Source organism: Strix uralensis, chromosome 5 (genome assembly GCF_047716275.1).
Source record: "Strix uralensis isolate ZFMK-TIS-50842 chromosome 5, bStrUra1, whole genome shotgun sequence".
Classification (NCBI taxonomy): domain Eukaryota; kingdom Metazoa; phylum Chordata; class Aves; order Strigiformes; family Strigidae; genus Strix; species Strix uralensis.
The window spans coordinates 47,509,238-47,572,138 of record NC_133976.1 but is presented as its reverse complement, the minus strand read 5'-3'; the positions used below and the strand labels follow the sequence as shown (position 1 = coordinate 47,572,138).

At 37.7% G+C, this 62,901-nt stretch overlaps 1 protein-coding gene across 2 annotated transcripts; it reads left to right on the top strand.

Annotated features, from left to right (window-relative positions):
• The first annotated feature begins 11,637 nt into the window (after window positions 1–11,637).
• Window positions 11,638–50,047, top strand: SLC6A15 (solute carrier family 6 member 15). 2 transcript variants are annotated; one of them, XM_074870694.1, is made up of 12 exons: window positions 11,638–11,813; window positions 22,279–22,743; window positions 31,582–31,739; window positions 32,221–32,347; window positions 34,216–34,397; window positions 35,488–35,598; window positions 39,093–39,334; window positions 39,443–39,635; window positions 40,839–41,031; window positions 43,806–43,965; window positions 47,139–47,301; window positions 48,691–50,047. In XM_074870694.1, exons 2-12 carry the CDS (start codon window positions 22,455–22,457, stop codon window positions 49,060–49,062), a joined length of 2,190 nt encoding a protein of 729 aa, XP_074726795.1. In that variant the 5' UTR covers window positions 11,638–11,813; window positions 22,279–22,454; the 3' UTR covers window positions 49,063–50,047. The 2 variants fall into 2 exon arrangements, with proteins under 2 accessions (XP_074726795.1, XP_074726794.1); XM_074870693.1 differs by lacking the exon at window positions 11,638–11,813 and adding an exon at window positions 17,003–17,112.
• The last annotated feature ends 12,854 nt before the right edge of the window (window positions 50,048–62,901 follow it).

Here is a 62,901-nt window from a genome sequence, read left to right as displayed (position 1 = left end):
GGGTTTAGAGGAGCCAATAGCAAGAAGTTAGTAAACTTACTAGGGAAGTTTGAGGACTTACACAATGAGGATATACAGAATCTCCTTAAGTAAAATATGCAAAAATTATGAGAGCTTGCTTGAGTCTTCAGCAAAATTGGTGGTGTAACTCTTGGTGGCAAAGGGAGCTTTGCCTAATGAGACTGATTAAAATGGAGCAAACCTCAACAATAAAACTTCCATTTCTGTGTAGCTACAGACAGTTGAGGGAGGAAAAAGCCACATTATTTCCATCCCAGAATATCAAAAGTACTATGCATGATATGTTTTAATACATGTTTTTAAGCATTTTCTTAGCTATTTTTGAAAATTAATAAAGTCAATGATTGCAAATACGTCTGGAAATAAATACATTTAAGGATAAACAGTGAGACTACTCATTTGACTTCAATCATATACAGAATTTTCAATCAAATTTCAAAGAAAAGGTAGTCAAAGAAAGAAAAATCAGTGAGTTCTGTATGGGTTTACTAAGGATAATTCATACATTTTTCTTTGATAAATTAGTATTTTCTTTTAACTATAGGAAACTTTGTCTGAAATTTATTAAGCATTTGATATAATATAGGAAATCATACCTGCACTGTTCTTAATGGTCTTCTGTAAACGTCTACCATTTACCACTGCTGGAGGCAGATACTGTTCAGGTGGACCTTTGTTCTGGTCCTACATATAACTGAAAACAACATGTGCTACATGAGTGTTGTATAGTGCATGAGCTTCTTAGTCTTTCACAGAGATGTAATAAATTACCTCAGGGATAACACTTCACTACTTCAATATTGTAGTAAACTATGACATGCCTGCTCCTTTTAACTCAAGGTAATATCTCTTCATGATGTGCATGACTAAAATGCATGAGGATAGTTTTATATTATCTTTCATTGCTCTAAAATACCTGTTTTATACACTCTGCTGAAACAAAGGGAGAAAGGGGTAGTGTTACTCTCCATAAATACATGTTGATACATAAAATACAAAGACTGAAAAAAGTTTAAGAACTTTTTGGCACAAGAACAAATGATGATGAATAGGCTGTGACTGGATGTTTGAAGAAGGTCTCTAACCATCACAGGAGAGAAGTTCTGGTGAAACTTTTCAACAAGATGATATGGTGAAATCTAAGTAGTTTTAAGACTGAACATGATAAATTTAGGGATGAATTTATACAGGTAGGTTGACTAGGATATCACAGAACTGGATTTGCTAATGCAAGCTGTCTCCTCCCATCTTTTGCTCCTGTGAATGAAACACTCATCTTGGTCCTCACTCCCTGACCTTAACTGATGTCCAACAACTAAATTCTAGTTCTATGAATAACCTATAAGCTTACATTTCCTCAGATTTGCTTTATGATTGTAATGTACTAATATGACATTATTTGAAATTAATTGCTTATGTCTTTTGACTGAAGGATCAAGTGGTGGTTGATCCATAAGATATTCAGCTTGAGGCATATGGAATACACCAATCCCTTATACCACAGATTTTAAACAAAATTCCATGAAGAAGAAAAAAGTAATTTCTAGCCTTGCTCATCAGTAACTAAGTATGAAACAGAATGTGTAAGCCATGGGCAAAATCTAACCTGGAATTGGTATTATTATGAGGTAACCCAGTTATTATGCTGCAAGTAGAGAATGATAGCTTCTGTGGGCAGCGATGACCAATAGGATTACAGACATGAGTGGAGCCTTGCATTTGCCCTTGCCAGTCCTGAGATTAAGAAATGTGTTTGGATTTTCTCAGCCCAGAAACCTGTGATCTGAGGTCATATCTTAAAAATATATTGTCAAACTAGTTTGCTTTGAAATCTCACTGAGACAACCAACACAGCCACAAACATTTTGCAACTTTTCTTTAAACCAAGATTCTTCATGTGATGTACAGATTAACATAGACTTAGCCCATGTTCTCCTAGATCCATAAATTTTAGAATACATTTTGGTGAAGCTAGGATTTTGTTCTGGCTCATTTCATTATGAGATGATAAAAAACACCAAAACATAATGAAAGTATATATTTAAAATAGTTTACATAGCTCAAATGCAAGGAACAATTCCGAGTATCATGTGCAGTTTCAGGCAAGAATTGAACAAAAATATCATTCAGAACTGAGTCCTCAGGATAGTACTCAAAATGTGGTATATAGTGTGGTTCTACAAGCAACAATAATTTTCATTAGAGGGCTTTTCTACAAGCTTTAAAAAAAATTAACACACTTCCTGTCATTTTATCACTTCATTCAAGACTTATAGTACATCCATGAACAGATCGCTATGCTCAGCTGATACTGAACTATTATGTGATGCTTATGTGTGTGTGGTCTAAAAGGTAATAATCACAGTTTATATTAATTTTATGTGCTAAAACTGAGTATATGCCAAGGTGAAAGCATCAGGCTTTTATTTAAACATTTAATTTTTGAATGCTGTGTTGCAACACAAATCTACACAGACTTCTGGGTAAAGAAAACAACTCAATAAACTGCTGGCCTCTTCATTTTCAAAGTAATTAATGTCTTAGCCCATGCCTAGCAGTGACACCCATGACTGTGACATCTTCTGTTTTCTGGAGCAGAGAATTTGTTCTTTTCCGTATGTCCTGGATGGCCATGCAGAACACTCTGTACAAATGTGCATTTACTTGCCTAAATGCATTTAAAAATCTCTCATGGATGACTTGCAATTGAACAGCCTATGCTATTTATTTCTTGCTGTCACAAAAATTAATTTATCATTGATTCAATCTGTAAAAGAGTCTTTTGGGGATTTCTGGAAATAAATCCTCTTCTTTTGTGTGAATATTACATTCAGTTATTTACATGGTGTTCTGAATTGCAGTAATTAAAATAATAGTCCCTACCTGTTGCATTCTATCACAAAAGTATTAATTTATTTAAAAAATACATCCCCAATAATTTTCTGGAAAATGTGTCATCTCAGATACGACACACCATGAGAGGAAACTGTTTTTAACTCATGCACAGTTTTGAGCTATTACAATCCTTTTCCTTCTAGTCTCAGTGAGTTTTGGGAATTAGAAAGTAGTTACCCTGGGTATGATTTTATTAGTATGATTTCATGGTAAGCATATCGCTATTCTGGATTTAAATGGAGAATATCACTTCTGAGATTCTCATAATGTCCTATATAGATGAACATAATAGCTGGAATCATTCCTTAGTAACCAGCATGTTCTGTATTATTTTCAAAACCAAAATTTATATGTTTATAGCTACATTTACACTGTACATGATACTTTGTATCTATCTGAACAATATTTTCAATGCTATTTCCTCCTTATCTGAATAAAATAAGGTATTTAATTAATTTATTCTGCTGAAGAAATGATGGCCAATGTACTGCCCCATTAATTATACCTAAACCATCAATTTAGTGAAAATTACATTTTAAATACACATTTCAAAACCTAACTAGCCAAACCCTCAACTAACAGTGTTCCTGGAACTGAATATTTTAATCTCTATACATGCCCAAGTCTTGAAATGCACTTTGATTTGCCCCAGACTGGGGATAATAAGGCGCCTTCCTAAATGTCTCTGGAACACAAAACCAGGTGTGCAGTCAGCAAATCCATGTCACTATTTCCCAAGGGATAATTCATGTCCCAAGGGATAAGGAAAAATCTCCTTCAGAATCCTGACCAGATGCCATCTCCTAGAGAACTAAGAGCAGCTGTCACGATGCTGCAATAAGAAGTCGTGGTGACTTGGCAGTGGTTCTGTGCCATTCAAGTTCCTCAACATGTTCATTATCACAAAATCAGTGAAAATAGACAACTTACATAAAACATTTTTACTCTTTTTTTTTAACCCTTCTGCTACTGTTGGACACAAAATGTATATCTAATTCCATGTTAACAATCATCATTAATTGTTAAGTATCACTAAAGTTGTTAACCAAGCAGGCTACATTTAAAATAAGAATTTTAAGTTGAAAATGGTCATAAGTAATTTAGAATTACTGGATCATGAGGCTTTTTGAAAAATATGGAAAAAATAGGAATGATAGCTTCTTGAAAACTGTAGTTAAGAGTCCAATGTATAATATGTTAAAGAGTTCACATTTTAGCTTTGTCCAGGATCTCCTTCAGTGTTTTGCAGTTATGTTTGCACAGTTAATTTTATTTTTCTAGCTGCTGTGCATTTGCTGGGGGATTTCTTAGCTCCTTAGCCTTAGCCTCTTTCTCAACCCACTCAAACATATTATTTTTAAAAGTTTGGTGTCTTGAAATTTGATTTGTATAGACATAAATTCTTGTAGTTATTATATCTGTTGTTTTATATTCAAGAAAAGATTTAGCTAGATGGCTGCTAGCTTTCTACATTGCTGTCATCAACCTAATTTTCATGATTTCTAAGTTGTCAAAGATACAGAGAATGGCTCCATTATCAGAAATACATCTTCATTTTCCACATTTACACAAGTAGCACAGTCATCTGTGTTAGATATTAACTGCTAAAATATGACATTATACAGAATCATAGAATGACAGAATCATATAGGTTGGAAAAGACATTGACGATCATCTAGTCCAACCATTAACCTAACATTGACAGTTCCCAACTACACCATAGCCCTAAGCACTGTGTCGACCCGACTCTTAAACACCTCCAGGGATGGGGATTCCACCACCTCCCTGGACAGCCCATTCCAACGCCTAACAACCCATTTTGTAAAGAAATGCTTCCTCATTTCTAGTCTAAACCTTCCCTGGCACAACTTGAGGCCATTCCCTCTTGTCCTATCGCTTGTTACTTGGATAAAGAGACTCATCCCCAGCTCTCTGCAACCTCCTTTCAGGTAGTTGTAGAGGGCGATGAGGTCTCCCCTCAGCCTCCTCTTCTCCAGACTAAACAATCCCAGTTCCCTCAGTCGCTCCTCGTACGACATGTGCTCCAGACCCTTCACCAGCTTCATTGCCCTTCTTTGGACATGCTCGAGTAATTCAATGTCCTTTTTGTAGTGAGGGGCCCAAAACTGAACACAGTCATTGAGGTGTGGCCTCACCAGTAAGATCACTTCCCTGTCCCTGCTGGCCACGCTATTTCTGATGCAAGCCAGGATGCCATTGGCCTTCTTGGCCACCTGGGCACACTGCTGGCTCATGTTCAGCCGGCTGTCAGTCAACACGCCCAGGTCCCTCTCTGACTGGCAGCTCTCCAGCCACTCCTCCCCAAGCCTGTAGCGCTGCTGGGGGTTGTTGTGGCCAAAGTGCAGCACCCGGCATTTGGCCTCATTGAAACTCATACAGTTGGCCTGAGCCCATTGCTCCAGCCTGTCCAGATCTCTCTGCAGAGCCTCCCTACCCTCGAGCAGATCAACACTCCCACCCAACTTGGTGTCATCTGCAAACTTACTGAGGGTGCACTCGATCCCCTCGTCTAGATCATCAATAAAGATGTTAAACAGGAGTGGCCCCAAAAGCGAGCCCTGAGGGACACCACTCATAACCGGCCACCAATCAGATTTAACTCTGTTCACCACAACTCTTTGGGCCCGGCCATCCAGCCAGTTTTTTACCCAGCAAAGCGTGTGCCCATCCAAGCCACGAGCTGAGAGTTTTGCCAGGAGAATGCTGTGGGAAACGGTGTCAAAGGCCTTACTAAAGTCAAGGTAGACAACATCACAGCCTTTCCTTCATTCAATAAGCAGGTCGCCCTGTCGTAGAGGGAGATCAGGTTTGTCAAGCAGGACCTGCCTTTCATAAACCCATGCTGACTGGGACTGATCATCTGTTTGTCCCGCATGTGTTGTATGATGGTACTCAGGATGAGCTGCTCCATCAGCTTCCCGGGCACCGAAGTCAAGCTGACAGGTCTGTAATTTCCCGGATCATCCTTCCGACCCTTCTCATATATGGGCATCACATTGGCCAATTTCCAATCTGTCGGGACCTCCCCGGTCAGCCAGGACTGCTGATAAATGATGGAAAGTGGTTTGGCGAGCACCCCAGCCAGCTCCTTCAGCACCCTCAGGTGTATCCCATCCGGTCCCATAGACTTGTGTATGTCACAGAATCATCTAGGTTGGAAAGGACCTTGAAGATCATCTAGTCCAACTGTTAACCTAGCACTGACAGTTTCCAAGTACACCATATCCCTAAGAGCTATGTCGACCCTACTCTTAAACACCTCCAGGGATGGGGACTCCACCACCTCCCTGGGCAGCCCATTCCAACGCCTAACAACCCGTTCTGTAAAGAAATACTTTCTAATATCTAGTCTAAACCTTTCCTGGCGTAACTTGAGGCCATTATCTCTTATCTTAGGTCACTGACTATCTCCTCCTGGAATGTGGAGGGGTCATTCTCCCAGTCTCTGTCTTCTGGCTGAGGAGGCTGGATTCCCTCAGTACAACTAGTCTTGTTATTAAAGACTGAGGCAAAGAAGGCATAAGCACCTTGGCCTTTTCCTCATCACTTGTTACCATGTTTCCTCCTGCGTCTAGCAGGGGATGGAGGCTCTCTCTGGTCTTTCTTTTGCTGCTGACATACTTATAGAAACTTTTCTTGTTGTCCTTGATTGCTGAAGCCAAACATGAGTCTTCTGCTTGGTTTGGATGCTAACTTAATGTATGTTTTACCTGTAATGTGGTGCTCTGAGCATTTGTGATTTGCATACCCTTCCAATGTTCTGTTTTAGCACTCAATACAATGCCATTGTTTCACATTTGGAAGTATCTATGATAGTTTTTTTCTTCAATAGGTGATAGAAGGCCACATTTATTCTGGTCAGAGTTCTACAATAGCTCACAACTTCCAGGTCTTTGTTTCTCATGTTATTCCCTACTAGAATGAGGTATGTTGCAACTTCCTAAATGAGCTGCCAGAGTTACCTAAATATATATATTTAAGAGACAATGCCTGAAAGGACAATTTAACTTCTAGTTCCTCTCTCAGCATGATACACACAGCAATGATGTCAGGAATCACATCAGCCACTGTCTTGCTTGTTCATAGTCATGTGGCAAGGCTACACAAGACCATGGCCGAGAGATTATTAACATACTGTAATTCTAAGCAGCAGACAACTGCTACGACCACTTCATCCTGCAGTGCCCTTATAGAGTACAGAAATCCTATGCACTTCATGTACCTTCCATCCAAAACCAGTGAAAGTAATATGAGTTTAGTAGCTAATCCTAGATACCCCCATGACCTGCCACTATGGTTAAACGTGCCACTGGAATACTCAGAGGATTTTTCAACTGGTTTTTCATCTTATGTCACCTAGTTGTTAGTAATTACTGTGTGCAATTGTGAAAATGTTTCAGTCATCTTTTCAACAGGCTCTTAAATATTGCAATGAAGTTATACGCAGAGTAACAGACAATCCACATTTTTGATGACATGGAAACAGACATGTCCTTTGATAAAGTTAGAAAAAAGTAGCAAATCTCTTCTATCTGTTAATATTTTAGAAAATATTTAGAGATGAAGATGTAAAAAACTGAAGAAGTATAGCCAGACTTTGAGCACTCCATCATTACTGCAACATGTAGGAGCACCTACCATGGCATATCTCAACAGTTCATTTGCTATATAACCATTGCCTGGTATTTCTTAAATCACAGTAGCTTCTCACCTGATCCAAGACATTCTGACATGTTGTTTGTAGCTCATCATTCATGAAAGAACCACACTGAAGTCTACAATATTTTTTGTAGATTTGGTAAGAACACTTAGGAATACAACTAGTATGCTTATTTGCTTGTCGAAAGAAGTCTGTTTGTGTCATCAGATTGTTCTACAGTGAGAAGCAGGGTCAGACTGAAATGTCATCCTGCCTGAAATTTTCTCATTTTTGAGAGAAGTTAAGTTACATAAAAATCCAAGATTGTTCTCTCTCTTCTATGCAGCAGTTCCCATTAATGCACTCAGAAATGTGATCGCAATCGTCTGGACATATTTTAATAAGCTGAAAAGCTGTTCAATGGTCCAGAACTGGAGATCCAAAACTAGTTGAGAGTTTCTGTCTGGTGATAATTGCAAATGTGAAGTGCACACACAGACAGAAAAAATTATGAGCAGGTTTGAAGAGTGAACGGAGGGGTGCTAAAAAGTTAGGTTGGGGGTTAATTTCTAATAAGTTAAATGCTGAACCAAAAAATTTAAATAAGAAAATCTAAGAATTTCCTATTGTGACAGCACACTATCAACTGATGATATCTAAAACTGAGGTTAGCATTGACAAAGTCAAGCATATCTTCTTCTTGATCTTCTAAAAGAGTTTGAAACTAACACAGGATTAAATTCAGGCTGAACATGATCCTTAAAACAATCATCTTGCTGTAGAAGCACAAAACTCTGGACTTGTTATTGACAACATACCTGACTTTTTGAGGGGTTTTGTGTGTGGCATCTGCATACTTTCTGTGCCTCAAATCATATTTTAAAATCTGTAAAAATAAATTATTGATGTAAAACAGTCTTCCAGAGACTTAGGTCATCATGGTACAGCTGTAGCAGCATGGTCAAATAGTTGGCAATTACTGCAAGCCACCCAGTTTACAATCCACAGTATTCTGAATTGCAATAGCTTAAGCTAAAATTCAGTGCTGAACTAATACAAAGACAGAGAGAACATTAACAATAGTGGAAGATTCAAAAGGTGCAAGATGCAATATTATGTAATTTCACATTTAGCCAGCATATGAAAAAGTGTCATTTACATGCACTGAGAATATTATCAATACTTGTATACAAGAGGCCTATTTAACAAGAAACTTTTTTTTTTTTTTTTTTTTTATTGAAGCCCTATGCAACAGATTTTATGGAGAAGTTCGAAACACTAAACGGTTCTGTCCTGGAAGTTCAAGCCCTGGATTATGAACCTGAGATATGATTTTTAACCAGTAATAATAATAATCAATTCAAATTTACTGGTGTATACCAACTCATATTTATTCCTATTTTGGTATGTGCTTGTCTACTTCATTTCAGTTACAAGAATGTTATTCCTAACTTTCACCTGTTTCTGACTGGCACACCATCGATCTAAGGAATACAAATAATTCAGGGCAGAAGAGATTTTTAAAGAACTCAATATATTATTAATTAAGATTGTAGTTATTCAATAGTTAGAATGGGTGTAAAAATATTTTTTATTAAGTGGCTTATTTCATACATTCACTTCCAACAAAACTATAGAAAAATATATTTAATATCTCTATGCAAGTGACAAGATAGTAAAACTGGCATAACTGCTACCTAAAACATTTTCTTCCAAACAGTGTACACTCATTTTCTCTGCTTGTGCATTTTTTTATCTAAAGTTTTGACAAGGTAGATGTTTTGTACATCAGCATTAGGATAACGTTTTTTCTCATGCTGGCATTTCTGCTTTCCAGTTAGATTGTTTCTCTCCTCAAACCTCCTGAGTCACAAGCACAGATAACACTGAGAGACTGACCAGCAAATGACGTTTTCTCTGTGTGTGTAGGCCCGTAAGCCAGGTTAGAGAATGATAAACTCCCATACAATGTAGCGCAATCTCATAACGGCTAAATTGCAAGTCTTGTGTCCACCGGTGGTTTCTTATGTTTAAAAAAAAATGGCAAAAATTAGTAAGCTCTTTTTGTATCGTATTTTTGTAATGTGCACCCAGAAGCAAAAGTGGAAATACTTCTACACTGGAGTAGAATTGCTTCTACAGTTTTGAAGCTGGAAATATCTGCACTTTGAAGATTAAGCCAATGTGGAATTTAAAGATGGTTGTTTTAAGTTCCAGTAAACCTAATAAAAAAGATTACAAAGGTGATTACAAGCAATGGAATAAAAAATATCCTGTTTACAAGAGCTGCAGTAAAACTAGTCCATCTATTCTGAATGTAGATGGCTAGTTTTCAGAAAGTCTGAAAAAGAAAAAAAGATTGCTACTGAATGCTTGCCAATGTGGTATTTTACACAGATTTGAGGAACTGCAAAAAGCTGTAAATATCTGATGTTTGGTGGACATTAAAAGTTCAATGATACCTCTCCTATGGTAAAATTAGAGGCATCAAACAATTGAGAACATGATTACAGATCTAAGCTCATCATTAGCTGTACACATAATTCAAAGGGATCCAGGAATGACCTTTTCCTGTGTCTATTAACTATGCAGTCACGTCATAATATTATTAGTTAATTTATTAAATAAAAGTATCACTCATGATCTGGCAATACAATGCATAAATTCTTCCTCTCAATAGTAGTTGGTATAAAAGAAGTTTAGTTCACAATTAGAAACTTACTCAAGGTAAGTTAATTTTTACTGAGTTCCAAATCATATTCAATCACTAGGTGAAAAATCTATTGTTTACAGGGCCATTTTTATATATAACTGAAATACATTGTGGAAATTAGTTAAGTGTACTAGCAACAATAATGAGAAATTCACAACACTATGACAAATTGGTTTTGATAATGAAGTAGAAATATGAAAATAAGTTTGCATCACAGCTTTCTCAGTAAAATATGAAGGAAATGTAAATCAGCTAGGCAGACTAACCTGTTTGAAGAAAACTCTCCTTGATTCATGAGGTGTGAGAAAGTTGTAGATTTTTATACAGCATGTGTTAAGATTGAAGCCGTTGCAATAATTATTCAGAGAGTGAACACTGAATGAGTTCACCCTCCATTCCATCGTACCTACCTTACACAAGTCAACATGCCTTCCCTGTCTGATGCACCTTTGAATGGCTCACTTTCTCGTCTTTACTACAAGCTTTCCTTTGTGTTCCTTTCTAGCCAGAATCGATCTATTGGGTGGTTGGGTTTTTTAAGGAAAAATGCAAGCAAAGAAAAAAACTGGTAGAAGGGCAGTGGACAGACTTAATGACAGCAAGTTTAGGGTGTGGTGTTAAAGTGAAACATCATCTTCATGCGGTTGCGGCAGCAGTAGAAGCCTGGGCTACAAGACTTTTGCACCATCACTGCGGGTACCGGCTGGTGCTTCCCATCCTCCTCACGCTCTCCCTCCATCCCTGCAGCCTCCAGGCTCGCCCCTGCCAGGTGCCCATCCCTCGTCCCCACAGCACGCAGGTGTACCCGCTGCGGCCGCCCCGTCTCCACCCCGCTCCTGACCGAGCCCTCTTATTTCCTCAGGCCCGCACCCCTCATCCCCCTCACTTCCTTCTTTTAGAAAACCAACATGTTCTCCAAGGAAGTTCACACCCGTGCGCCTGCCCGCCTCCGGGCCACCCCGGAGGCCACCTCACCGCCTCTGGCCCGCCACCCCGCCGACACGAGGCCACGGGCGGGCCGCTCGCAGCTCATCTACGGGACACGGGTACACGGGGACCGTCACGCGGCCGGGCGGGGCACGGCAGGGGACGGGGCACCCGCGGTGCCGGGGCGCGGCCGCAGGGCTTTTGGGACGGCAATGGGCCTCCCCCCCTCCCTCCTCCTCCTCCTCCTCCCCCCGCCGTTGCCGCCTCTGCCGCCTCCCGCAGCCGCCTCCTCCCCGCCCGCCTCCGGCAGCGGCGATGCTGCTGCAGGCTGGGGGGGGGCGGGGGGCGCGCCTCCCTGCGTCAGGAGGTGCGGCTCCCCCGGCCCGGCGCTGCCCTCCCCCTTCCTCTCCCCCCGCCGCTTTTATGTCTGTCTTTAAACGCCGTCGCAGCGAGGGCTGGGCACATGTGCTGGCTGCCGCCTGCCCGCCGCTGAGCCCCGCCGCGCCCGCACGGCCCCGCTCGCCACGCCGCGCCCGCGGGGGCACCCGGACCCCCCCCCTTCCCGCAGCTGGCGCCCGGCGAGCCCCGCGGGCGGAGGTAAGGCCAGGCCAGGCCAGGCAAGGAGCGCGCAGCGCCGCGCGGGGCTACGCGGGGCTGCGCGGAGCGGCGGCTGCGGAGGGCGGGCTGGGCGCGCCGCCGCCACCCGCGCTCTCCCAGCCCGGCCGTGCGGCGGGGGCCGCGGGGGGAGCATGGCCGGTGCGCGCCTCGCCGGTGTCTCCGGGCGGGAAGGGGCAGGATGGGCGGGGGGGGTCCCTTTCTGACGGGGTCCGCTTTCCTGCGGGGCGCAGGGGGTCCCGTGTCGTCGTCCCGTCCCCTCCCCGCCCCGGGGGGCTGCCTTCGCCCCGGCGCCAGCCTCTCGCTGCAGGGGGGGAGCCGGCCCCTGGGGAGACAATGGCGAGCGCCCGCTGGCAGCCGCCCATGTGCCTTAACTCAGCGGTAGGTTAAAAGGATGTACGGGCTGGTTTTTATAATTATTATTGGGGGGCGGTGAATTTATATCCTTTTCCTACCGTGAGTGATGGAAATTTCATTCATCTCCCGCGTGTTGCGTAAAACACCTTAAATGTGTGTGTAGCGCGCGTTTCAGGGGGAGAGGGGGCGAGGGTTGTCTCCATCGCGGGCGCGCCGCCTGTGCCGCCTCCCTGCGCGGACGGCTGCCGGGGAGCGGGACGAGCCTCGCCGTTCCGGCAGGCGAGGCAGCGGCCCGCGGGCGGCCATCCCCGCCGTGCGCCGGCGGCAGCGTGCGAGGCGGCGGCGGGCGAGGGCTGCGGCCGCCGTGCCCGTGGGCGGGCGGAGGCGCGGGAGGCGGGTGCGGGACCGGCGGCGGCCCGGGCGCGGCACTGTTGCCGCGTTGCGTGGGCGTCGCCCGGCGGGGACCGGCCCGCGTTCCCCCGCCGCATCCCTCGCCCCGCGCGGGCCGGAGCAGCCCCGGAGGGCTGGGGGCTGGTGCGCCCTGTGTCAGCCATGTTTGGGTGGGTATGGTAATGAGGACCGTCTCTCAACCTTTGTGCGCCTTGGATTTATTTTCTGTTCAGGATTTCAGAGGTTGCAGTCCCCTGTGTCCTACGGCACATCCACAGGGTAGATTCATATCTCCAGTTTCCTCCCAGTGGTTTTTCTTCTCTTCAGTTTTCTTATTAATTCTTCTTATTTCCCATGACCATGTTGCCTGCTTTTTTTTTTTTTTTTTCCATTTTGCAAGTATTACAGCGAACTGGAATTTCTTTGCAAGGCTTTGCTTTTGTTGTGGAAGTAAATGAGGTGATTGAAATGTGTCTGCGCAGTCACACTTACCAGCCACATTAGAGGTTGCAATGGGATTTGTTCCATTTAAGTAAATTGCACTTTGTTTGATTTGTAAAAGATGTAGTCAAGACCTCATTCTCATCAGCCATTTTATTTTCTGTGTGGTATTGCTACCTAACAAGCTCACTGCTGCAGTATTGATTTCTAAGAAAAGCCTAATTATTTTTAAATAGTATGTCACCATCAATATGTCACTGTGACATATTATAGGACAGGAATCCAAAGAGAAGTATAAATGAAGTAAAGATTTTGTTATCTGATGTCATGTACATGTGCACTGGATATATTATGCATACAATTACAGCCTGCATTCAGTGCATATCAGACACTCCCTTTGGGCTCAGCTCTGCACTTCCGATTCAAGAACAAAAAATCCCGTTGGTTTTGATCTGTGCGTGAAAAACCAAACCGTTTCATAGCTGTTCAGATGTGCCACCAGTAGTGGAACTCAGTAAGTGAAACTGCTAAGGCATCTTCAAACTAATTTTGCAGCATAAGGTGATCCCTGTTGACCTTTAGTGTCATTCTTACAGTTTTCTTTTTTCTTACAGGCAAGCAAGCGGAAAAGTAGTAGTGCAGATTGAACAACTGTCAGCTCTCTTTTCTCTGCTGTATGTTGCAAAAGCCTGTATGCACAAAAAAAAAATCACAGGTTATTCAGAAACACAAGCCACTAATTAGAGCTATTCCTTTTGGTATAAATTGTATTGTTAAGATATATTGGAGTAGTGGCTGCTCAAGTGGTATGGAATTATGTCACTTGGGAAGAATTTGTGGTAGGAATCTTTCTGAGAAGAGATTTTTTTTTTTAAATTCTCTAGTGTACAACCAGAAGTGTCCACAACACTAAGGACTAGTTCATCTGTGTCCCCAGCTACTTTTCATTGCACTGACTGCTTGACTCATATCAGGGAATAATGTTCTTGCTCAAAAGACAAAATACCTGTTGATTTTGGAAGAACGGTTTTGGGTCCTTTGTTCATAAAGTTTATGGACCGACGTGGCAATGGATTGTAAAAAATGATACTACCAGTAGCAGCTTTTCCATGTGACTTTAAAGATCTCTGAATTCTCAGTTGGTTGCAGAATAACTTCGACATATCAGCAGGTGGCATCTCAAAACTTAAGCAACTCCCTTCTTCCTTGAAATTTGCTTCAAAGTAACCTTGCCATTACTCAGGAAATGTTCTTGAATAATTTAGGAAAAAAAGTATCATCGACAAATGATAACTGAGTACTATTTTACTGAAGAGCTGGATGCACAAAACCTGACAAGCCCATACAAAGTAGTGTGAAAGAGCAATGGTAACTGCCAGAACAGTTGCTTTAGATAATGGCAGTAATTGGGCTGAACTTCCCAGAAGCCTACCCTGAAATAGAGCTCTTCATTCTTATCATGCACTTTTAGGACTAGGGGTTCCTTATTTTCTATATGGGAGAAAGAAGAGGAAAAGGTTGTGTAACATTGTGTACAACAGTGCCTTGAATCTAACTCATGATGCCAGTAGTCTGTTTCCCGCTTCGGGAAAATAGTTTTTTGCTACTGGAAAATGATATTATTTTTGCATTTCAAGTGTCAGAAACATGTACTGCAGTGCTAATGACTCAGCATGTTCTTCTTAAGCCAAAATGGAGAAGGGATGGGAAACGAATAGGACATTTACAGCGTTGGATTTTCTTTAGTGGAATTGGTGTTAATCTTTTTTTTTTTTTTAAAGACATACCGATTTACTGTAACATAACTTGAAGGTGTGTTCTATATCATGAAATTAATCAGATTTGAGGAGAAGCAAGATTTCTGCTAACCTATCTATGAACAGTTCAGCTTCTTTGCTTATGTATAAAAAACAGACAAAGAAGTAATCGTGTAAATTCTTCCCAAGGACAACTTGATGTACTTACTGATCCATTCCAGAGCACAGAGGGCAGAGAATTAAGGTCTCAGGGCAACAGTATATCTGGCAATGTCTAACTTCCAGTACTTGATTTTGAAACTTAAATAACTTCAGTACCTTAATGAAATATTTAATATACTTTTATATCCTCTAATTTCTCAGAAGCGTGATGAGATTTTATAATAAAGTCGTGGTCCTCTTCTAGCTTATATTTTGTTTCAAGTTGCCAGCAGTTATGCCTTTTGAGCTTGACCAATCAAAGGTGGAGTATTGTCAGAATTGCTGAGATTACTTCAGTCAGCTTCAGCTGGAGGAGTGGTAACTGCTGATTTTGTTCCTTCAATAAAGCACATACAAGAAAAGACTGCAGAATAAGTGATACGTTTTCTCCACCTGAATAGGAAATTACAGTTAGCACATCATGTAAGTCTGTGAAGTATTTCAGTGAAGTTGATTTGTGAGAAGAAAATACTGAGAAATCTGTGAAAGCAGGTGAGAAACTACAGTAAGGCAAATAAAGTCTTTAGAGATTGCATGCAATTAATAGACAAAATTGACATTCAAGAGCTCTAGGTTGTAACATTCTCTTAGATATTTCTGTTGGGCCAGTGATTTGGATACAAGCTGTTAAGATCAAGTCTATGGACAGTGAACAATTCTAAGAAAGAAACCTTACTGTTTTTGTCAGATCATTGTGCTTGTCTTATAATAGTAGAAAGTATTCTCCTGTAACTAAAATTTAAGGAGACTAATCTGGGAGAGAAATTGTCTGCATTTGAGACTGTGCAGTGTCTTGATGTAAGATAAAGCCGGGAAGAACATTTTGTAGAAACTGAGAACAAATTTCTTAGCGATGTGAAACAGATGCAGTGTCACTGAAGTCTGTATAACTACCCGTATTTGCAGTAGGTGTGAATTTAGTCTTGTGTCTTTAAATAGTTTTGCTATAGTCTAAACGATTTAGTTGCATAGAGGCACCAGAATCAAAAACATTGCCTTTTTCTAATGCTTTCAATTTTCCCGTAGCCCGAAGAGCTCTTATTTTTTTTACAGTGTAATGTAATATGTGTAACATGCATTAGCATGTCTCGGATAACATCACTGAAGAATGCAGAGAAATGTGAGTTTCATTGTGTAGACTATAATTATCTTTCATTATGATTGAACTAAGTACCTATTGAATCTATATCTGTTACTGACAGGCTGTATTAAACTAGCTAGGGCAAAATGCTAGATCATGTAGTTCATGCTGAAGAGCGGCATAATGGCTGCTTCAGTAGATAAAAACGAGCTTGACTAGGCAAAAAGGCTATGGTGCATATTCTTATTTCCGCCAAAGAACACAATGCTGCATTGCAGCAGTAATTCGGTCTGTGCAATGAGTACTGTAACACAGTGTAACTCTTACTGAAATAATTATCTGTACACAGATTCCCCCAGCGATAGCCATTCTTCACAATCAGTACTCTCGCGAAACCTGGTTTGCTCCTGCAGTCTTCCTCTCTTTCTCACTCAGATATGATGGTCAGTAGCTATTCTCCCCATCCTGTCTGCACCAGTGGCCTGATTCCTTTTTTGCAGACTCACAGCAGTCCTTTGCTCCTAAACCTTTGTTTTTCCTTTTTCTATATTGGTTGTTCCCATCATGCTTTCTTCTGCCCAGCTCATAGACTCGTATTTGAGATGCATTTTACAGGTTTCCTTCAAGGTGCAAAAGCTCCTCTTCCTCACTTTTGCATATATTTCTCATCCAGTGATTTCATACAGACCGAAACCTTTGGCAAGAATATCAGTCAAGAAGTTTTATAAACATCTGCAATGGTGAGAATCCTGACTTTTGGTTCTGTGTCCTCTGCTGAATCATACTGGTTTCTTCACTGGAGTCAAGGTGGAGATTTTGTGAATAGGAGCGCAAGACCATAAGCTTGTGGGACTGGACTGGTACACTGTGCTATCACAATCTGTCTTCAAAGCAGAGATTATAGTAATGTGAACTGGCTGCAGCCTTATATTACATTTTTCTATCCCCACAACAGCGTGCTGGTATGTTAACTGCTTCATTGGAGAAGAAAGCAGAGTTCTGAAGAACAGAATGTTAATCTTTTTCTCTCTTGGCAAACATTGAACTTAAAAAGGTATCCATTCTTTCTTTTTCTATTTTTTGTGATGTTACAGTAGCCTTCTACGAAGTTATTTTCTGTCTGGACTTTCTTGATAGTCTTTTATGAAGTAGGAACACACTATTTTAATTTTTTACCCCTTCTTTCCTTCCAACTCACATTGAAGATTGAAGCTATTTTTGATGAAAGGAGATTTGAGGATTATTTGTAATGCATTAAAATTTGAGTGCAGATAATTTTGCCAAATTGCTGTGTTTTCATCAGATATGAAATTAAGATAATAGAAATAAAGTACACTGTGTTAGAAAAGAATGGAGGGTTTATTTAGCTTTCCTTTTCAGAGAGGAATGCTGGTTTTAAAAAGAAACACAATGTAAAAATAATCATGTTTCAATTTATGTCAGAAAAGCGTTGCTAAAAGTTCTTTAATATTTAGTTATATCAGTTGTTGGAACCGTACTGTGGGATGTTTTAAATGTGAAATTGCTTTACAAATGTGTTTTTGTAGACACTTGTGTTGTAATCGCAAGAACATGGGGCAGTTTACTCATTATACTTTCAAATTTGTAAGCAAGTGGGATTTTTTGTGTGCCTGTTTTTCACTACACATTGTGAATATCTCCAGCCTCAAAACTTTGCTGGTGTTACACAGTTGAGAGAACTAGAAGTACGATGTTCATCTAGTAAGTGTCTATATATTGGGATGCAGATCTGTTGAATAGAGATGCGTCGAAAGGGAGCCCGACGCAAGATTCATTACCAGTATAATGGTGAAGAGGAGCAGGCAGTGTTGGACAGAACTAGTACAACTGCCTTACTAGGCATTACATGTAAGAAAGATCGAAAGAAAAGGGCAGCAGAATTTTTCAATGTGTCTCTTGGTGCTTTGACTAATGAAGTTCCTTTGAGTCTTACTGCAAATGCTTGTAGTTTGGTCAGCGAAGGCTTTACAGGTCTTACCTCCCTGTGCCAGCATTTCTGAATGCGGGCCTGAAGCTGAAGTAGAAGTTCTATAGCAAGCCCAGATCTCCCAGGGAGCTAATTTGGGTCTGAATTCCCTGTTGCAAGGGATTATTATTGCTTAATCTGCTAATAATGTGGCAGTTGAGTCAGGTTACTTTTCCTCTGCATGCTGATGCATTAAGGCGTGATTCTTCATCCGCAGAAGAAAATAACAAAATTCCTAGTGTGTTCTGAGAAAGAAAGTTTCGGTCTGCAGTTTGCTTGGTATGTCAAAAAAGACTCACTGTTTTATCTTTCAGTACGAGAAAGAGACATTTTAACATATCAAGGACAGTGCTAGTAAGATATCATAAAAAGCTAGCTCATTTGTTTGATTTAGTAAGTTCTTTCCAAAAGTTTATTTAACTCAGATTATTGATTACTGTTAATTCAGTGACAGAATAATTTTCTTAATGTTCTTCTAACTGAACCATGTACTGTTCAGCAATTTCCATTCTGTTAAATTCCCTCAAACAATACAGATACTTGTCAGTTTAAGATTAATTTTAGATTTTTTTTTTTTACAGGGGATTTTATATAAGAAAAGGTATACCATTTTTATTTGTTCATTTCAGTTTTGGAAAAGTCTAGAGAAATATTATATTCTCCAGTAAATGTGGTAATAGAATTTCACTTCAGTGTTTTCATCTGACACATGGCATCATTTGAGTTATGAAAAGGATGAGTGAAAGAGCTTGGAAACCAGAATTAAGCTAATTGGTCAAATTCCATGATCTAGAGCTGAGATAGAAAAAAAAAAAAAAAAACCCAAAACCTAAACCATCAGCTTTAATAAGGGAAGTTACATTTTAGACCTTTTACTTTTAATCCAAGGTGCTGGTAATAGTACTGTGTAATAAATTTTAAAATACATAACAAGGTTTAGGACTTGGATTTTAAAATGATCCCAGTAATGGCTGAGTCTACGGTACTGAATGCTATAGTTCATTAGTAAATACGGTGGTTTGTAATGTAGATTTCTTAATGATACTTAGGAGAAATAGTCCTATCATGTATTACTGCATAGGGCTGTGTAGAAGGTAGCTAGTAGTGGAACTAACTGAAAAAGCAGTTTAACAGAATTTGGCACGATATTTCCTAACTATTGCTTGATGCTAATGGGACTTCAATACTGGACTAGATCCAAATGATGTGGTAACCTAAAATAGCATTTTATAGGTCGAAGTGCTGAAGTGTTCAATACTGTGATATTAAAAAAGCTTATTCAGTGGTTTGTGTTTAGCTGAACTGTGCTGGTGAGTAACTTTACTAGGTATCTCCTTATTCAGTCTTTACTTGGGAGCATTCACATCTAGACCTAGCTTGGGCTGGCTAGTTTGGTATCTGCCTTCTGTCTGGGTTTGATTTGGATGAAAGAAGGAGGCTTACGTGAACGTCGTTAAGAGTGTGTTCTGGGAGTGCCGAGCATGGAATGGCACACCACACTTTGAACATTTGTACTTGATGGTAGTGTCTGGTGAGGTAGGACTCTTCGTTTGGTTTCATACTGAATCCTTCAGTACAGATGGCAAGTTGTTAAATCTGACACCTGTGATTTATGATGTATCCTGAAGGCCTATCCTGTATCCTTTATGCAGTCTGGCCAATGATGCATATTCAGTTAGAAAACCAGCACTGTTAGAACCAAGCACCAGTCTGCTGAGCATGCCTTCCACATTTTCTCAAGCCCTGCAAGTATTGCAAGTCTATACAGTGATAGTGCTATGGATAATATACTGCTTAATGGAAAGTTGATGAAGGGGAAATTAATATGATACTGTGCTAGGAATAAAAGTATCAAGCCCAGTTTATTCTGAAGTGTAGTAAAGCAATGTTTAATGGATGACAGGACAGAATGATGCAATTTCTGTTGGAATTGACTCATCTGTGAGAGTTCCAGATAAATCATACTGATGCCCTGAAAGTTACTACATCTGAAATAATTAATACAGATATGACTTTTTAAAACATTTTAATAATTTTACTGATAGATGGCTTGTGCCTTTTTGACTGAAAATACCATTTACTTATTACAGTTAGAGAAGGATTTCAGACCTACAGACAAATACTGATGTAGTTTCACTTGTGCATCTGTTACATTAAATACAGAGAGGAAACGGTTTCATTTTAACGTACTCCCTGAACTTACTACTAATTACTGGAACTGAGAAGCTGCTCTAATTTACATGAGTGGAACAAAAGGAAAAGAAAAGTTTGAAATGTGACTAAAGGTAGTGGTTGAAGTACTGGATGCTGTGGCTTAGTCCCAAAGCTCCATTAGGACTGCTTAAATGCTTCAACTTAACATATGATTGGTGTTTGCATTCTGGTTCTACCTAGATTTCTCAGTCAGAGCTAAGAGCTACTGAACCATACATGGACTGGAAGAAGGTGTAGTCCTTTGAAGAGTTTACAACCCAAAACACAAAACAGATAAAAAGAGGCCTGAACAAACATTCGTTAGCCCAGATATACAGGATACAGTATTGGGATTTCTCTGTTGTCTTTACAACTCTCTTTTCCCATTACACTGTTCTGTGTATAGCTCATACACTTAATTTTTTTTTTAAGAACTGATATCAGTCAAAGCCTGATACTACTTCCACCATATGTCAAAAGAAAGGTTGATAGGACCCTGAACCATTCCAGCTACAGTGGTGAGTATGAAGCAGGTCACAAGCCAGTAGGCTCTACTGTGCTTAAAATATTTGGGCTGACTGCCAGAGCTGGAGTTGCTGAGAGGAGGCAGTAACAGGAGGGAGAGGGAAAGTGAGAAGGCAGTGACGGAAGTCTAGGGAATGAATGAAAAGAGGTTACAGTGGAGTTTAGTGGGCAACTAGGGTGAAGTTCAACTTCCAAATCCTTGGAAACTATTGAAAAAAGGTAATTGTCCTGTTGGCCGCGAGGTTGGTGGTAGTACTTGTGGTGACGGGTTTTAGTTCTGTTGTGAAGTCTTATCTTGATAAGCTGTGAGCTGAGTTCCAGTGTCTTAACATCTTTCCTTCTGGTCTGTCACTGAAGCTGTCCTGAGGTGCTTGATCTCTCGATTATTGTGCTAACAGCCCAGTAATAGTTGGCAGTTCTTGGCTACATTCAGGTTCATCAGAACATGATACAGCCTTCGTCTTACAGACCAGATGTTGCAGCAAGTCCATAAGCAAAAGCTGAGAGGTCTCATGTATCCCAGAGTAATTTCTGATTCTCATCAGTTGGCAGTTCTTGATTAGACTCCTTGTGTATTCCCTTTTTAGGGTTTTCATGAAGCTTAACACATAATCTAAATCCCTTTTAAGACTCTTAATTGTGCAGATGACTTTGCACATACTAGTTTTATCCCATGTGATTAGTGAAGAATTTATTGAAAAACATTCCTCCCCAAAAATCTTATGGTTACCTTCAGTATGGCAACTGCAAGCAAGTCTGTGTCTTTTTAAATGATTCACTCTGTTAAAGAAAAATGCGTATTCAAATGCAGGCATTTTTGTGTCTGTACATAAATGTCTGAAACAGCAGGCTTTTAAAATTGATTTGGTTATGGCTTTTCAGATGCTTCAGATATGTTTAATTATTTCCTATTTCTAAGAAACTAAAGCATCAAAGCTCATAAGAGATGAGCATCTCTTCTTTGAAAATACGATTGTGGTTATATATTCTTAGATGAAGAATGCACGAAAATAAGTCAGCCTTGCTTTTGAAGCACTAGGTGCATTCTATATATCAAAATTTTAATATCTGCATGACTTTCTGAAATGGTCTGAAAAACTTAAATCGACTTTGTTTAAAATATATTTTTAATAAATTCAAGTACAGCTGTTAAGTCAGGAAGAAATTTGGCTCCTAAATGTTATGTAAAGTGCATTCCCCATTATGCCTGATAAGAAGAATCTTGTTATGCTGTCAAAATACAAGCAATTAGCTATCAGTCATTGGGAAATAAGAAAACAAAACAAGTAAAAACCCTCAGCAAGTGAATGGAATGTATTCTGCATAAATATTTAAGACCAAACAGTGGACTTAATTCCTGCAATTTGGAAGTGGTTTAACATCCCTTTCTTCTGTTTTTCTACTGTTGTCAAATCATTGAGATAAGCAGAAATGGGTAAACCAAAGCATATGATTTCTAAATTAAGTTTCTTCTGCATAATAGTATAATATCTTTTTTTTTTTTTTTCCCCACAGATACTTTCAGTAGAACAAACGTTCAGAAACAGAAGTCCTTACTCTTGATTCTCATCAGGCACCATCTTCAGTCTATTTCTTCAATATTTTTAGCCAAGCAGAGGAGAGCTTTCTTCAGTGCTTGTCCATCCGTCTCAGCTGAACTTGACTTCCTTACTGTTTTTCTCACATTACAAATGCCTAAGAACAGCAAGGTAGTGAAAAGAGAACTAGATGATGAGGTCATTGAGTCTGTTAAGGACCTTCTCTCTAATGAAGACTCTTCAGATGATGCCTTTAAGAAGAGTGAACTTATGGTTGATGATCAGGAAGAAAAAGATGTAGATGTTGAAGAAGGCTCAGATGTAGAAGATGAAAGACCTGCTTGGAACAGCAAGCTCCAGTATATTCTGGCACAAGTTGGATTTTCTGTGGGATTGGGGAATGTGTGGCGATTCCCATATCTGTGTCAGAAAAATGGTGGAGGTAAGTCTTGTGATAGCTAGTCGTAGCTAAATGATGAAACTAAACTTTCAGATTTCAAGGTTAACAGAGATATTCACAGTAAAACCTGCTACAGCATGTCAGGTTTTTCTTTTAATTGTTGCTAGAGCCTATGAAGAAAAACCCGTATTCTCTTTATCTAGAGAGACACATCTGTTAAAGTAAGTATCAGATTCTTCTAAGATTCCATTTCCTCATTTAGGGGAGAAAGTTCTTGATACGACCTTAAGTAGTGGTCAAACTAGTGGCTAAGCAAAACACGTATTTATGGAGGGCTTGCATTATTTAGGACCTGGCTATTGTTATGCTAAAGTGTTCGTCATAGTACTTGGACAATAGGTCATGGCATTAAATCTGCATCTACTTTGAAGACCAAAGCAGTATTTGGTCTTTAGTATTTAGTAGTACTAAGCTTCACACCCTAACTTTTTAATTGCTTTTAGCTTCTAGGCCATTTGATGATGATACACTTTGCAAGAGCAACAAAATACTGTAGGAGTGAAAAGGATTTTTTTACTGATAATAATTTAAATCATTATGTTAAGGGAATGCATCTGCTTTGTGCAGTTACGTGGTTAACTGTTTTCCTAAATAACAAGTTACCTTTCACTTTGAACAGTAACATTTAATTGAAAAATAACTTTTTATTTGTTAACTGTCCATCTGTGGTCTTGAATGTGGTATGAAGTACGAAGCTGGAGACCTTCATTCCTCTATGAATGCAGGATTAGTGTTTTATCCTATGCTATACTGTACCCTACTATACTACATTAATGCACATCCTATTGTAGCCGACTGCTTAGCTGAATTCAAAACAAACCTGTCACTTTTCGTGATACAAAAAGTGAATCTGTAGTACAGAATAGAAAATAAAGAACAACATTTTATTCATGCTGGATTTTAAAAGTTCAGTGACAAAACTGATGTAATTAAGGAGTATAGAAATGAGCCTGGAATATAATCAGATTATAATTCTGTACTTTATTTGTTTTTTCTTAGTTCAAGCAGTAAAAATGGAGTTTATCCTATCAAATGTTCCATCTCCAGGATAAAGTCTAAATTCTTTTATATCTAGTTATTGAAGATTTTTTTTTCACTCTCATTTAACTTCCTTTTTTCCTCCTTTATTCTGAGAGAAATTCATTAAATGGTCAATTTAATGATTTGTGTGGAATGTAAAATTTTCTTCATCTGTAACTAGTATTAACTGAGAAAACATGAATGTAGTTTCTCAAAAACCATAGCTTTTCAGTGGATGGCAAAGTCATCTAGTCCACTAGACACAGTATAGAACTGATCACATGCTGCTAGTGGTTGAAAAAAATCAATTATATTTGTTAATAATTTTTAAAACAAACTGATTAATAGTTAAAGGTGTAGCTGGTAAAATGTTTATATTCTGCATTGTTTCATCCTAAGTATGGTGTCAAGATGAAGTCTCAACGATAATGCATTACAGCGGTTCGTTTTGTGTAGCTGTGTCCCTTTTGAAAGTCTGTGCTTAATGTAGATAGTTACTGATTTTGCAAGCCTGTTGGATTCTCCTTTGAACCAGCAGAAAAGATCTGTTGGTATACTCCTGAGGCTGTTGGTTTCATACTGTCAGATGCTTTTAAAGTTACTCTGCCAGTGAGTATACATTTAATTCAGATCAAATATAAATGGATTAAATTAATTAATAATTTCACATTTTAGAAAAAAACCCAACCTTCAGGGATTATGGCACTTCATTAATCAAACTTGGAAAAATAAATATGGAGTCATTTCAGGTTGAAACTTAATGTTTTCCCCTGTGCTGTAATGGCAGGAACTTGAATATATAACATAGTCTGTGGAGACATAATGTTTTCTGCACATGGCTGAGGCAAGGATGCATTTGGCTTTTAACAATGATTTTGCACCATTTTAGCGAATTGCAACCTTCAGAACAACAGAGAAAAGCAAGTGATCATTAGAGCTAAAGCTTTCTTGGTTTTCAAGTTAACCATAATGCAAGATGGAGAAGGCAACACAAAACACTGATATGTGTAAAGTATATTGATGCTTGTATATGTGTGTGCAGATGGACAGATAATTCTCACAAGTGCATAAAAGAATAGGGAGAGGGAGGAAAAAGTTCAAATGCATGGTAAAGAAACCTACACACATTTTGTATGAGGTTCTTGTTTGCTGCTACACATATTTCATATATGTTTCATTCTAGGTAAAAGTAGAGTGGTTTTATGCAACCCATTCTAAATATCAGTGTCAGAATTGTTCTGTAGTCTTTTTCTGAGAAAGTTTTACTATAAATACCTGTTGAAGTCTCTGAGTATAAGGTAAACAGCCTTTCTGTGGGTTTTCGTTAGGACTGTTTCCGTGAAGCATATGTCTAGGTCTCCACTTTCAGTTTTGTCCTAACATTTTTAATTTGCTTCCCTGTGTTTAAGGAACTTGTGTCTGGCAAATACCATGAGGTGAGAGGAGTATATTAAAAAGTGGTAAACCAATAAATACGCTTCAAATTTAAACCAAAATGAAGTAAAAACCAGTTACTCATTGGCTTCCTTTACAGGTTTCTTCCAACATTAAGTGTTCCAAAGCCACCAGTGAAAGAGAAGGCAAGTCCTAACCATGTAGTAATTTCCCAATTTTGTCTTTGTTTTTAAATCTGTGACAAGAACAACAAAATCAACAAAATAAACATAGGAAAGACACAGGCAAGTTAGCCCAAATTGATGTGTATTATTAGAGGATTTTGTGGAGAAAGAATAGGGTGGTTACTACGCTTTTTTCTAGGGAGATTGGGTTTGTTTGTGGTAATGGCCTGTAGTTCGCCAACACTCCTGACTTCAGAGCTCTGTACTTGCTTCAGTGAGGTATCTGTGATACCATCTTTAAAGGCAGCTTGTGTATTGCTGTACTGCACTGATACTTGGATGGCCATAGATACCAATCTCTGTTTCTGGGTCTGGTCTGTACCACCAAAACAACTTCCTTCACTTTATTTCTTGTGATCCTTTAACAGTTTTTCCTGTTGCTTTAACTCATATAAACTCATAATATTTAGAGTAATGTCTGGTAACTTTTTATGCTCAACTAAGTTACAGCTAGACTGGGTAGCTCTTTGCTGGCTTTCACACTTGGCTCTTTCCTGGAAAAAGTTTGTTGTGAGAGGTGACAAAGAGGCTAGTGTGCATCTGGGACAAACTTTGATCCACACTGGGGATGTAGCTGTAATGCAGGAAGTAATCAAGAGAAAAGAAGAGGCTGGGAGGATACTGAGAGCACTCCAAGGGTGCTCATTTTCTTGACTTGGGATGAGAGGGGGGGCCCAAAGGAGTTTTAGGCTCTGTGAATGAGGGGCTGAAGGTGTTCAGTAAAGTTTTGAGGAACTGACTATGGATCTCTCTGCTTCCTTCACTTCTGTCCTCACCACAGATCCTCCTTACCGCTGGTAGGCAATGCCCCCAGTCCCCATCTGTCACTTAAGGCATCTCTTCCACTCTTTGCAGCCTAACAGATAAAAAAGCTGTTTCTTCCTTGATGCCTCACAAAGCTGATTTGCATTGGAGCTGGGTATGCTCTAACTTAGCTTTAAAGGTTTTTTATATATTTATCATTTTTTACATTTTACAGTTTATTTATTACTTCTTTACTATAAGAAGACTAATATGTGTGTTTGTTCAGATAGGCACAGTTCATATATAACAATTTCATAACCTATGTTAGCATGCAGTAGGTTCAGAGCTGCCTCAGCTTCCTATGATTGATACTGAACCTTAAAAATAAACCGCTTAGGTCTACCCAGTCTTGCCATGAGGCTAATAAAATAGTGGCAAACTAGATTATATTTTCCTGCTGCTCATTGCTATTGTCTGGTGAATAGCTTGCATGCCTTTCACTTTTTTCAAACAAAAGAAGTATTTATTGTTTAGTTGTTATTTTCCTTTAGGATTAGCAGAAGTAAAATGGTACTTTCACATATTAGAAGAAACAAAAGCAAACTAAATTAGCTGTTCTGCTAGAATAGGTGATATTTGAGTGAGTGTTATTATGAAGAGAAGTGAATGTAGTTATCTAAGAAGTGCTTCTAGTGTTGCAGGTGTTACTGGGAGTCTGCAAAGTACTGCACACCCAAAGATTTTGTGTTTCAGTTTCATAAGTATTAACTTAATTTTCCTGATTTTTTTTAAGGTCAGTCTTAAAAGTCTAAATGTCTAAAAAGACATAAAAAGTTAAAAGAACTGGTAAACAATAATAAACAGATAAAAGCTGTGAGCAGCATAGGGAAATCTGTAACAGATTATTTTGCCATTATGTTTTGAAAAGATTGACATGGGTAGATTCACATCATGAGTTTTTACAGTTACGTATGGATTTATACTGAAGTACTAGCAGATTGAACAGTTATGTGATCTTATAAAAAGCACAGCAGCTATTGCTGAGGAAATAATATGTAAACTGTTAAAGACTGAGTAGTCATTAGAAGCTACAGTCTGATTGTCTAATACCAGCGAAATGGGAGCAAAGCAAGTATTCCCTTGTATTCCAACATGAGTACTGATTCAGTGGCTTCATTATTTAGCTTTTGATCCATAATTTATAATCAGTGCCTTGAATTCACTGATGACTTCATTATTATTTTGCAAGTCCTGATTTAAACTGCATTATCAGACTTGAAATTTAGTACCTCAGTGTGCTGAAAATGTCTTATTTTTATTTTGCAAGTGTAATTCTTCATTAGAGCTTATTGGCTATGGGGTTTTTCATCCTTTGAGCACAGTTTTGTAAATAGGCACAACCTGAGCATATTTAAACTGTGCAAAAGACTAGTGACAGGAAGACTGTCCTATCAGTAGGGTAGACTACAAACCTGCAAATGAAACATAAAACCTTTTGTCAAGAGTTTTCCTGATAAAAGCAGCTTGTATTTTGTAATGGTAAATAATTTCACTTACAGTAGTTTAATAGACTGTAAATGTATAGTGTTTTGTTGCCCACTTGTCATAACTTTGAAAATTTTAACATTCAACATTGAAAATAAGTTAATCTTCATCTGAATATCAGCTTCTTGCTAGCTTTCTATTAGTAAGTGTCCAGTAAGCTATAAGAACTGGGATGTCTCTTCAAGACGGTGGTAAAGCTCAGCTTCACTGAACAAAAATTAAATCACACTAGACACTTAATTAAAAACTAGCACAGCAGCAGTTGAAACAAATCTGCAAAGTTATATTTTTCAGGTTACATCAAGAATGGCTAGAAGAAGAAAAATTCTTCTGTAGTATCAAGATGTCAATGGTTATGTCACCTTTCATTATTGCTTCTGGAATTGTTTTTCAACTCTTTAATCACTATGAATCATGTCATTTTATGTTATTTTTTCCCCCTGAGCGTTTATAAGAACTTAAATCAGAACCAATGTTAATATTCCACTTCTATGAATGATGTTGCCAAATGCAGTACATATTGTAATATCAAGAGAGACAGTTTAGTAGTTATCCCATTACAGTTCTTGGTTAAATAAAAAAATTAAGAAATCAAAGCAGTGCTGTGCACAGTATTAACATTCATCAGTTCTTGAAATCTTTTGTATCTTTGTCATTCATTCTAGTGAAGAAGGATGAGGTATTTTTTTTCCTTATGAGGTTGAAATGAATTTTTTAATATGAAAGCCAGTGTTTTAAGGCCAAAATAAAAAAAAAAAAAAAAGTGACTTTACAGTAGAATAATTTTGAAAATGTAGAAGGGAGACCTCGGGATCCTGAACTGCATGGGATTGTAGTATTCAGAAGGCTGCTTAGCTGGTAGATGTAGCAGACAATGTAACTAATTGTAGGATGCTGTTCAAAGCCAGCATGTATAGTTTATTGTTCTGATTCAAGTAAAAATGATCCTTATTCAATATTGTAACTCCAAGGACCCATGTTTTCATGCACTGGCAAATAAGAGATGTGCTGAGCTGTTTCCATAGTGATTCTGTTTTATGATGAAGTGAAGATGTCTTAGTTCTTTGAAGTATGTCTAGCTTCAAGGGAAGGCTGAAACAAAATACTTGTCCAGAGATGCTCTGGTTTCATGTTGATTATAGGGCACAGAAGCCCTTTGCAGCTGTGATGCACAGATGTATAATCTAGCTACATCCAAACTATATCGCACTGAAACTCATACGTGCATTATTTTCCATTATGTCCTTCTTTTTGGGAGGGGTACAAGATCAGAATGGAGCTCAGCAGGTTTGAATGATCAAAGACCAGTGCTTCAGATGCTCTGCACAAGCCCTGCAGTATAGAGGTGAACTTGCCTGGCTATCCACACTGAATTACAGTGTTGTGTCATTTATAATGTAATGTGGATTTAACACCACATTTATTTAGCACATTTAGTTGAATCTAACTGATAAATCTTGCAACTCACATTAATACTGCACCATTAAACACCCACGTCAGCCCAGCCTTTAAACATGTGCTTAACTTTGCAGCCTTGTGATCAAGGTTGTGGACTGGGACACTGAAGAGCTGGGTTCAGTTCCTGCTCTAGTACAGTCATCCAGTCGGATACAGGGTAAGTTACTTAGGCCCCAATTTTTTTGAGCTGTTTAGGCTTGTCTCTGTGCAGCTATGCAACACCTGTCTAATTAAGACCTCAGGTATCATTTACGGTAGTGTTGTATGATTTAAAAAGCTATGTACTGTTGGCTTTCAATTAATTGTATGACCAAATTTTTAAAGATAGTGATGCCAAAGCTTCTCATTTGCAACGTGAATTAACAGTTTACTTATGTCTCACAGAAATCTTGAGAGAATATATTATTTGTGTTATATACTCTTAAGACAGATAGTCCCCCTCATTTCAGAATGTGGTTGTTACTCTGTTCCTCAGTTTCCTCACATTTATTTCCTTTGGTCTCTGTTGTCTCTCTTTTCATAGTAGAAAGTAAGTCCTTTGCGTTCTTTCCATTATGTACACATACAAGATGAACCAGAAGAGACACCAAACTACTGAACGGGAACGTAGCTGCTACCTTAGTAGAAATAATACTTAAGTAGACACTTCATAGTGTGCTGAAATGGGTAGATAGATCATAATGTTTGGCTCTTTGAAGGGAGTATCGTAACCTCAAAACCAGTCTATTGTTCAGAGCCTGGCACAGGTTTTGACCTAATACTGCTCAAACAATATCATTGCATATCGCGTTACCATGTCATGAAAATAAAACACAAGGAGCTCTTTAATTGCTAACAATAGCCTATAGACTGTGAGGTAAATAAGATCAGTATTCTTCATCTGGTCCACCAGTAGTTTTTCTCAGATCTTCTCTCCGCTGTCTTTTTTCCTGTTATTCATAGGTTCAAGAATGTAGTTACTCCATGCTTAGAATCTTTGTAAGATCTTTATAATGGAAGGTGATGTCCACTTTGTGTGTATTTCGTGAAGAGCAAAATCGCAAGTGGACCTAAATAGGAGTGGATGGTACCAGAAAATATGAGACCTTCTGCACAGCTTAGGACACTTTAGCTTTTCTAAAATAAACTGTATTCCATTATGTGCAAATGACAGTGTGTTTTGATAGACTCCTAAAAAAGCCCTAGAAAGTTGACGCTAGATGAAGAAACAGGACTTAGCTGGAGTTGAGGATAAATCCCAAATTGGTTTCTGAACTTTGCTCAGCTTCTCTCTCATCAAGATGAATAGACTGATTATACAAATTAATAGCTTTGAGTCTAAGCTTCTGAGGTCTTTAGATCTTTGCTTTGTAGCTTGCTCCAACATGCTGCAGTCTGCATCTTTCAGGTGCTTTTTTTTAGCCTTTCAATGGTTGCAATCAAAAGTCCTAAGCCCTTTGAGTTAGTTGGCCAGCACAGTACTCTATATTGCAGCATATGAGCCACGCATTTGAAAATCAGGTGCCACGTTGCTAATTGCTGATGCCTAAATGTTTTGTTAGCTCTTGTACTAAATACTCTGCACCACCAAAGAGGGAGTTGTGCTCTGAACTTGTCAGTGCACTTAGTGTATGGATATATTTGCTTGCAGTTAGCTTTACTGAAATAAATTGAGGTACATCCTTAAGTTAGAATTGTGTATGACCACTTCCTGGGAATAACACCTTGAAAAAAGGAATTTTTTTTTTTTTATACATATGTATGTATAAAGGTGAAGTAATAGTTGCATTTTTCAAGAGAGTCTGTGAGTACTGCAAGATCTGGATCTAAACACTCCATTTCCACCTCATGTTTCCAGTCTCTGTCTGAAGCCTGGTAGAAATAGGCTGATAGTTTTCTTGCTTAGCTGGATAGAATCACTATTCTGTACATTGTGAAATCCCCATTCTGAGCATCTGAGGTGCACATGGAGAAATCAACAGATGATTTCCTAAAACTGTTTAAGATTGGATGAAATTTGTAATGTTGTATGCACAGTATTTTCTATATTTCCTTTATAAATGCAGTTTTGCTGCTCTATTACAAGTCAAGGTGTAGAGTTTTTTAAGAAATGTTGATTCAGCTCCTGATTGCCTCACTTGATCTCTAAAAAGTTTGATCAAATGCCCAAAATTTCACACAAGTGAATAACTAGTTTAGATAATAACTCATTTTCGGTAAGGTTTACCTCAAAATGTTACAGTGCTTTAGAAATTCAATGTCTCTGGGTTTTTTATATCTTACAAGATGTATGGCCAAGTTTCAGGTAAAATTACTTTTTTTGCATGTGACTGAAAAAGCTTTGCAGTGAATGCCACTAATCCAAACTGGAAGCTATTGGAAGGTTTCACATTTGTTCTATCAAGTTCTGACTCTTCTTCCACTCATTCTGATTTATACTTTGTTCCTTTTGTAGGTGCCTATCTTGTGCCATACTTAATTTTGCTACTGATAATAGGGATTCCGCTCTTCTTCTTGGAGCTTGCTGTGGGGCAGAGGATCCGCCGAGGGAGTATTGGTGTGTGGAATTATATCAGCCCTAAACTTGGAGGAATTGGATTTGCAAGCTGCGTAGTAAGTTCTTAACATTAATTGTGAGGTTTGCTTTCAGTTTGTATGATTTAGACCTCCTGTTTTGCTGCAGGGAAAGGCCACTGATTTGTAGCTGGGCATCAAGATCAGTTTACAGTGTTTTGGAAGATCTTACATTAGTACATTCAAAAATGTTCATATAGATGTGTCTGTAAAACTGGTCAACTTGTGTTTTGTGATTCCTTCAAGACTAGGAACTAGGGAACAGAGTAGTCTTCTGGAGAAAAAACACCTGTAAAAGTATAGGTGTTACATGATAAATAAAGAGAAAAGTAAAAATTTAGAAGATGTTGTGTACTTTAATGGGGCAAGCCATTCAGTTCTTATTCTGACTTATTTTAGTTAAAATTAGGTTCAGTGGCTGATGTGCAGAGATATGCAGAAGTTCAGGGAGGATTTTTTAAAAAATTTACAAAGGTAGTTAATAAGTATAACTTTTTGATCTGCCTTTTTCTTTTAATAGGTATGTTTCTTTGTGGCCCTGTACTACAATGTCATTATTGGATGGAGTCTGTTTTACTTTTCCCAATCTTTTCAGCATCCATTACCATGGGACCAGTGTCCTTTAGTTAAAAATACATCTCATACCTGTAAGTCTATATTAATTTTCTTAAAAACAATATAAAATATATAAGATTTGAGATTTTCGACAAAAAGGAGAAAAAATAAAATTCAAAGAGATATTTGTGGGAAACAGTGTTGTATGCAAATCTGGTTTTCCAATGGTAATAAAAGATTATAATACTTGGAAAAATTACAACAAAGCCTAATCTAAGATAAATACACTGTATTTGGAAAGGAACATCCCTGACAATAGCATTTTAAAGCGTAATAAAATTAGGAGAGTAATATTTAGTATGTTGCAGAAAAAAAATTTCTGGTTACTTTTTTTCTGATGTTGATACTGCTTTTTATGCTTATTTGGTGAAAAACAAAGGTGAAAGAAGGATATTTCTACATTTCAATTACTAGGATACTTCCTGGCGAAAAGCAGGAAGTGTGGCATTACTAACAAAGCAGAAAATGGAAAACTGAACATTAATGAAATGCATGTAATCAAAGCATTGTTTGCTTTGTAAACCAGTAGAAATGAGATAATTGGTCATTGATTTGTTGCTATAATGAGATGGTCTCGCATGGACGTATTACACAACAGCATTAAAAGTCCCTTATCCCTTGGTTTTGGTTATCTCATAATAGTTAACACACTTTGCATTATCCTTGCTATTGAAATATGAAATATTTCTTTTTATTTCAGATCCCGTATTTAATTCCCTTTTGTGTTTTTTTTTACCCCTTTAATAAAGAACATAACCAGGGACATTTGAAAAGTTGTACAATGTTTTTATAGTGTCTTTGCCAGAGTTGCTTGCTTCAGTTGTTTGAAATAAAATCAGTATTTGTGCATGTTGGCACACAGTCGCATTGATTGTAATACACAAGCTATTGTCCATTAATCGAGCCACAGTGGTTGTAATGTACTCTTATCCTGCCTAAATATTAAGATATAGTGTGTCAGCCTAACTTCAGCAGAGGTCATCTGAACTAAGCCTAAACAAAGACAAGTATTATGTTTGATAACATTCAATCATTTTTGATAGTTTATTTCAGTGAAGATCTCACACCGGTGTTAGGTTTATTTTATAAATACAATTATATTAGTATATTTTTCCTTTATTTTCATTAATTAATTAATTAATTGACTCAGGACCTAGCATAGAGATATAATTGATTGTCAGATATAAGTCATTTATAAAAAAAGTAATTATTTTGAATTAATTTGAAGAATTCTTTATATGTGCTGTATGTCTAGATACACACAATTTCTTAGACTGGTTGGTAACGTGAGTAAAGCAGAATTACAGTATAATACAAAAATCACTTCTGGACTACACATAGCAATTTTCATTTAACTGCGGTGTAGGAGCTGTTTTTTCCTTTTCTCATCACTTTGGTACATTATGTTATTTATAATACTAATTAAGTGCCTGTTGATTTGAATGTTTTATCAAAGCAGACACAGTTGAGAATTTGTTTTCCATGTATTTTCAAAATTGTGTTCAATTTCAGAGAGATACTTTTCATAGTGTATGTCACAATATCATATGTAGGTATTCTAATATTATATGTGATAAATGGAATGTATGTCTTCATCTGGGCCTGCCTACTATTTAGTACTTAAGTGAAAAATAAATTCTGCCTAGTACTCAGATTGACCATATGCAGAGAAATACGTTATCCCAAAAGGGTGTTTTAAAAAGATATACCCAGAACCTTTCACTCATAGTAGTTACTTTTTCTTTTAGACAGTGTCTTAAGACTCTTTGTGAGTTTACTTTCTCAGTAAATGGTGACAGCACAATTACGAATATTGAGAATTGGTGGAACATTGTTATGAAATGTTGGGAAAATACTTCTGTCCTGAATGCAATCTTTACTTGCTAACATCTCTTGACAGTTGTGGAGCCAGAGTGTGAGAAAAGTTCTGCAACCACTTACTACTGGTACAGAGAAGCATTGAATATTTCTAGCTCTCTGTCAGAGAGCGGGGGTTTGAATTGGAAGATGACTATCTGTTTGCTGGCTGCCTGGGTCATGGTATGCCTAGCCATGATCAAAGGCATTCAGTCTTCAGGCAAAGTGAGTATACTGTTTACCTACAGTGTTTGACTTTTTGCTTTGAAACACTTCACAACATTTTTGTTCACCACACCCTTTGTTTACTCTCTCATGAAATCTGTAGGAGCAGGTTAGAAACTTTGACTCACCCCAATATTTGTATAATCTCAAGTAGAGGAATGCTAGTAATTAAGCATTTAAATTGTAGTAATTTTAGTGGAAACTGTAGTAATTCAGTGGGAACTGAGATCTGAAGAAGAATGTTTTCTGTTCTTGTCAGCATAACTGTTGCAAGTAAGTGTACCTCAGCTTTATTGTGCAGCGTAAGTCTGTGTGTTTCTGAATGTCTTAAGGAATTAGGTTTCCATGTATACTCATAGTATGATTGCAGTGCTCAAAATGCCATGCCATTTTTCTTTTTATTGCTACTGTCATTGATATCCATGCTTCTGTCATTAAAACAGGATTCTGGATTGTTTCTTTTGACTAATGACTAACCATCCCTTTGCATCTGAGTATGTCACCTTGTCTTTTTTCCTTTCCATGCAGCCAGCTGGATTGGCTAGTGAATGATTTGCTAGCTCTGTTGATCTCAGTGAGATTTTCAGATGAAAAATAATCTGTTCTAATAGCAAAATTCTTTGCTATTAAAAAGTTTGACACTGAGGTGGAAATTTCTGTGACCACTTAGTGTATTTCAGTTAAAGAAACAAGTTTAGTGAGAGAATAATTTTACTAAACTTTAAAGTACAGAATAGATCTGCTTTTCAGTGATGCAGAATGAGAGATCTTAGTGAAGCATTTCTAAACCAGTCTACTTCTGTCCTTATCATCATCATCTCCTGGAATTCGTACTGGAAGCCCAGTACTTTGTTATCAGTTAGTGCACACAGTGACAACCGTATTGTTTTAATACAATACATAATTTATTTTACAGTCGTGATTTTTCTGTCTTCTGCAGAGACAAGGGTATTGGGAAGTGTTCTGCATATTTCTTAGAGCATATGATTATTAATTCAGTCATATATCCAGAACATACTGAGTAGTGAATGAAGCTATTGAAAATAAAGTCCATAGATGTCATGTTAAATTTCTTCTTCATGTTTTTCAGATCATGTATTTTAGTTCCCTTTTTCCTTATGTGGTACTTTTATGCTTTCTGATCAGAGGACTGCTCCTTAATGGATCAGTGGATGGAATTCGTCACATGTTCACACCTAAGGTATGTGCTTAATTACTGTTTGTGGTGTATTGAAGTTTATGAATGATCTCATTTAAGCTTATAGTCTTCATAGAACATTTGACCATATTTCTGTTTGGTTTATTTGCGAAATTGTTGTTGACTTCAGTGGCATAATATCAAGCCCTAAGGTCCAAAGGCTCTAAGTGTTCCAAGAGTCTGTGTAGGGTTACCTCCCTTAGGTGAACGGTTCCCAGAGTTAGATGCCTTTACAAAGCTAAGCAACTGAAAGTGCTGTTTACAGGATTCAGGATGTTTGGAGAGCTCCAAATACTGAAAAGAGAAGTGAATCCTAGTTCTTGCCATTCTGTAGGATGGAAATATGTCAAGTTCTGGGATGTCACAGTGAAATGCCTTACCTTAAACTCTGTCATGGCTTTACATAATTAACTTGTCACTTTTGAGCATAAATTTGATCCTTTTTAGAAATAAAACTAATGCTGTTTGCATAGCAGCCCAAAGTACAGGAGACCTCTCTTTAATACTAAAGTAGTGTAAGTACTCACCTCAGCTTTCCTCTCCATATTTCTTATGGCTGTCATGCCCAGATAGCAGCAGGTCTAAGCATACATTTTTTTTACTGTCCACATTTTCACTGGGAATGTGTCTTATTGAACTTTAGATTTTATAACTACAGAGGTGAGAAGGGATGTTATGAATCATTCCTTAGCCTGAAGATCTAAATTCTACTCACACCCATCTCAAATGCTTGTAACTGTATCTATACTATAGGAACAGCATGTTTGAGTAGTCAGAGCCATACTCAGGGATGCATAAATGCTTGGGCTTCATATTGTATTATGAAATGGTCTTTCCAGCAAGTCCGTTTCATAATACGGTTGAGTAGAATGGGAATGATGTCTCAAAAATGAAAGCCAAATAATAAGAGTATTGAAATCAATGCACATAGTGGCTAATGCCAGATGACAGGGTGTGTCAGTTGTTTTGATTCCAGGTATTTTGAGTCTGGAGAAATGTCATCCAATAAAAATGACCTTTGTTAGCTATCACATTGTTATTTCTTGCATTGTGATACACAGTTGTACTCTGCTTCACTCACTGTCATTGCTTTAGAGTCATAGTTCTGCAGGAACTTGCAGGCTACTCAGGTAAATTTGGGAAATCTGAGGAACAGAGAAATGTAATGCTTACTGACGAAGAGGAAGTCAATAGCAGAGATGGAATACAGACCTTCCGAAGTTATAATTAGGTTTCTCAGTCACAGTGTTAATCCTTTCTTTAACTAGGAAAGTATCACTAGATACTGAGGGAAAGTAAACACTGAACCTCCCCCTGAATACCAACACCTCTTCACCATTTCATCTTTCCATGAGTTAGACCTAAAATAAGTTGCAACTGATGCTTACTTTATAGTTATATTATAACTTAATTATACAATTGTTTCAAGTGTTCAGATAAATGATCTTGAAAGAAAAATTTTTTTTATTTTCCTCTAATGGTTTCCAGTTCTTTATCTCAAGTTGTGGTTTAAATTTGAGGTTAGGAGGCCTGTATGTCGCATACAGTATATGTGAATATAAACCTTCAAAAGTATTTTCATTATAATCTCTGATTGTTTCTGTACTTGAGCACTAATTTGGGCTGTACGTTCATATGAAACTACCTGAAGGAATTCAGACTCCCCCACCTTTTGTTTCCTTTTGCTCCACTGAACTAACAGTTTATTTGGGGAGGAGACTATACAAAGGATTGCTAAACTGAGCTAGGTTGAAAATTAACCAGGTAGATATACATGAGAGAGGAGACCATCGGTTAGTTAGTTTATCAAATGACCACATTTTGACCACACATGGATCACAACATTCCAACAGAAGAGTTGTGTCAGCACAGCAGAGGACTGACACACATTGGTGCCAATGTGAGAGCACAGGACTAATGAAAAAGGAGATCATTTCTCTGTTTGGTATGGTTGATGAACAAAGCAGAAATTCTAAATAATAACCTTAATGAAAAATCTAAGGAAAGGTACACGAAAAGCCCACTGAAGTAAACTGCTGCAATGAAACTGTAGGACTTTATGAAGCTTAAATACAGAGCCCCTAAAATTTCACAGAAAATATAATACCCAATCAATTACAAATTTATTTTGAAATGCTAGGCAATGTGTACCTGAGAACTTACGACCTTTGATGATACCAAATGATATATTGCAGAAAGCGAGAAGTGTTTCAATACTTCAACCATTTACTGATTTGGTAAAATTAAGAATATTCCTCGAGCTCCCTCTAGTGGGAAAGTTCTAGCATGACTGTGATACAGGCAGATTGAACTATGTGCAATAGCTACTTGTGCATTGTAATTATAAAAAAAATTGTAAGACAGAAACAAGGTTATTGTCATAAACACCTTTTTTTCAAATATATTGTATTTTAGCTATATATAAATTAATAAATACGGTATCTGCTACCTATCTGTAATATTATACCTTTGTGGGAAACTGGAAATTTTTTCAAAATATTATCATAACAATAGCAGATTTTTTTTTCCCTCAGAGTAACACAGTCAGCCTGATGATGCTGGCATCTATGCTGATGCTTTTTAGTTATACTTTTTTCGATAAGCCTAGGGTTTAAAAAAAAAAAATTACATGTACAGACGTAAGGTCTTTCACTGTCAAATGAATGGAGGCCCTGAATCAGCTTGAAAAAATCTAATGTTTAAATTTCACATGTACTTCTTTTTTTATGATTCAGTATCTAGAAGAATCTGAGATAGACAAATGATGACTCGTAATTTTGTAACAAAGATATTTCTTGAAGCATGGTCATCCGAATGAGCTTTTTGATAAAAGTTTTTCGATAAAAGGCTTAGTTGTCCCTCAAATACATGACCCATTTAACTTAGGGTAAGTTCAAGGCATCTGGCTTAAGGGAGATTTGACTCGTGGACTATACAGATTGTGGTGCCCAGCATTTATTTCATATGTTGCATTTTGCTTTACATACCATATAAGCATGTGTATCTCATGTTCACCTTTTTTTTGAAAAGTAACAGCAAAGCAACTTTCAGCATACTTACTGCATTTATAGAGGGTTGATCATGCCAAAATACATCTTCATTCTAACAACTGCCAATACATATACTGTAAAAAAAGACAATAAATACTGAAAAAAAAAAAAAAAAAGAAAAAATATGGATGTTCTGTCTTGTTTCTCAATATAACTAGCTGCTATTCCAGTTACCATATAGCTCCAGTAGCATCTCATTGTTGGAAACATACTGTATAGCATGTTTCTCTTTAAGGATCATATCATATAAAAGAAATTCTGGGCCATAAGTTCACTCAAATTCAGGTGTCAACATTCAGCTTTCATTTTATCGTAATGAAAATACCTTCGTAGGGGAGTATTAGCATTTTGTGATATAGGTTGTCTTCCTGTTTTTTTTTCTGTTGTCTTTTCATATAATAGAAATGCATTTTATAGCTGACATATATTATATCTAATTTCAAACAGCTTGAAATAATGCTGGAGCCCAAGGTCTGGAGAGAAGCTGCTACTCAGGTGTTCTTTGCCTTAGGGCTTGGATTTGGTGGAGTCATTGCCTTTTCAAGCTACAACAAGAGAGACAACAACTGCCATTTTGATGCTGTACTGGTGTCCTTCATCAATTTTTTCACTTCTGTGCTGGCAACTTTGGTGGTGTTTGCAGTTCTGGGCTTCAAAGCCAATATCATAAATGAAAAATGTGTTATCCAGTATGAATATCCATTTCTTTTTTTTTTTACCTTTTTTAATGGTATATTTCATTTATGAATTAATGCAGATCATTGAGTTTGATTTCTCTGTTTTATTATGTTTTACAGAAATTCAGAGAAGATTTTAAAACTTTTGAAAATAGGCAATCTGAGTCAGGATATGATCCCACATCATATTAATTTCTCAAGCATTACAGCAGAAGATTACAATTTAGTTTATGACATTATTCAGAAAGTTAAAGAAGAAGAGTTTGATTCTCTTGGTCTGAAATCTTGTCAAATTGAAGATGAGCTTAACAAGGTGAGAGTAATAAGTCTTAAATACAGAGATTATGAACAGATGAATATTTGTAAGCTTGAAATACTCTGAGAAGTACACTTACACAGAGTATCAGTGCCTACGAGCAGTGCACCTGTAGGGATCCATATGAAAACATGGTTCTGTGCAGGTTTGCGTTCCAGCTCACCTGAGGACTTTTGGGTCCGATGTCTTAATATATTCTTCACTGATTTATGATATATTTTGATCGTTATATTGCTCCTCTCAGGAAGTGATAAGTTTTTAAAGTTCTTTTTTTTTGGAAGAGTTGATCATGAGAATTTTTCCAAAAACTAAAGAGGTGTACCTATTCAACATATTAAACTATGATGTCTTCTAGTGTTGATACAATTATTAAATATAAATACCACTTCACTGGAAAGTAAAAAAGTTACTCCTTACTTATTAGATAATTGTTAAATGAGTATCATTCTGATTTGAAATCTTATCACTAAGCCAGATCTGTAATAAAGATATTTTTCTAGCTTTTTCAGAGGGACTTGCGGTTTTAAACACTGACCCCTAGTTGCACCAGCATCTGAAACTAAAATAAGTCATATTGGTATCTTAGACATTAAAAGTTCCTATACTATTCCTGCTATTTAAAGTTTAAACAAATAGATTTAGAAATTAAGTCCTTTATATACTTAATGGAGAAAACAGCGTGTATTTTGTAGCAGTCCTGTATAATAGCTCTCATGCTAAATTATCAGTGAAAGAGGGAAAAAAGTTCTGACTGGACACAAGAGGAAAATTTTTCATGATGAGAACGATCAGCCATTGGAATAATCTCTCCAGGAAAGTGGGGATTCCCCAACATCGGACACTTAAAATTTGGCTGGACAGGGTGCTGGGCTGTCCTTGTCTAGACCGTGCTTTTGCCAAGAAAGGTTGGACCAGATGATCCTTGAGGTCCCTTCCACCTTGGTATTCTGTGATTCTGTGAAAGAAGTGTTGTTAATATCAATCAACTTAACAGATTCGCAGTCAAACCCAGTGTTTCAGTAAATAGTATTAAGTTCGCAGGTTTGGAAGAATCTCATATTAGATAGTAACTTCCCACTCCACCTTAGAGGTTTAATCAATGACATTGCATGAACACAAAGTCAGACTGCCACACTACAAATGAAATACTATCCATAGTATTATGGATAATAATAACATGGATTTTTTTCTCACTGACAGGCAGTTCAAGGAACTGGTTTAGCTTTTATTGCCTTTACAGAAGCAATGACCCACTTCCCTGCTTCTCCTTTCTGGTCAGTCATGTTCTTCCTCATGTTGGTAAATCTGGGACTTGGAAGTATGTTTGGAACCATTGAAGGCATCATCACACCCATTGTTGATACCTTCAAAGTCAGGAAAGAAATTCTTACTGGTGAGTTGCACAAACTTTCTTTTCTCACTAGAGCAGGAAGCTAAATTTTTTTTTTTGAGAGTATGAAGACTTGTTTTTTGACATGAAAGTTTTCAGTGCTGACATTGTGCAGAGCAGTAAATCACTGTATTCCAGACTGTACTTCCATGCATAGGCACATTAATATCTGCATGTAAAGCCTTTTCCTGAATGTTACAAGAGCAGGAACATCCTAGAACTTAAATTTTAATGGTGGATTTCTGTTACAAGTTTCTGTATGGTCAGTCCTTCTGAGCTCTTCCTGAATACTTTCCATTCCAGCCTGTGTCACATATCAGGGAAACAAAGGAAAAGGAAAGAATGAAAATACATTGCAAATTACTACAAATTGTTCCTAAGTAGACCAAATGAAATCTTAATTTATAATGAAACGTTTATTATGTTAAAAATCAGTACAGTTACTTTCTAGAGGAAAATATTTTTCCCCATTGAATGTGGAAAGGGTCTTCAACAAGATGTCTAGTGTTTTTTTTTAATCTATTTTATTTAAATGCACAAAGTTATTTGAGGTGCAGCCTGTTCATGTAGCTGTGATTATCTGGTACCAATTTCTATTTTTGAGATAGAATATCAGCATGAAATACGAAAGTTATGTTTCTGAAAATCTTCGGAACAGCTGCAAGGGACTTGATATGTTATGCACAAATTCAGATTTCACATCAGTATCTGTGACAGGAAGGATAGAAAATAAAAAATATAATAAACTGCTTTAACATTATCTAGCTCTGTGAAGGAAACAATATGTTTTATAAGACTTAACCCCTGATGCAGCAGAGCACTGCTCTTTCCTGACTGCTTTCCTTACCTTACTTAGGTAATATTTAACAGAAAATGTGGTTTTTTGCTTTGCTAGATCTAAGAATAAAATTCTTCGTAAAGATAAACTGATTTTTGAGAAGTCCTAACCTATTGAGCACTTGTTTGCTTTTTGTTTTTTTTTTTTTTTAAATCAGCTCCTACATTCTTATAGAATATACCAGCGTGACATTTAGAAATTAGCTGTTCTTCCTAAGCATGTGTTCAAATACTGTGATATATAGTCATTACTCTGGAGCAATGGAGCATTTTACAGTAATTCCTTGTTACTCTGTTTGACAAAAACCACAATAACCTATTAAGATAAAGGAATATTCAAGAACTGCCTTTCTCTTGTAATTTTTTTGAGTGATATACATGCATGATTTTTGCTAAACTCAATTGTACTCAAAGGATTACAACTTGATGTGGTGTTTTTATAATTAACTTATAAAATTGAAATGCCTGGGTTATACTTCATGCAGTATCTGTGGGATTTAACAAGGATTATGCTTGCACTAGAGTTTGTGCTTTAAAACCACAAATCTTAATTTTTACAGACGTGTGAGCACATTTGCAACTTTTCGCACTACACTTCCAGTTCAGTCCCTCTTGAGTTCAGGGAAACCAACTCATATGCTTAGTTATTTTGTGTTCCAAATATCTCCAAATTGAAGTCTGCATGTATATGTGCCAAGTCATGATGAATATACCTACCAGAGCCCTAGTTTACAACTAAAGATGCATAGTTTTGGGGTGTAATGGCAAGACCAATGGGAGAACATAAGAATAGCAAGGATTTCTAAGTTCACATACACAGGGTTATGGTGGTCTAATTCTTTGATCAGGGTCAGTAATAAAACTCAGTGTGAAAAATTAAACTCAGGCCAAGGAGGTTTTATCCAAGTTCTTTTGGTTTTGTTATCTTGCATTAGGAGTTGACATCAATTTGTAATGGTCTCTTTATAAATTTCTATTCTCTCAACAACATTATAACAATAGTTCCTGTAAGACTGAAAAAAGTGATTGGACTTGTAGCACAGTATTTAAAAAAGTGTCATTGTCTTCCTTTCACTACTATAATCAATACTAATTGATTATCTGAGACTTGATGGGCATGTTCTATAAGGATATTTTATATTTTCACCCAGATTCATTGCACCTAATTTTAGACTGCTTAGGTGTATCCTTAGCCTGAGTTCCCTGTGGGGAAAAAAAAGAGGGCACTTCAGGTGGGAGAATCAGTCTTACTGGTGCTCAATCTACAATTGATTTCACAGTTTGTTGAAATTTTACTTATTTTATGGCTACTTAAGGATTCAGTCCTATTCTCAATGAATTTAGTAGGAAAAAATTCTATTGAGATTCGTTATGCAGGACTAAGCATTCAAGAAATAAATTTTGGGTTATCCCTGAACAAAAGGCAGAAATGTTGTTGCTTAGTGCACAAATACATTTAGACAGATCCTAATGGAACTTCATGCAGTGAATGGTCTTTTAGGGGAAGTCTATTCAGCCTTTATAGTTTTTAGAATCTCAGTCTGAAACTTTGGTTCTTTTCACTTCTAAATTCCAAAAAAGTGATCTAGTGATCAAGTAACATGATGTATGATGTTCTGTTTACTTTAGCGTTGCACTCATATTAAGTTAAATGCTTAATGAGAAATAGTCACTTGATTAATCTCTGTTGCTTAATCAGGACTGCTGTAATATGGCAATTCCAGTAATTTTAATTTCATAACTTTTCTGTTAAGTAGGGAACTGGTAGGATTTCTAATATTCTTAAAATTGAGACCTCCTAAAAAGTAAAATGTTATTAACTTTGATCATGTGAAATAATACATTAAAGTATATCTTTGCGGTTTCGAACTCTCTTTATTTCCTCTTTGTCTGTGGAACTTTGTTACAATTACAGCTCACGTTTCTGTCCTTTATTCCAGTCATCTGCTGCTTGGTAGCATTTTTTATTGGCCTGATCTTTGTGCAGCGCTCTGGAAATTATTTTGTGACGATGTTTGATGACTACTCAGCTACTCTACCCCTGCTTATTGTGGTCATTTTGGAGAATATTGCAGTCACCCGAATTTATGGAATAGACAAGTGAGTAAAGGAAATGTATCTCTCTCTCCATATCAACAGTATTCATTACAATAACTATTACTATTTTAATTACATTTCATGAAGTATTTGTGACGTACATATAAATACAAGTAAATAGAAAGTGGGTCAATCTGGACGTGAATCTAGTCTGTTTTTAAGAACAAGTTTGGAGCAAGATACACTGCATCAGGATGGTGTAGTGAAAGCCAAAGAGATCCAAAGAGAGGAGAATACAGTAGAAGAGGCAAAATTAGACAGTTAGAAAGGAGGCTGGACATGCAAGTATAAGGAATATGTAGAATTATGTAGAAATAAGACAGCAAGAGAAAGATTTCAAGAAGTAATAACCAAGCAGCAGATGATTAGTATTCTGAACAGATCTGCAGTATTCCAGGCAGTCTGAGAAAGGAACAAAGCAAACTCTAATGGAAGTGACAATAAGAAAGTTTCAGTTTATGAACTAGATTTAGTTTGGGGTGTTGTAGCAATTAGTTGTTCTTTGCATTAGTTGTGAGAGAGGAAATAGAGGAAATGATAGCAAATAACAGGGTCAAAACTTACTTGGAAGCAGCACAGTTGACAACGAAGCTAAGTGACCTTGTATCACAGAACCACAGAATCGCAGAATTGTCTAGGAAAAGACCTTGAAGATCATCCAGTCCAACCATCAACCCAACATTAACAGTTCCCAACTACACCATATCCCTCAGCGCTAAGTCAACCCTACTCTTAAACACCTCCAGGGATGGGGACTCCACCACCTCCCTGGGCAGCCCATTCCAACGCCTAACAACCCGTTCTGTAAAGAAATGCATCCTAATATCCAGTCTAAATCTTCCCTGGTGCAACTTGAGGCCATTACCTCTTGTTCTGTTGCTTATTACTTGGTTAAAGAGACTCATCCCCAGCTCTCTGCAACCTCCTTTCAGGTAGTTGTAGAGGGCGATGTCTCCCCTCAGCCTCCTCTTCTCCAGACTAAACACCCCCAGTCCCCTCAGCCGCTCCTCGTAGGACATGTGCTCCAGACCCTTCACCAGCTTCGTTGCCCTTCTTTGGACACGCTCGAGTAATTCAATGTTCTTTTTGTTATGAGGGGCCCAAAACTGAACACAGTAATCAAGGTGCAGCCTCACCAGTGCCGAGTGACAGCTGAAGAGAAAAAAGACCCAAGTCCCTCTAATTTTTTTACATCTTATGACTGAAACCACCAGAATGTGTTCACTAAGCAAGATCAATGTGTGCCACACTTAAAGAATAGAAGAGTTTGTATCAAAAGTAACTCATGCCATCTACATATAACTGTACGGTATACTAGCATGTTGAAGTAATTTAAACATCTGTGATTCCTTTGCATGTACAAAGGGTGACATAGAATGGGTGGTTTTTCATTTGGCTTTTCACTTGTTCAGTGTGAGTAGTCAACCAGTCCCTCACCATAATGAAATAAAACTATAATAAGAAAATTTAATTTTATGTTTTCCAGACACTGTTTCTGGTCTATGCAAGTAGTGCCTGGTCTACTTACTCATTAAGGGAGAATTCCCACTTGGCCCACATGTATAATCCTAAAATTGATCACACAGACATGAAAACACCATGTAGATGTTTTTACACATGCAAACAGAAGATGAAACAGATGACCTGGTTATCAGGTTAATAATGTCCAGTCAGGTAGAGTTCCACTGTGAAGGGAGGTAGACATGCCAAAAGTCAGCAACTTGTCTGTAAGGAAGCTGGTGTTTAGGTGTATCTAAAATATGGTAATGCTTTGCTTCTGAATCAGAGCACAGTTGGCTCATGTTTTCAGAAGGGGTTCTGACAGGATACAGTCGAAGTTAACAGCCAAATTTCTCATTCATACCAGCCACCTGAACCTCCCTCTGTAGTATTCCTAATATTTCTCCTGATGTATATTTCTTCAGAATATGCTTCTTCAGGAACCTAGCACTCTTGTTTGCAAAAACTTACAGAATCTACAACTTCACATTGTCACTGGCTGTGATAGCACCAAGGGATCCTCCTTGTAGATCATGATCCCAATATATATGTCTTATTAGACACATTGTCTTTGGTCAGATAGGAAAAAACCCACCATTGCATCCAAAGGGTAGAAGAAAAGGCGACATGTGAATCCCTGTAGCCAAGAACAAAAATCTGCTACGCTGGAATCGGTGCTAAAGGAGCTTGGTAGCTTTTAAAAGAGGATAAGTAGGATGGAGATGATGAAAGACTTTGAAGTGAAGATAATAGATTTATGTTAAACTGAATGAAGAACTGGAGATCCCAGAAAGAACAGGCTATCTGTAGAGGTCATAATCCATTTGTACATTCATCTGCTTTTTAACAATGTGTGTCGTTTCAGTGTAAACAAAGGATAGAATACTCCAACCTATGCAGTTTGAAAAAACTTCTGAGAGATTATGTGACAGTAGCTTCACATGTGTAACTGCTTTGAAAACATATTTATTGCTCTGAGAGCTTTTTTGAGATGCAAATTTCTAAAGGGAGTGGGACTGCAAGGGAGTTAAAACAGAATTGGTACTTGTGCACACTCCAAAATAATTAATTCTAAAAATATATTCTCTTTTTCTACTGGCTCTGGAACCATGTACTCCTCCATCAAGAGTACAAGAATAGGAGTTTTGTTCATATCATAACTTGCAATTTTGAAGAACAAGGATGCAGATTTAAAACTTAACAAAGTTTTATTTCAGCAACTTACATTATGCAAACCATAGCTTATGCATAGTTATTTTTTACACTGCAGCACACATGTGGGTTCAAAATGAATTTTGCAAAATCTGTAAGATGCGCTGATTGTATATGTCCTCAAAAGTAATGACACATGCCTTAGAAAACAACCCAGTAGACATAATATAAGAAGATGGGAAAAAGAATGTTATAAAAGAAAGGTGAGTTTAAATATCTTTCCAGCATGGCCCAGCAAGCAGTTTACTAAGACACTGCACTGTGTAGCGATTCCTTTTGTTCATCTGTTCTGAACTAGTAATACAAGCTCTATTTTTCAGCCCATCAAGTACTCCAAACTGTAGCCATTTCTATACATGCATTTTTTCAGTGTGTCTGTTCCCTCAAACTAGGTTCCAAGTATCAGTTACGGCACTTGAAATCTCAGTGTACACACTAACAGTAACCTTTTATTCCCTTCACAGATTTATAGAAGATCTGAAAGATATGCTTGGGTTTTCTCCAAGCCAGTATTACTACTACATGTGGAAGTATGTTTCACCTTTAGTATTGTTATGTTTGCTGGTAGCTAGCATTGTCCAAATGGGGTTAAGTCCTCCTGGCTACAGTGCTTGGATTGAAGATACGGTATGTATATAACAGATGCCGTCACCATCATAATGATCATAGCTGAAGTATTTCAGAAGTACATGAAAAGACAAAAAATTTGCAATTAGAAATTAAAAGTCAGTATAAATAATGACATGGTTGTTTTTCTCTCCAGTAACATTAATGTAAAACCAACCATTTTTAAAATTTAGAGTAGTTCTGCTTGAAGAAATTCTTAAGGTTGGGAGAGGTTGTTCACTTTCATTAAATCTTAGTTTACTGCAGATAATAGTTGGGTGATAACACTGAATAAATCATTTCAGATAATACATCAATTTTTTATGTGGAATTAAGTATTGAGATTTAGCCATGTCATAGATTTTCCCCTTTGGGAACACATACCACATTGTAGGTAACAACTGCATTAAAACCCGTCTCTGATAAGAATTTGATTTGTAAAAAACTTGTCTCTGTGAACTGCAGAGTCAGTGCTGCGTGTTGACTCCAAGAAGAGATTCAGTCAAGGTAACTCCTAAGAGTTCTACTAGCTTGTCGGCTCATCAGCCCTCAGCTGGTTCTACAGGCTTGTCATACAAAATATAGAGCGAGTAAAATGTCAGAGAAATTAATCTCAGGGACCCTTCTGAATGAACAATTGTCTGAATTAGCCAGAGGGGGGAATCACAGCAAAGACAGGTAAAGGGTAAATACAAGAGTTTGGCTTTACTAAAGGTAGATGTCTGCCTCTAACCAGACAACCACTACTACTTTCTCGGGATTCTCAGAAAAACGCTCTTGTTATATTTGATTCTTGCCCTCAAAAATTAGCAATACCATAGAATGCCAAACATATACCATTCATTTCTGTGTATAAAATTAGGCAAACTGAGTCTGTTGGACAGTGATTCATGGATACAGCAGAGGTGTGGGATGCAGTCACTGCCCCAGTATATGTGTTATAGTTTACATGAAGTTTATCCAAAGTGGAACAGTGCCACAGGGTGATCTGACACAGTCCCTGACTAGACCAGTTACTAGCCTACAGAACAAGGACTTACTTTCCCGGCACAGTTACAGATACCACTGCACACTTGTCTGTTCTAAACATGTGGTAAAGGTTCAGGGAACAACTACAGACATGTAACAGAAAGCCTAATGTGAAAATCTTGTTTTGGGTTCTGCTAGAGTGCTCTGAGCATCTCAGAAACTTGTGTGACAGTGTTTTGGTCCTCCTCATGGGCAGATAAGACAGCAGTCCTGCATCTCCATGACTGTTCAAATTTGAGATCTGTAACGGTGCCCACATTGTATGTACAAGGTGACAAAAAGATGAGTATGTGTTTGAAAACTGCAGGCCTTGGTGAGGACTGCAGGTTAGCTGTTTCTTAAGTAAAGATGTGTTAATAGTTTTTCTCTTGGGTTGCTCAGGCTACGGAAGAGTTCCACAGCTATCCAACTTGGGGAATGATTGTCTGTATATCTCTGATGGTGTTGGCCATACTGCCAGTCCCAATAGTCTTCATGGTGCGCCGTTGCAACCTTATTGATGACAGCTCTAGTAGTTTGGCATCTGTATCCTACAAAAGAGGCCGGATAATAAAGGAACCTGTTAATCTGGAGGGAGATAATACAAGTTTGATTCATGGGAAGAGTCCAAGTGAAATGCCATCTCCAAATTTTGGCAAAAACATATATCGAAAACAGACTGGATCACCAACTCTGGACACTGCTCCAAATGGACGTTATGGTATTGGGTACCTGATGGCAGATATGCCTGATATGCCAGAGTCTGATTTGTAACTGCAGAAAAAAAATGCTGTTTGTTTTTCCTCTCACTGATCATGACTCTCCTATGAGAAGTGGTCAGCTTTACTTACTAGGATGCGATCTCAGGTGCTCCATAGCAACAGTCTTTAAAATGTCATGACTGTACGTACAGGTTGAGAAAACTCCTTTTGGATTAATTCTGTGGGTTTTCATTTGCACTGAAAGGAACATATTCAGAATCAATTGCAGCCTACATCTGCCAGCATAGGCAAGAATTTGATTTTTAAATTAATTTCTAAATTTAAAGCTTTCTATCTCTGAAGCCCAGGTCTCACTCAAATGATAAAATCTTTCTGAGGTAATATCACTGAAAATCTTTTCTTCTGCTTTCAGGTTAACTCCCCAGTATTAAAAGTGATCTCAGAAGTAGTTCACCAAACCCATGTTTTTGTAAACACTTGTATTATACCTTATGTAGATATGCTGTACTTATTTTGTTAGCACTGATAATTACTTAGGCTATTAGCTGAATAAAAAACAAACCTGCAAACTATTTTCTTATGTAATAGCTGTATAGAGCAATAGCATTAGAAAATCAAGGAGTAGACTCACAGGAAGGCGAGGAAAGATGCCCTGTTCACTGGGGACTGCATAAACTATGGCTGTATATTTTGTGTAAAATATTTGCTTTTTCAGTGTGAAAACAATGTTAGAGTGAGTCACTCCAAGAATCTTAAGGATTGTGCAGATTCTGCATTTTTTTCTATGCTGTGTGCCTAAAAAAGACCTTGATATTTATTGTGGTTACAAGATTACATATATATTATATTTATATAATATACTTGTAATGTAAATATGTATATTATTCTGTATGTAATCATTTCAAAAGTTGAAGCAAGATGGCTTTTTTAATTAGTCTCCTTCAGTTTTGCTCTAAGCAGACCATTTTTTTCAGTCAGTAATTGTTAAGAACTGTATGGCATTACATTTTAACCTATGAATAAAGAGATTGACAAGGTATTTCTCTATGATTTCCTAATACAGTTACTGTAACACAGCCTGCCTTTCCCTCAGCTGGACTAGCTGAAAGAATAACACACCAGCTGAACAGAGATGCTAAAAATAACCTGAAAACATAAAATGCTATTTTAATTAAACTATTGGACAAGAACTTTTACTGTGAATACAGTAGATACAGCACTGTAAACTGACATGATACTCTGGAAGCTAGTATGATTATTCCTTATCTTAAAGAGCTTCAAAGTTAGGCATAAATTCTGACTTTGCTGTGTCCAATAAGCAAAGTGAAGAACCTAGTTACATTGTCCCAGCATCTAAAGAACCAGATTAATTCATATGAGGTAAATACAAGTCTCAAAATTGTTTTGAGTGTGTCAGTGTGGGAAAGCTATGCTAAAAAATGAAAAGGAGCAAAATCTTAAATCAAACCGCCTTAGCAACTTGACAAAATTCCTTAGGGATAACTCTTTTGTCTTTGGACGATAATCCCAGCTAATTTTTGATTTCTAACCTGGGAATTTTTAAAGTAATTTCTAATCACCAAAAAGTTGAACTAGTAGCATTAGTTGAGAAAAAGATATCAGACTTACCTTGAGTTTGTTAGAAGTTGTGCACCTAAAATCAGGCTTAAAGCAGTCCTCTAAAATGTGTTTATTAGAACATATGGAGGAGAGCTGGCATAATTTGTGCAGGCTGCTCATTCATAACTGATCAGTTGGCAATATTAGTATGTGTAGAATGGATCACCATTAGGCACACAGAGCAAGCGTGTACAAAATATTACTGCTGTGGCAGAGCAGCAGCAGATTTCCACCATCATATGACATCAGGCTTCTAAAGTGACTGTTCAGGGTAGTTGTCATGCATCCCCTCTGTGCCCAGTCCATAGGCTGCAGAAGTCCGTTACAAACTACCTGCCTGTAGTGACACATGCTTTTAGTTATGTAGGTCCCAGTTTTAAATCTGAGGTGATGGCCAAATAAATGTCTGCTGCTACACAAGACCTGTTAAAAAGAATATGAGCAAGATCTTACTGAGTGCAATACCTACTTCTGTTAAAGCATCACAAAGGGGACTAATGCTACTTAAGCAGGAGGCTGAAGATTATTTTTCTGGGGAATATGTGTATTGTTTCTGCCCTTTGCGTGTCTCCTTGAACACTTTCAATCAGCATTTAGATTTTCCACTCGTTTAAACCACTGCTTCTTAATCAGTTGTTTCCTGATAACTCCAATTAACATGTCTCACATCAGCTTCATGAAATTTTTCAAGCGTGAGAAAACCCAGAATGTATGTCCTGTCTACTGCCAGATGTTCGATTCATAATTTGATTTTAACCATGACTGAACACCCTAAAGTGCAGAAGTTCTTTTAACCTGGTTTACTCTGATGAGCTAAAAGTGAAGGCACTGTCTGTCCTGCCTAAAGCAGGACTGGTCAAAAAAACCCCCTATATGTGGAGGTTTAAAAACATTAATTAAAGTATAACATCCAAGTCCTTGGATATTAATGAAAGAACTGCTGAAGCAAAGTATGAAATTGTACGTAAAGTTGCTGTTCAAACCAAGGGAATTCACACCACTTTCATACTTCCAACTTTGAGAGCAAGTTGCTACTTGCTGTCCTTATGGATAAAAAGAAGTTAAAGATGAGTAGAGGGCAGGAGAAGGAGGTTTATCTACTTAAAAGTCAGAATGTCTGTGTGTCATGTCAGTCATAACCACAATTAATTTGCCTTATTTTTAAGGAAAATATCATTGCAAAGGCCGTCATGCTTAAAATTAAAGAAAATCCTATTTGTGTTTTACACAATCAGAAATAGCCTAAAAACAAAATCATCCATGTGGAAAGTGAAAATAGGTTTCCAATATAATTTATTGCAGAAGGCCTAAGGTTTCTGAAACCAATATGCTGTGTGAGATCTCATTTCCCCAAAGAAAGATAACAAAATCAGTCAGCATCAGTATGTCACAAACAAAGGCCATGTCATTACCTTTGTCATTACCATGTCATTACTCCAGTAGAGGTTCTCAAATTCAGTGAAGTGCAGGACAGATTATACAGTCTTGTTGCCTGTTTTTAATCTTTTCTGATGTATCAAAATTTTATCGCTGCTTTACACAGTATCATGCAGAGAAGAAAGGAAGGGAACAGAGAAAAAGATAAGAGCGAAAAGGAAAAAAAAATTACTGAACAGTCATAACCCTATTTTCAGGGAGCAGCAGATACATGTTAGCTGATGAATCCTCATACTGGTGTAAGCAGAACAGTGATCTTGTGACACTAGGGAGGAATCAGTTATGTATGTGATAGCAGATGTGTTTGCAAAAGGGTTATAGATACTCTGAAAATACTTAACTGTATTGACCACCATGAAATACTAACATCCACTGTTCAGCTGAGATGCAGTGTACTCAGAAAAACTTGCTACAACATCTTTGAGAAATTAGCAGAAATGTAGTTATGCCAGTTTTAAAAAATGCAGAAAATTCAATATAAACATTTAAATGTCTAGTTAAATTCTGTGTTTTGAGGGAAAAGAGGAGGAAATTGCAAATATGTGATTTACTTCCTTTGCCACTGGATGGTGCTCATATTTCATATGTGTTGGTAAAATGGCATGTTCAGGAGTTTTTAAAAGGGGAGAATGCTGTATTTTTATTCTCTACCAAGACAGAGAACTCTCAGAATGACCATGGATTCACTAAAACTCAGAACTTTACTAATCTTCTGTACCTTCAGCTGCTTTCATAGATATTTGATTTTTTATATCCAAGAAAGCAAGATGCAACAAATCATTAATGATTGTAAAAGCAACAACACACTGTCAGTGTCCCAGTGCCATGTAGTATTCTTTTGGGTCTTGAGAGCAAGCAGCAGCTTCTTGAGTCAATATTTTGAAATCAGTAATTTTATAACATGTCTTTTTTTTCAAATATCTTATTAGTTGCTATTCTCATTTCTTAAATTAGCAAATTAATTAGTTGGCAAATTAGTGGAATAAGAGAATCTCAGACTATATTATTACTACTAACACTAATAATAATATTAAAGATTTCAATGCTTCTCACTGCCTTCATCAGTAAATGCTGAGAATTGCAATGAAGTAGATAAGAGCTGAGGAGGCAGCAAGGAGCACCGAGAAGGGACAGCAGCTGAAGGAGTGACTCAAGCCTGCAACTCTGCTTCTGAGGAAAGCAATTTCTGTGATATCTGGTAGTGTTTTAAAAGTAGTGCAGCTACTAAAACGTGCCTTGAGCAGCTGTATAACCCTTTTGGTAAAGAGGGTGTAGAGCATTTCTTACTAGCTCTGACTGAACCACCATGTCTTTTGTCTGTACTGTATTCATCATTACTTAGTATTAAATGAGTGAAAAATACTAACTAAGACACTCTTGTTTCAAATCAGCATCAATACCCGTCTTTGTTGCTGACTTTTTCCCAACAAAGTACACAGTGTGGCAATGAGAGCTCCCATGCCGTAGTCTTTAAATTATGGTGTTAAGATAAAGAATTTATTCAGTGAAGAAACAGATGTAGACATTCTCCCTTTTTATTCAGTCCCATATCTATTTCTGCTTTTGAGATGTCCTCTGGATGTCTCATGTTCAATCCAAACTCAACAGGTAGAAAAAGAAAAATGTGTTTTCCACCACTAGAAGTTCAAGGATAGGAGATACTCTCTTAAATAAAAGAAGTAGAACTGATTAGTGAAAAGAAAAATGGTATGGAAAGAAGAAAGAAATTTGCTTCAAAGGAAGTCTAGTTGATTTTCAGATTTCTGATTCAAGCAAAAAGAAAATACATGCAAAGGAAGAATCAGGTTTGCAATCCAAAGAATAAGGAATTAAGAAAAATGTTAGAGTGGTGAAAGGAGGTGGAACTGAAATGGGAGATCATTAAAAGAAGGAAAAAGGTACTGCAGAAATAAGACTCACTTAATGAATAACAAAGTGTAAACTGAATAGGTAGGAGGTGACCGGAAAGATAAAGAGGTATGAAAAATTACTTCAGAAAGAAAACAGGTTTTGATGGCTATGTGAAGTATGGTGTAATCAAGCCTGTAGAAGAAATAGTCCACAGTTAGATATAGCTGTTAAAGAGAGGTATTAATCAAAGGTGGTTGGAGTTTTTAGCATAGGAGGAGAGGGAGAGAGGAGGAATGAATCAGGACAAGAGAATGCTGGGCTGGGAAGAAAGGCTTGGGTTGTGTCAGAATCAATTTCCTTTTAAGTATTCAAGTGCCTTTGACATACTGAAAAGCTTGGTTATTTTTCATAAAGCATTTTGAGATGTTTTGGGGAAAGATGTTAAAGAAATGCAACCTTCCAAAATTATTTTATTTTGACTGTCTGATTTGAAGACAAAACTATCAGGCTAAAAGAGCAGGTAAATAGTGCCATGAATTTAAGGCTTAAGGAGAAAAATAATTACTTAAAAGCACAGAAAACTCAATGTATGAGGATATTAGGTGAAGAAAGATGAGAGTTTGTGACTAAAAGCTCTGAGTCAGAGACCACTGTGTTACTGTGATTTAACATTGTAGTAAATCTCCTGAGCATTTGCATAGTGTCAAGGACATGAATAGTCACAGCCATTACTCACAGAGTTGAAATTAGCCAAAAACTCAAAGCACCTAAATGATATGCATTTTACTGCCTGGTCCCTGGAATGGAAACCAGATACCCAGCCTCCCATATGCAATGCATCTGTACAGTGAAGTGTTCCAGAACTATAGCTCTATAAATGGGCAACATTTGGCGTGGGACTGAAGTGTGATAGAACCCCTTGTTCTCAAAAAAGGAGAAACTGAGGCACTCTGGAGAAACTTCCAAATAAGATGGGTGGGACATTAATGTCTGTGGGTCTTTAAGGAAATTGAGTGGTCAGCTTTGTTCAAGTATAAAATATTTTTAATAAAAAATTGTTTAATAACATAGATGTTGTATTTAATGACGATGTCATGAATGTTCTGCTCTCCCTTAGACAGCAAAAATATAAAAGACAACATTGTTTACCTGACATAAAAAATAGTGGCTTGAAAAAATGCTGTAAGCAATATACGTACACATTACCTATACCTATACCTATACCTATACATATACATATACATAAACATGTATCTAGCTACAATTCAACTGGCTTCCTGAGAGAAGAGCAAGAGGGATGGAACAGTTGGCACTTAATGATCTGTCTTTACTCCTCAAGAACATTTATTTTCAAATACGTTTAAGATTAATCCATAGTCCTACAAGTGGCAAATGGCTAAAAGCAAGGTCACTAGATGAAGAGCTTCTGAATTAGAGAAATATGAGGGTTCTTGAGACACATTTTGAAATTTCATAAGAAACTGTAAAATCTTCACCAGACCTCAGATCCTCTAGAGTCAGCTTAGCAAGGCCTCCGTATACCTCATAGATGTCCCAATACAAGATCAGTCTCTCATACATCTTAATTCACACATTGTTATAAGCTTCTTTTTGATTTTGATTCCTCTCTGCTGCCCCAGGATTTCTCAGGTGGTTCCCATTTTCACCACAGGCTGCACAAACAGCTGTGCTGGCACAATGGATATGGTGATGCGGAGACAGGAAGGAAGGGCTGAGTGGAAATTACTTAAACCTCCACTGCCACTGAAGAAAGAAACATGGAATTTCTCTTCCAGCCTTAGAAATATTCAGTTCTCTCTATGAAAACTGTGTTATGAACAACTAAACAACAGCAAAAATATCCACAGTCTCTTTACTGTTGGCAGGTAGCTGAAAATTAGCCAACACATGACGTACGGTTATATGGCCATATAACCATATAGAAAGTGCTGGTGACACTAAATCGAGTTTATCACAAACATTAAAAAACAACAGAATGGACTGAACTGCAGTTCTTAAACTTCTTTCCACAGGCTTTTCCTTCTGTTTTTGGGGATAACTTTTTCTAGCCTTTCCTATCTGTCTTTTCCTCATTACACAATCACCAACCCTCAAGACTCACTTAGCAGTTTGGTGAAGTATCTGGAATTTGCAGAAGCAGCCTAACAGCATTTATCACACACATACAAATTGCATTCTAACTATCTGCATCGGGTTTCTTAATTGCCTTTGCAATTTAAATGCAGAGAAGCTGAGTCTGTGTTGCTATGCTAGACAAAAGCACTTATGCCAATACTGCCCTGGTCAGAAGGAGCCAGGTCCAGATCACACTCCAGCTGTGTACACATGCTGCATCTCTCTGCATTGGCTGTGTAAAGGACCCAGGGATCTAATTCTCATTTTCTGAAACACCTCAAACCATTCTTAGGTGAAGCACCTGTTGTGGGATGTTGTGCTGTCAAAAAGCAACTGAACAAATCTTGCAATTTGGTGAGGAGGAGGAGTAGGGTGTTTTCCCTACTCTCACTCCTGCCCACTTTGACATTCATCAGACTTTCCCACAGACAGATACAATTCATTAGCTCAGCAAAATTATTTCAGTTTAATTTTTGTTACGTTGTGAATGAAACTGATTCGTCACAGGATGAAATGAGTGCAAGCATGGATGCAGGAGGGAGGAGGTGGCTGTACGGTCAAGAAAGGAATAGACAGTTGGAGTGGGATAGGGGACGGACCTCTCTCTTTTGGTAGTAATGAAATTATTTTATGTGCTCAACAATGTAACATTAGCCGAAGATGGAGACGTATAACTGGATAATCTGAATTTTGGCCTCATAGGAACAATTCTCAGATTCACTCTATCATTAAAAAGCCTATATTATGTGTCTCTATCATTAAACAGCCTATATTATGTGTACATGAACTTTCACAGTATGTATTACTAGTTGAATTCATAAAGTGCATTCTTATTAAAGCAGGTTAATAATCTTCTAGAACAAATTGTGAGGAAAATTTTAGTGCCTTATCATGTCTTTAATATGAATATAATAATTTGCCACTCCTTTAGTTTTTAACTCTGCTTGCTTGCTGCTGCTGAGTTGACTCAGTAGGTTTCCCTGTCTTGATGTGTGCTTGAGTGTGCTGTTGACCTCTCATCATCACAGTCTTAATACTGAATGGCTAATTTTATCTTACAGAATATCATTACTTAACTATGGGAACCCAATTCTTCAAAGACAACACAAATGTGTCTAACTCAGATCTGAGATTTGACTCCTAGCACATTTGCAGACATATATGAAGTTCTGAGTGCTGCCTAGGCAAAACACTTCAGAAATTCAGCATGTGGCATAACACATTTTAGGACTGTGTCTAGAAATTAAGAAAAATGCATAATGAAAATGCAACACTTCAGTGTCCTTTCTGGCTTCATGCATAATTATTTATTTGCCATACAGAAGATCTCACTTGAAGACACAGATTCAGGAATAAAAAAGAAGGGTTTGCAGCAATGTTGGACAGCTGAGTTTCTTCAGATGGAAGATTTGAAGAAAAATGGCAACAAGTATCACATTGGTCTCAGAAGCATAAACATACCCTGTCTCAGCAACTTCAGGAGCAGATATTGGGCAGAAGGTTAACCCTTTTATCATCGTAGAGTGAACCAGCTCCCCAGAATTTCCTCGGTCCCAACGGTTGGACTTGATGATTTTAAAGGTCTTCTCCAACCTAAATGATTCTATGATTCTCTGAATGCTATCTGTGGAAACTGAGATCACAATATGGTGATCACTTCAGACAACAAGACATCCTATAGTGGTGAAGTTAAAAAGTACTTAGGTAAGCATTCAGGTGACTGAACAATGACAACTAATCAAAGGGGAGCTGTGGAATAAAGTTGTGGAAAAGAAAATGCAGAGGAAGAAATGATGTTCAAACATTAATATCACAATGATATAGACCTGAAAATAATTTGCTTTAATTTGATTAATAAAGAGAAAAAAAATTCCAATGTTTCTAACTTTTGTCAGCATCAGCAGTGAAGGGTATTTTATAAGTATTGCTTGCTTGGAACACGAAAACATCAACAGAAAGGGCAGAAATTTTCTTTGTGCTCTGCCTTTGTACACCCTCACATATACTACATGCATGATGCACAGTGCATGCTTCTGGACCCTCCTTTGTCGAAATGCAGCCTTGCAGGGGACAAACAGTTCCAGACAGCTCTTTATTCATTCTGCTAGCACTTCCCAGAAGCCTGGCTAGGGTATAAACTCTGCTGTGGAAAGCAGTATAAAGCCAGAAATACACTCCCACTGCACACATGCACAAAGAGATCAGTCCCTTCTCTCAAACAGTCTACTCTACTAATAAAGGATTGTAGTTTACAGGTCACAATCTGGCCTAGCAAACAGTGGTACAGGTAAACAGATACAGCAGGAGGTACTTACTGTTCCCTCAAGATAGTGTTTTACTGTGCAAGGAGAAACGAGTACTCAGCTGTAGTGAGACTTGGATGTAATTCTTTAATGTGAATAGAACAAAAGTCAAGGAAACCTCATATGGTCGCAGAGACTTTCAACATTCTTACAATTGCCTTTTATGACAGAAGTAACTGTAGGGTAGCATCACACTGTTCCCCCAGCCTGCATCTCCTTAACCCCAGAAGATTTATGACAATTGTTGAAAGAGGAAGAGAAATGTGATGGCAACAAAATGAGATACTGTATGGGATGCTGTTATAATCCTCTCCACTTTCCTTTTTTAATAGACAAAGTACAGCAGTAAACCACTCCAAAATTGACTTCAAAATAAGTCCTCTATTCAGTTTTTTATTGCTTGTATGATGTTAAGAAGGTGAGTCAGGTGGTGCATAATAAACCAAATTAATTAACCTCTCATTTTGTTCACGGCAGGTCTTAGGGGGAAAATGTGATATTTCATGCTCTGTATATACTACAATGAGAAAAATCTTGAAAGGGGGACAGAAGATATGTTTTAAACTTCTGTTTACTTTAATGGGTGCCAGGCAGCTTAACCCTGTGAAAACATGTCCCTATGCAACCATTTAGGATGAAGATTTTAATTTTTGAATCTTTCATGTACTATGCATCCTGGCTCACTTATCACATATTTGAGCCAAACTGTGCAGTATGTGCCAGTATCTTTTTCATTTTCAGTGCTCTGGCCCCTAATTTAGGTTGACAGTCTAGTCTTGAACTAATATAGCTGCATCATCAATAGCATTGGAAAGAATTCATCTGAGCTGGCAAAGTGCTTCCTTTCCACATGGAGGAGTCCATTCTACTCATTGGTAGGTGCTATTAAGATGAAATTATTCTATTTGTAAAAAAACTTTTGCCAAGACTATATGTTATATGTGAGGGAAGAAGAGTATGTTTTGTAGGTGGCTGTATATGAGGTATTTCCCCACCTTTAACTTTTCATCTCTCTCTTTTTAAAAAAATGATAGGAATAAAAACAGGTTTGGAAATTGATTCCAATGAGGCCACATTTGTTACCAAAGATATGAGATTGTCATCTTTGTTAAGAATAACGCTTGGTAATGTTGCTAAAAACTCCAAACCAGTATGGATGAGGATTCTTCTGGCACAGATAGAGCTGTCCAGTTTCCATGAGATACACCTCCTTCCGAACAAGTACACTAGCCCTGGGAACCTACAGGAGGCAGGATACTGTCAGCAATTGGGAATGGAGGAATAAAGTTTGTGAAAGCTGCTGGAAACAGTGCAGTGCAAAGGGGGTTCCACAACCTACACAGGACTTTCCTGTTTGCTGGAATTATGACAACACTGACTCTCCAATAGTTTAAGCCTGGGAGAATGCAAGAATAGTTTAGATCATTTTAGCCCCTTCCCAGAACTGTGAGGCCCATGATGCACATTTTGGGTTTGTTGTTTTTTGTTGTTTTCTTATTTTTTACTTTTAAATCTGTACTTGCACAAAACTCTCATGAAATAGGATGTGTGATCTCCATTTTGGAGGGAAGACAAAGACCAAAAAAGATCACAAATGAAGTTTGTGACGGATCTAGATACAAAGATCGGATCACATTCATTGGAAGGGAGAGGAAGAATCTGACACTTTGCTTATGAAGCCAAAGAAAGAAATGTGTCCTTACTTCAAAATGTATTTTGCTAGCATTAGGAGACACTGGATACTGATGCAATTTCACATTAGCACTAGCACTATAGCCCTGAGCCAATGTGTTTACCTTAGGTTCTCTTCTGTGCTTGTTTCGTAGCTTTTTTGAACTAACAGGAAGAGCAGACATTTACCTAGTTTAATTGAGGATTTTCACTATCCTTTTTTCCATTGCTTTTGCTTTTAAGGTGGAAGAGATTTAATTGGGGCTTTTTGCTTTAAAAGTAGAAAATTCAAATGCATGTTGACATTTTCTGGTGGTGTGTTGCTCTGTATAGGATGTGACTGTGCTTTAGGAGAATGAGATTGTGTGGCAGCAGATGCTGTACAAACAGTGTACATGTGGAGCTGTGACATAAGGTGAATGAACGCCCAAACAGCTGAGCACCAAGTATGTCATGACAGGCATACAATGCAAGCTTGAAGCCTGTTTCGTATATGCAACAAGTATCTCCAAATAATTGTTATAAATAACTGAGAGAATTTCTTAAGGTTCGAGTATAGAATTATGCATTGGGGAATACCAATTCTAAACCTAACTTTGACATAGATTTCTTGTGTGACATTGTTTAACTCATCTCTCTTCATATCTATTATTTTCTCCATAAAGTATGAATAAGTTGCAATCCATATCTTAACATTCCCATAACAATAAATTTTTCAATGATACATCAAAGACAGTCAGAACAGGATAGTGAGTATTCTTTTCCTAGTTAATAAAAGTTTTCTATTTTTAGCTTCTTCTCAAGAAGACATAAGGGACTCTAGCTGTACTTGAGTGAGGGAAAGTTATATGGGATCAGCAGTGGTAAAGTGCTAGGTCTCTTACACTCAGTATTAGACTCGGGCAGCTCCGCAGGCAGTAGAGATTCCCTTGACTTTTCCTCTCCACAAAAAACATTCACCACTATCTAACTTAGCCAGAACATGGACTTTTCACAGCCTGGGATCTCAAGTAATGCTCAGGTTGCTTGTATCTTAAGCCAGATGTGCTGGGGGGCCACTTGGAGGGTTAAATATATGCTCTTGCTTTCTCTGACAGAAACTGGCTTTTGTAAATAGGTGTGTAATTTATTTTGCTTTCCTTTTTAATTAGGCTGTGGCTGGTCAGGACAAAAATCCTCTTTGTAAGGGCAGGAGTCATTGATGTACTGTTCCAATTTTCTACCAATATTACTACACTGGGAGTGGAATAGTACAACCATGAATCTTATCACTGTAATAACAATAATAATGACCTTATCTGCAGAATAATAAAATTATTCCCCTTCATAGGCATAAGGAAATTCAGGTAAATTTTAAGATTTCAGTCAAAAGTTTGCTCATAAATTCAAAACAATATAGTAAAATACCAGCTGAGATTAACAGATTTGTTAACAAAAGTACATTTTCATTTCTTGTGACTCTTTCATTGTGTACTGTTAAAGTGCTTCTGGTCCAAAGATTTGCTGATAAGAGCACTGATTACTATCTGTGCAACACATCTGGCAAAACACTGCATAGCTCTTGGGAAATAGATTAATGGAGACAGGAATGCGGATAGGTACAGAGACAGATAGATCAGTCAATCCCCATGAAAACCATTTATCTCAATGACAGAAATGCCTCAGAGTCGTCTATGACACTGATCTGTTTTCTCCATTATGGTAGTATAGAGCACTATATTCTGGGCAGAGTGGCTACCCATTCCATTCTCTCAAATGTAGTCATAAGTGTGCATCCAGCCCATTCAGTACAGTGTGGTGCATAATATTTCAGTTTTATGGAAACAGGCTTGAGGTAATCAAGTATAAAGTGGGTTAGACAGAATGATGCATAATGCTGCCCCATACAGAATGGAAATTTGAAAAGCATCCATCAGGGACATTAGCTGGAGCTCTTCTCAAGCGGTTTAGTACCATAATTTTGGCACTCCTACTCCAGGTTTGATTCAGTCAACATCACAGAGAGTGAGAAGAATGCAGGAAAGGCTGCTGTCATTCAGAGGTCTACAGAACAAAAAGAAAGGTTTATGTGCAGATTTCAAGGAGGGTTTGGGTTTCTGTAATCATTTTGTAAAGATGACAAGCTGAAGCTAGTAGTTGCTTGGAAATTCTTTGTGGAAGAAAGATAATTATTTTATACATTTTCTTGAAAATATCCCATTTTCCCCAGTTATTTCTGGTAAAAACCATTCAAAGAAACAGGGCAAGAACATAATGTTTTGCAACCTTGTACTAAGGCCCGATTTGTTTGTAATGGATGGATCTATTTATCTTTTTTAGGAAAACTCTACCATGTGTAGACTGATGCAAGCAGTTTTGATGGTTTTTGTATTCAGTAAAATAGAACCCCTACAGTTAATGTATACGCAGATGTTGAGACCTCGGTTGGAGTAGCTCTTCTTAGACAACTGCAGGCCGTATCAGGCCTGATTTTCTTATTAGAACTACTATATCATGGGGAACTGTGAGTACTCAGCTGCTCACAATATCAAAGCAGTTGTTTTCTCCACAGTGTTGTGGCTAATAGTCATATTTAGACCTGGCAGGTTATACATTCATAAAAATGAGGCTATTTTTGGCAGCTGGGATGTTTTGATGCTCATGTGAATGAGGTGTTTTGTTGATAGTATTCCTCAACCCGCCTCAGAAACTGCCGGTGATGGGTAGGTCAGCCAATTGGAGACACTTGCCAGAGCTGCAAATTTCATGAGACTAAATTTCATTTGAAAGTAAGTTTTCCCTGTTCTCATAAAATGTATTTGTTCTTCAGAATGATTTCATTCTAACTGATAGGCTTGGACTTCAAATAAAAGTACCAGTGTATTAGTAATATC

What these genes read in the sequence shown, in the direction of transcription:
- SLC6A15 (XM_074870694.1), top strand. Translation starts at nt 22,455, where the DNA reads ATGCCTAAGAACAGCAAGGTAGTGAAAAGAGAACTAGATGATGAGGTC. An exon ending in AATGAAAAATGTGTTATCCA is followed by an intron (nt 39,335 to 39,442) that starts GTATGAATATCC and finishes TATGTTTTACAG; the next exon opens with AAATTCAGAGAAGATTTTAA. An exon ending in CAGGAAAGAAATTCTTACTG is followed by an intron (nt 41,032 to 43,805) that starts GTGAGTTGCACA and finishes CCTTTATTCCAG; the next exon opens with TCATCTGCTGCTTGGTAGCA.